The sequence below is a fragment of the Anarhichas minor genome, unplaced genomic scaffold (assembly GCF_050575085.1).
Source record: "Anarhichas minor isolate MPS153535 unplaced genomic scaffold, ASM5057508v1 ptg000042l, whole genome shotgun sequence".
Classification (NCBI taxonomy): Eukaryota; Metazoa; Chordata; class Actinopteri; order Perciformes; family Anarhichadidae; genus Anarhichas; species Anarhichas minor.
Window position 1 is genome coordinate 8,094,357 of NW_027466488.1, and position 62,186 is coordinate 8,156,542.

Consider the following 62,186-nt stretch of genomic DNA (forward strand, 5'->3'; position numbering starts at 1 on the left):
GACATGGTTAGCTTAGCATGGCGACTGGAACAGGGAAAACAGTCCTCCTGGGTTTATCTAGCCAACCAGCTCCTTTAAAGTTCTTTAATTAAAATGTTATATCTTGTTTGTTCAATCAGAACAAAAATGATTAGCGATTATGTCTGTGTTCCATTTAGTTATGCCACCAGGGCTCTGTGGCATAATGGCCTGCCTTAAATGGACGGCTCCATCGGTAAAATAGCTGTGCTTTTCCCACTATTTCCTACAAAAGGTTAGCCACGGAACAATACTTTTGGCTAATGAGCAGGAAATTAGCAATCAGCAACTAGTAATTAGCTATTAACACATGCGGCCACACGTAACAGGTAGACCATAATGGCTCTTAGTGCTACAAGAACTGGGCAACATAAACAATCTGGCAAAAGCATATGTAAATCTGGGGCCCTGTAAAGCTTAGTACAAAGAGTTGCTCTATAGTGACACATTTCTAAGAATTGTGACGGGTAAGATCCTGGTAAAGATAAAAGTGATTCACAAAGCATCTTAGCCCTTAAGAGAGCTCCTAATGTGAGGAACTGGTCGGAGAGGGAAGGTTTTAAGAGCCTAAAGAGTCTCTTAAGCAGAGGAGAAAATGGTGGAAAGACAAAAGAGGTAGAAGAAATAATCTAAATGCTGGATGACAGTGAGTTAATGAATCGCTACAGATCGGATCGGGCAGGGATAATGCTTGTGGTCGATCACATTAGAGACGCACTCACATCCCCCAACAGAAATGAAAGTGATTACAACTCTAAGATATTTGGAAACTGGAAAAATGCAACAGTGTTTGCTAGTTCATAAATCAACATGCCGACCAACGCCGATACTTCAGCAATCACAGAAACTGATGAGAGCTGAGCCACTTTTCCTGTTAATAACAAATGAACTGCTAAAAGTACTACATTTACCAGTATTGTAAAGAAACCTAAGCAAATAACTGTCAGCATGTGAAAATGCTACTGCACAAGTAGGGCTGTGTTTTGTAGGATACCTTTAAAGTATGGCTTTCATGTTCATTACATAAAATAATATTCGAAATTACGCCATTTCTGAATAGAAACTAAAATTCAATGATTCAACCTATCGATTTCACTGTCCATTCTATACCTATTATCAATAAGGGTGCTTTTTTCTTCAAATCCATTAATAACACTTCTTTAAAGCAATGTGTCATACCTGGCAATGGGGGTCAACCACGCCTCCTCGATTAGGTAAATGTTTCTGTCCCCTCCTTGCTCAGAGCTGCTCTGACAATATTCCTAAATCACTCCTAAACAAGGACTCCATGGTAGAAATGTCTCGGCTAAGTTAGGAGCTCTCTGACAGTATTCTCCGAGCATTTGTGAATACGGCCCCTGCCCTCTTTACACTGACTAATTAGTAAATGAGCGGCAGCTGTGCAGCCAATTGACTGATAACAAGGACATCAACAAGGATGATGGGGCTGAGACCACAAAATGCATACACATCCAGATGTGTCTTGGTCTTGCTATGGACCATTGACTCCCAAAATGAGGGGAGAGACCTCCCCCTGTGTATTCTATGTGGGATTTCTAGCTTTCTCTAGCAGTGAAAAGTCAAGATGAGTAGCTTTCAGTGTATTGTGGTTCTGGGAACTACATATAGCCTCAACACGTGCCACTTAACACTTAATTGATTTGCTAGCCACATGAACTCATCTGCCATTTTTGCATTTTTTTCTACATGGGTGGTTTTGATGTCAAATACTTTTTTAATGTATGAAACAGCATGCGTTTATGTTTATGTAGTTGACTCCTGACGGGGTAGCAGCAGGTGGTGTCAAACGATTTGGTGATGAATAAACTTACAGAGTGCAGTCCAAAAGCACGCATTATTTGTTGATATTGTTAGGCCACATCTAGTCACGTACAACAGAGTATAACAGAGTACAATAGAGTACAGGATAAGAAAAGTGCTTTTATTTTACTCATGCATTGGAAAAGAGATTACAAAATATAAAAAACATTGCCATTTGTATCAGCTAAAGTAAAATATAAGCACCATCCATGTTCTAGTCTCAGGGCACCTTTAAAGTAAAAATAATAATGGGATCAGGCCACCTGATGGATGACCTTCCGTTAAAGTGAACAATAATTGTACTTGCTTCATGCATGTATGACCTAAGAATGTATAAAATCAAAACCTATGGGGACGAAAAACGAGCAGAAAGGGAGAAGAGGAAGAAGACTGCTAACTATAGTTTCTTAAACCAGCGATATCTTGTCTTTATATGTCGCCCAGATGGACTGGAAAGACATGTGGCAGAGACGGAAGAGTATAGCTGTTTCCCCGAGAGAGGTGAACGACAGACTTAGCATGAAATACATCATGTGAGACATATGAGCAAACATGTAAGACAAGCCAGCCTGAAAAAGTGTGTTTTTAATTCTGCTTCTGTGCACACACCCAGTGAATATTTTTGTACATTTGCATGAGTATAAATGTGCACATGTAAGTGTATGCTTGTACATCTGTGTCTCTGTGTTTGCATGTGTGTATATGCAATATTAACATGTGTGAATATGACAACTGTTTGAAACCACAGCGCACTTTACAGGCAGAAACCACTGTATTCCCTCGTCAAATCTGCAGAGAGACCAGAATCGGGCCAAACCCAGGATGAGCTGATGGCTTATTAATGCCCGGGGACCTGGTATGTACCCGACACATTCAGATTGTGCATTTAGCTTTTTGCCCCATTACAGGCAATATTAAGCCTGAAGGGTGCAGGGCCCATTTCCAAAGAGCCGGCCTGTAATGAGAGATCAGAGGCGAGGTTTTATCATAGGCAATAAAACATGAGAACTGTGTGTCTGTTAATAAGATCCCAAGAGGATTGGAGAGGGGGGTGAAAGGCATGGGCTCCTAGGATCAAAGACATGTCTGCCTGGAGAGGAGAGGAGAGGAGAGGAGAGGAGAGGAGAGGAGAGGAGAGGAGAGGAGAGGAAAGGAAAGGAGAGGAGAGGAGAGGAGAGGAGAGGAGAGTAGAGGAAAGGAAAGGAAAGGAAAGGAGAGGAGAGGAGAGGAGAGGGAGAGGAATGACAGAAAAAAAATGAACAAAAGGCAGTGGAATGAATGAAGTTGGATACAAAGAGAAAAATCATACAAAAAAAATATTTTTTCTATCATCTTCTCGTTTCTGTTATGGCAGCATAGTGATCTTTCTTAGCCTAATAAGTGTGCTGCCTCTGTTTCCATTATTATCTGTTCATATTGTGCATACTCCATTTATATGTCTCTCTCATACTGAAGAGCCCAAGAACATTACTTTTGCATGCTATCCTAAGGCTGTCTTTACACCTCGTTTTAGAGTGTGGCTTGTATCTGGACTGTTTCTATATATGTCAAATTGGATTACATTCACATCCGACATTAAAATAGAAGTATCATGCATAAACATGATATTTCTCTCCATTGTCACAAAGCAAAATCCTGCATATGTCTATCAAACTGACCATAAACCCTCATTTGTTGCAATATATCAAAATCTATTTTACGATGCAATTCAGCACAACAACCCTGCAGTCACATAAATTACCGACGATCACACATCAAATGCGCTTGAAGTATGAAAAGAAAACAAATACTTGTTTTGCACAATAAGGGCTCTTGTTAGTTATTATCTACATAATATATTCATAACAGATATGCATTAAATGCAGTTGGTTTAGGGAGAGCTCATTTTATCTGATGTACTGTTGAGTAGAATAACCATTAGATTAGATTAATAGCAATGCATTGTATTTTATAAACTCATTATATGTTTTGTATACAAAAACTTTATCTGCAAAGTAACAAGGAACTATGCCTGTTACATAAATGGAATAAAAAGTCCCCTTGTTGAAATGTAGTGGAGTAGAAGTATAACACAGCATCAAATGGAAATACTCAAGTTAAGTACCTCAGAATTGTAGATTTACAGTAAATGTACTTACCGGTCGCCACTTTCCTTTCAAGTAAATGAATAAATGAGACTGATAGAATATATCAAATAATAATGATGCCATGCTGAATATTTTGTTTCATTTCAACATTTAGACTATGATGTATCTTTATCAAACATACTCGTGGCTATATTTTCCCATATCAAATATTACATGGACATATAGATCTCCAAAAAGATGCAGTGCCACTTAAGTAAGTGGAAGCTCTGCATAAAGTCCTTTTTCATCTCCGTACAGGGAGGTCAGAAATGAAATCATGACTGTGGAGCAGCTGCACTTGATGTGACAGGAGCCCTTCCAATTTATTTTGATTGGCCTTGCTTTATGCAAGCTTCGGGTAGATTTCCCATGGGCAACTATGCATTCGCGCTAAGACTTCGAAATTCAAAATATGCAATGCCCACGAGCAGAAACTAAAAAAAAATCCAAAAGTATGGTCAGAGCGGACATGTCTATTAGGTTTTTTTAGGGGCCAACTCTGATATCTTTATTTTAAGGTTGTGATCTAATTTTAATTATCACATTTTTACAACAATAAGGCCTCTGAGTGCAGTTTGAAATTGAAAAGAAATCACTAAAATACTGTGAGGCCATCGAAATCCCTGAAATAATGTTTAACCATGAATACATGCTGTATACATACTGTGCAGGGTGTCATGAAGGAATATCCACGACAAACCAGTCAAACCAGAGTGTCAATTAACAGCTGATAGATTTTAGTGCTTGGCGAGAACTTTATTGAAGATCTTTACGAAATTCTTCAGCAGAAGCTAATTCAGACCGTATTGATCGGTTATTGATTCAGACCGGATTTATAATTGACTTAAACCTTTATCGGTTCACGGCGTGTGGATGTGTGGACCTCAGTGTGATCCTCGTTTGCAGCCACCACTGCTGTGTGTATTGGCTGCTGCACAAACGGTCTCATCGGTATATGAACCCTAAAAACTGTGGTTTCCGTGACAACCCTAATCACCTTTTAACTTGAATACATTTCCATGATTTATCTCTGATCAAATAGGCTATCACACTGTCCATCTAGATTAGATATTAGAGGTAGATATAGTTCTGTGCTGTACCTGTCAGATACAAAGGGAAATGAAAAAGAATCGTTCATCAATCATCAGAGAGGAATGAAGGTCCAGGGTGATGAGAGAAACCTGTTTACCGGAAGATAAGATGAGATTTTGATGAGACCTTTTCATTTAAATGGACCACAGCGGGTTATATAAACACTCTCTGGAATAAACAGAATGAAATAAAGCAATGTTCTACAGACCATGAAACACACAAATGAATCCTTCGTGCCAATGCATGCTACACAATGGTCAGATTCATAATGTCAGGGATTTATTATGTGACTGAAGCACTAACTCAATCATGGGCTTCTTTTCTCACAAGCAATGTTTACCAACAAAACGTGTCCTATAGATACATCGAAGTCATCATAAGGACGACCTGTAAATTGAAACATTGTGATGGGACAAGCATCCATCCTGAATTAGCTCCTTTTTCAAAATGTGTGTTATTTTGCAGAAGTTGAGCGCGCTCGTATCTACTCTGCGAGGGTCAAGATATGACAAATAGTCTCCATAGCCTCTACACTGATATTTCCCAAAAGATAATGTAGATATTTAGTTAATCTTAGATATGTAGACAAGGCCAGTTATGATCTCTTTTTTTCCATGATTGCATTCTACATGCACCTCCAGTCAGTGGGAATTTGAAATTAATTTACAGGACTGACTGTTCTGCCCATGTCGAGCTGGAAGGCTAACTCTATGTTCTTCTCACTCCCCATCTTGTTTGTCCTTAATGAAGCAGGATTGATAGCCCGCCAGCGGAAACACAGCTCACCTCATCAGCGACCAGCCAGGGGAGGGACGCTCTCCAATAAATAGTGCAGTAAACACACAATTAAGGGCTTGCATGTCAGCGCTCCGTTATTACATCCTACCAATTAAGCATCGGGGGTAACCTCCTCATTTGTACCGCTTTGCGCCTGTAATCAGTAATTTAGTAATAATGTGCTGAGTCTCAGCTGCAGACTCAATAACCAGTGAGAGGGTGAAAGTGGGTGGTGGTGATGGTGGAGCGTCTGTCTACTTCATGTGCAGTAAAATTGTAAGGTGAAGAGTTTAGGCCGTTGCTAGGTTGAGCAAGTCTTCTGGCCTTTTCAATAAAGACAAAAAGTTGGAAGTATGTGGAAAAGAAATGTATAAGATGTAAACATGTATTTTGTTCTAATTATCTAAAGCCTCTCCGTAAATTTCAAACAGCCGTGAGAATACAATACATACAAATGATGCTCCACCGCTATATAGGCCAACAAAAGCAAGCAGAGCCAGCGTGCTAATCTGCTTTAATATTAATAATGTTTAGAGCTCTAGGACTTCTTTCATCAAGCCAAACTCAAGAGCCCTTGGGCTGAAAAATAAATGTAAAGGAGGGCCAGAGCGAGTGAGCATGCATTTAGCATCATGTCTCGAACAAAGAAATGTGCATATTCACTAAAAACAAGCCTCCGCGATAACCTGAAGTTCGATGGACTTCGTGGAATCGCTAGAGTTGGCTTGTATGTTTGGCTGCTGAATGTTTATGTTTGACTGCCATCTAGTGTGAAAGATTTGCAAGTGCATGACTGATGCTTAGACTTGCACACAAACATGCAACATTTTTAGAATAGCACAACGACTTTAGAGGCCTTTTTTTTGGCATGAAATGGGTTTTATGAGCACATTGGCATGATGGAACTTTTGAAAGACCTCTTGTCTTTGCATTTTTACAACAGCCTCATGTTACTAAAGTAGCAATAAGGACAAGTAACTCTATCCACCCGGCTCTAATGTACTATCATTAGTACATTATTATTTTGAGATACTTCTGTTTGTGTGACAAACATGAATATGTATAAGGACCCGGTCACAAACGGACCCTGGGATAAACTGCTCTACCCATAAGCGGGCCTCTGTTTTTCCTCAAAGCATGAAGTTACTCCAACTTGGGTCTGATACTGACACATATCTTTACTGTCTTGATCCATTCGTGGCCATCATGTATTCCCAAGGGCATGATGGGAAATATCAGAAAGCTAATGTGCCGTGTCACCGTGCTAGAATCATCCAGGAAGGACTTGAATAACATTCAGTTCAAAGTATGTTAATGATCTGGCCACTGCAATCTCCTGATCCCATCCTATTGAGTACCTTTGGGATAAACTCTATTGCAGTATCCAAAGGAACACGCACCCATACACCTCACGTAATTGCATCGATAAATGCATGATCAGGTTTATTAACACTGGGACCCTAAAGTTTTCCAAGTAAGTAAAGTTTCTTTTTACTAACGCTGACGGCATTTAATAGTCGGAGAAGTACAATTTTTTTTGTGAGAAAGCTTTTATTATTCTCTAGGGATTCGATTTTTTGATATCATGGGCCATGAATGTGACGTATGGAAAATAATTGCCACTCTAGGCCCCTTTGGGCACAGTGTGCTATGCTGTCTTCTATCTTACTCTCACCAAATTGCTGTAATGCTTCCACTGCCTCTGCTGGCTCCATTCATCAAGTACAGTATCGCTGTCAAGGTTTTATTGACTGTAAAAGCATGATTCAGTAGATCTGCCTTTGTAGATATGGGCAAATAAGAAAGGTATTATTGTTTTCCTCGTTGTGTTAAATTATTAAACACATGTTTTTCATCAGAAAGCTTTCTACAAAAACAGCCAACTTTTGATTGACTTCTATGTAATATTGAAATATTTTTTGTATGTAGTTGTTTAGCATTCCTTGAAGAAAAATAAAATGTCAACTGGAAGAGTTCTTCAAATGGACTAAGTATACTTTGTATTCTTTCCCATATTTCCCTTTCACCTGCCTACCTTCATTTGAATAATATCAACATCTGCTCGGGTTATATATAATACTTTCATATTTTAAGTACTTCTTAAACATTTACAAAATCTGACAAAGTGGATGCCTTCATTTCACAAACAAAAACATGCATTTTTATCTGGAATAATTCTATATTTTTGAAAGCAGTGACCACCTGTTTCTCTATGAGTTAGGATCTCCCTTTTTTGCGAAAGACCCTGGGGGCATGTTTACAATATGCCTCCTGAAAATGCAAGTGTTTTGCCACAATAAGAGTTTTGAATAGGCTAATCTTGTCTTAATCCATCCACTTTGTAGCAAAAAGGCTCCCGGGAATATAACCAAACATAGCAACTGACTGTCATCAGGTACATGGATGAATAATCACACAAGCATGGAAAAATATGTGGAAAAATATCAGTTAAGTGCCAGAATGAGAGCCCCAGTTAACAATTAGCTAAGCAGATGAAAACCACTGAGATGTGTCACGGGGCATGATGAGGACTCAAACGCAGACAGTCAGGTGTAGTGAAAAAAAGGTTTTTAATCAACCAAAAACAAAACAGGGAATCCAGGGACAAGACAAAAGACGAGGGGGAAAATCCGGCAGGAAAAGGCAGAACAGGCAGACTGGAAAACCGGGAACAGGACGAGCAAAACGGGCGGGTTGGACGGAAAACAAACACAATGATCTGGCAGTGAGTGAGTGAAAGACAGGGGTTTAAATAGTGAACTAGGCAGAGTCAACAGGTGAGACTAATGAGCTGATGAGGTGAGTGAGGAGCTACAGAAAGAAACAAAGACACAGAACACACAGGGCAAAGCCTGATCGTGACAAGATGTCTATGAATTCATGAATAATAATGAATCAGGGCCCTCTCTGCCAAATAACACATCTTGAATCTTGTTAATTATGAGTCTATGATGGAAGAAAAGCTACCTTGTAATACAATAAAATCATATAGGTATCTTGCTTTTGGGAGTGGGTCAGAGTTAACTAGCCCGATTTGTTATTTTATTTTACCACATAATTAATTCTTACCTACAGAACACACTTTTTATGTTTTATGTCTGTCTTTACTGTTCTCCTCGATGTCCCTTAAATAAGTCTTCTCCCTCCAGGGGGGCTTTGGAGCCGCCCAGGTTACACCCGGCAGAGCGGCACTATGGGGGACCTCGATGGCCTGCAAGCAGTGGCGGGCCGTCAGGGCCAGCAAGGCCTTCTCTGCTGGCCTAAACAGAATCACAAAGTTATAGCTATTTTATAATTTAATAATTGTTCTTCAATACACTACATGTATTATAATTTATAAAAATATTATCTTATTTTCTCATTGCACAGCTACTGTCTTCCTCAGTTGCTCTGCTTCCAGTGCAGCTTGTTTTAAGTAGAGCTTTTATCCAATCAGATTTCACCTCTGTGTCTCTAGGTAAGAACAGAGGCCCGAGGCCTGCAGACTCACACGTGCAGCCAGTGCAGTTTAAGTGAATGGGGACGATATTGTTGATTGTCATAGTGTTCAACCAATCAGATCTTTAGTTTGACATGTTGGGCGTATTCTTTGACGTGCCAGAGCCTGCTAGCTGGCCTACAAGTACGTGATTGGTCAGTGGGCTAGCCTGACATGTTGGGCGGTGACAATCCCAATATCTGCTGCCTCTGTCAGCGGACATTTTCAGCCTCAAACGCATTAATACGTATTCAAGAAATACAACTGGGGAGGCTCGACTGTCTTCACTGGCATCCATGAATCGAGAAGGACTTCTTACTGGAACTAAAACGCACGGATGTCCTGAACAACCGTGAGATTAAACTCTTTGTTAACAAAGAAAGGAGGAAGAACAGCTAAATAGTGAACAGCAGCTCTGGTAAGTTAAATGTGTTTGTTTTTACATGCAGTAGCTTTAATATGCTTGTTTATATATTATTATTTGTACAACTTGTTTTTATGAAGATGGATTTTTGTTTGGTTTAATATGTGATAGTAACCATGTCCAATGTTGCTCTGGGGACATTTTTTGCATTTCTATTTTTTATTCTATTTTTTCTTATTTTTTCTTATTCTATTTCTTCAAGTTCAATATCTGCTCTGTTATTTTATTGTACTGTATATGTTGTGCGTACTATTTTATATTTTATTTTACTGTAAAATGCTGCTGCTACATACTAATTTCCCCCTGGGGATGAATAAAGTTTAAATCTATCTATCTATCTAGTACATTATAGTGTAGGATGATTGTATTGTGAAGGACACACTGCTACTACATATATTAAGTAATATTGCAGGAAGTTTGCTCAATAATAATGTGTGGGTGTCTCTTAAAAGAGCCGTTTTGGATGTGCTTGGGCATTACACGGTGTCTTGCCATGGGACCGTTCCCTCAGCAGAGAAGTAGGATGTGAAGGCCTCCCTCACCCTGATGGCCTCTCTTGCTAAGTTGTTGGCAGCGATTCTTCCCAGATCTGGCAGTGGCTCCACCTCTCCAACCGGTATGCTCACTGCAGTTGTTTGGGTGGTTTTCCGCAGGAAGTTATGCAGAACACATGTAGCCTTCACACACTTCTCTGCAACTTCTGGGTGGACCTCAATGGCTCGCCTGTACATCCTCCACTGAGAAGAAAGGATCCCAAAGGCATTCTCCACAACCAACCGAGCTCGGGAGAGACGGTAATAGAAGATCCGGCGCTCCCTTGGAAGGATGCGGCCGGGGAATGGCCTCATGAGATCTTTTCTCAGTGTAAAGGCCTCGTCAGCAACAAAGACGTGTGGCTGAAGTCCTTGGTGGTCAGCTCCTGGTAGTGGCAGGTCAGCAGGCAGTTGGAGGGTGCCAGATTTAGGAGCTTGACCAAAAGCTGAGTTGGCCAGACTCCCACCATCGCTGGTTCTTCCGTAGCCTCCGACATCAATCAGCCGGAAACAATATTGCGCATCCACAACTGCCAGGAGAACTAATGATAATGTTCCCTTGTAGTTGATGGGGACTTTTTTTGTCTAAAGCTACTAGCGACAAATCTAGCAACTTTTTCTGGTGTTGTTGGAGACTTTGCCAGTGTTTTGACTCTGACGTTAAAGCACGTATGTTCTGCACTGTCGTGAATGAGCAGCGGGTGCTGCCGTGAGCCCCTCCGCCGCCCAAAAGCACACACAGGCGGGTACTCTCACAGAAGCCTCGCGCAGCAGTCCCAGCTGCAGTCGTATTAGTGTATCTATAGGTGTTGAGCTTCATTTTGACACGAAACAAATAATAACCGTAGCTGTGTTTCAGCTGCAGGACAGCAGTGAAGGCTCAGGTATAAAATGCACGGCCCGCCACTGCCTGCAAGTGACCCTTCAGCTCTCAAGACTGCTCTCATAGTCTGTCTTAATCAATTCGAAAATCTCGCCAGTTTCTACCCTAATTTAGATTTCAGCTGATGATGGCTCATCTTTATATATGACTGCAGTCAAAAGCAACGAATTCTGCATTAACAGTTTGACCTGATTCAAAATATTTCTCACAAGGGTTTCAGTTTCTGTGTAGACTTGACAAGTAGAGAGAAATAGTTCACTGCATAATTATATGCTGTCCCAACCCATCCATCCCATAGAAAGCTTTGATGATGAAAATGGATGCCATGCTTCTCAGCGGTTCAGCTGCTAAAAGCGGCACTGAGTTTTGTTTCACATAGAATAACTTTTTTTCTGCTGCATTCAGATTTTATGATTCATATGGTGTGGATTCTCAGATGACACAGGGTTGAGTAGAACTTGTGGTAGAACTCTAACGGGGTCAAAAGAGGCATAGTCTACTCAGACAATAAAGAAGTGATGGTATTCTGTTGTTTGTGAAATCCCATTAGCTTGTATTGCCACCATTGGGATGTGCAACAACATGGCCAGATGTTTGCTGATGTTCCCCTCTGAAATGTCTAACATTCAAAAAGACAGGGAAGTTTTATTCCAGAGCAGGACTACGAGCTGGGAAGTGAGTTATACCCCAAGAATCATACTTCAACCTCGCTGCAGATATATTATATATTATTACTCTCACAGGACACTACATTTCTTATTCAGCGCCCTCTTAAATGTTGATTCAAGTAACACTATCTTATGCTTGTTGTGTTTGTAAATGAATAATTATATGTTGTAGGGTTAACGAGTTGTTCATTGTATACCGATTTGTCTGTAAAACTGTGTTTACTCTTTAATTATGTAAATCAAGTGTTTTGAATTATTTGAACACACAGTCACCATCAGCAGATTTAGTTTCAGAGCCAAGCCAGCTTTTTTAAGCACTTAATCTATTTAGCACAATGGCTTCTTTAGACGTATCGTAATGAGTTAGTACACATTCACTTTTAGCGACGTTGAGCATATAAATACTTAATTCTATTATTATTATTATTATTAAGTAAGAAGAAGTTATACTATACTGTAGATGTCATATATGTTGTGTTATATATGATATTTGTGTCAGGTACTTTAGAGTGCTCTTTCTCTTTCTACGTGTGTTACAGCACTATCTCCACCACTTAAGGTTTTAGCCTGACGTTGACTTATCTCTGATACAGATGGACCTAATTATTATGGTAAGCTATAAGGGACTAAGGTATAGTATCGTGGGTTTGTAGGTTTTTATTCGTTGGTTGATGTATTGTGGCATTAATGGATTTTTTTGAATGCCTTTTTTTGCATGGTTTAGTGTTATTTATGGATTATTAATGTGAAAAGACCTATTCTATTTTACCCAAAGTCTATTAAATGACCCTGATGATTACCTTAAATTACTCACTTAAAAGCAATCAATTTACTTTTAAAATAAATGATTGTAATTAAATGTAATCAATTTCATTTTTTTTCTCAAGTGATGATCAAGCAAAGACCGTAAGGCATTAAATAATTAGGTTGCAGATATCCTGTATTTGTTCCTATTGTCAACAAATCTCATGAGTAGACCAAGCTCAACAATGAGTTGTTCTACTAACAAGTGTTGTCTGTAAAGCCTAATACATCGTATTCATGTGTGTTACAGAGCTCTATTGTTGTCCAAACACTATCAAAAAGACATCACCGAGCCACACTGCTGCACTGTGTGACATGTTTCTTCACAGGACAATGAACACTGGCACTGGTAGTTTATTTTCAGTCAGTTTCACATTCACCTGCAGCTGAAAGTAGTCTCAGACAAATACACTACTGTCAACGACTTGAGTAGGATTTGCTAAAAACGACAGTATCCGGGTGTTACTTGGAATTACAACATTCAAGCCCAGTCGGGTAACTTTGTTGCGTCATTCCTCATTTCATTTGAACTGTCTGCTGTACTCATAATGAAGGCAGAATGTGGCCAAAGATGAGAAAATACTTGGAATTTAAAAAAAGAAACTGCATATTAGTGACTTTTTTTAAATGTATGTATTAAATATGAACAGGGCTTAAGAGTATCTATCCAGTATCTATTGTACGTTTAGTACAATAGACACACACTAACACACACAGTCATGGTAGTCTATTGTTTTTTTTTTTGCTTAGCTTCTTCCTCCAACATTTTTGTTTACTCTCTCCCGCTCTGTGATCCCCCTCACAACATTCCTGCTAAAGGAATCTGGCATGGCTGCTAATTTCTAATTCGGCCTGGAACAGCCGAAAAAGAGCTGTTGTCACCAGGATGTCATCGCTACAGGGAAACCATCTCACATCTCACCATTTAGGGATATTTCTTTTTAGCAGCAGGATAAAGATTTGTTAGGAGGAAATAAAGTTGAGGGAAGATAGATGTGCAAGAATATCAGAGTGTTACACATTGAAGTGCATGTAATTGACATTCTTCAAAGCTTCATTTTCAGGGAGAGTAGGGGATATATCTGCCCCTGGCAGCCACTGATAAGAAATGCTGACCAGTAGTGCTGCAGAGCTATGACATGTTACTCAGACACACAAACATATGCAATCATAGAAAAAACACACATTCAAACCTTTGCCGACTGGAGCAGTTCTGCTGTGAGATTACATCTCCCTCTGATCTGTGAAAAAAGTGCCGTCCCCTCCCACGGGCCAGACGCTAAACAAAAATCACAAAATGCTACACTGTCACACAACAAACAGACAACAAACAGATGACACGAGACAAAATAAACATCTAGTAATTATTCATGCACTCTGTTTTAGATCAGGGATGTTTTTTATCTGATTATTAAGCAAGAATGGATGCTAGATAGGGGTGAGAGCAGAACAATATTTGAGGAAGGAGAGAGAGAGATGCTGAATTATCTTAAAAGATTGCATGCTTTAAGCACTTAATGATACTGAATTGAAAAAATGATATCACGGCAAGGAGAGGTCGAGTAGAAATACAATTTTCCAGTTAGTCTCCTTAAAATTTAGGCTTTTCTATTTCTACAGAGAATAAGTAAGAGTGGACACAATAACACGAACATCTGTAAATGGGAAAAAAAGATGAGGATTTATCTCTACAGTAACATTAGTAGTGGATTGATGTGGATCCTGTTAATTTGTCCACCAAGAAAACCCTTATTACTTTTAACTAACTACAGTTAGTTAATTCAGTCTTCCGATCCAGTTATCCCAATATAATGTATTTTCATTCACTTCATTCAATATCTAAATGATAACTAGCATTATTATTGTTGTTATTATTGTATCAATTTCCTTCCGGTACACTCCCCTGCACATCCCTTCTATGTTTCTTTATTTAAATACACCTGTCACTTTACAGTACTTTACATTACACTTACATTTTACCTGCTTATAGTACTGTTATATGTGTGTTTGTTTGTGCACTTTATTTCATATTTGATTGTAAATTTGAATATGTTTCTATAATTTGCACTGTGTTGATTGTTTAATATATGTAATATTTAATGTTATGCACCACCCACCATGTCAAATTCCTTGTATGTGCAACATACCTTGGCAAATAAATTCTGATTCTGATTTATTATTACAAGAAGAAGAAGAATATTGTTATTATAGATGTGTTGTTTTTTTCTAACTGGGCATCATAACCCTCCATACACCATCACCTCCTATCCTGATCCTGACTGCTGTGCGCTTCGTAGATCGACCGCGGGACGTCGCCGTTGCTCTCGCGCTTCCTCCTTTCTACGAGTTTGCCGTCAGCCGAGCGGTCACGTGACACATCTGTCAGGGGACAGCATGGCGGACATGCATGTGGAGCCTCAAAACAAATTGCACCGATTGTCCAGCTAGCCCCACCGCGAGAAAGCACCGATACCGCGCGTGAAGCCGGGCCCGCGGTGCCCGAACAGACAGCAGAATGGACGAGGAGAACAAACTTCAGTTCCCGTCTCTGCCCGCGACCAAGGAGGACCTTCTGGTGAGTGCACAGCAAGCCGGAGTGTGGACTGTGTCTGTCGGGCTAATCTGAGCTAACCTCCACTCCGGCGTTATTGGCTAACAGCATACACGCTGGAAAGTATATGTGTTTTTTTGGATCTGTGAAACACGATCGGGTCTTTCTTTGGATGCGCATGCGTCGAAATGTCTTCTTGGCTAACTAAACGTTGCCGATCACTGTGCCAACACTGAGTAGCATCTCCAAACATTAGCCACGTATGAAACGTACACAGAGTGAACTGGTGGCCATTCCCCCCCCACTCTGTCTGCGACAGATTCCTCCGCCTCTAACCTTTGCTTTTACCTTCCCCTCTGACAGGACTGGGCTTATCCAATGAGACGAGACATGCAGGTATGTGAAGCGAGTCTACGGTACACTCGGCACCACATCTCTGGTCCCACAGGGTTTCATCTCCCTAGCAGTTATGGAATACACACTGGTTAAATGATCTATAATGTCACCAGCTCTACCAACAATAATGCAAGTTAATTCCAAACAAATGTGTGAGAAAGTGTGTTGGTATAAACAAAACATGAGTTGTCTATTTGAGGGTGTGGCCATATTTCAATAATCAACTTCTGTTGGCAAGCTATCGCTGTGATGACATGATCATGTCTTGTTGTTGTTTTTGGCAAAATTCAAAATATGTTACCGAAGATGCTGTTTGACGCAATGAAGAGTTTTGTTATTTCTAGATATAAGTTCAGATGATTTACTATTTTGTGATATATATATATATATATATATATATATATATATATATATATATATAGATATATATATCTTAAAAATATTGTTACTAACATATTAAGTCCTTGTCGGTTTCAACCATATCACACAGCGATAATTAGAGTGAACTTGTTTACAGGTCGGAGAACCCGTATTTCGAGGCTCACGTCACACACGCTGCCATGTCGTGTTATTAATGGATAAACTGAGAGAACTTTGATCCAGGTCCTCTTTGGTTGACGTTGGCTGCTAAACGTGATATTATAAGACATCCACCTATCGTAGTAGTAAGACATGATGTTTGTGAGGAAGCTTAGTGTTATACGGAGTGAATAAACGTATCGCAGGTTTTGGGAAACGCTTGTTTTGTGACATCTTGCTCTTCTCTTTTATTGTCAGGAGATATTACCGGGACTGTTTTTAGGTCCCTACTCTGCTGCAATGAAAAGCAAGGTACGTTTCAGTTACCGACAAACGCGGAGAACACGTTTCGATGCTCGTATTTTTGTACAGCTCACATTGCATCTTCTTCTTCCTCGCCGTCTAGCTGCCAATCCTTGAGAGACAGGGCATAACGCATGTCGTGTGTGTCCGCCAAGACATCGAAGCCAATTTTATCAAACCTAATTTCGCTCATACATTTAGGTGAGTAAGTTTGTAAATTTGCCGCGATCGCTCTGCTTGATGTGAGCTGTATTCTTGTGTGAAGCGCTGCTAACCAATGAACCGATGTTGTATCTTTGCAGATACCTCGTGTTAGATATTGCTGACAATCCAGTGGAAAATATTATACGATTTTTCCCTTCAGTGAGTTGCATTGTGGGCTTTTTACTTTCCTTCTTTGCAAGTGTTTCATTGACTGAAAGGCACTTTGTGTTTTGCCTGATCTCACTGTCATTGTCCTCCTACCAGACTAAAGAGTTTATTGATGGCTGCTTAGCAACAGGAGGTAAGGATGCATGCAGTTTGTCAAAAGTGTCGAGTCGAGAAAAAAGTCTTTTTTTTTAATCAACAATCTTTTGTCTTGTTCCTCTAGGAAAGGTCCTGGTTCATGGTAATGCAGGGATATCAAGAAGGTGAGGTTTGTTTTGTTGTCATTTCATAATATGATTTATCTAATTTCACATTAATTGTATCTCATTATGCACTGAATTTACATTACATATAACTGCTTCTTTTTTTTTATATTCTTGGATATTTCCTCAATAAAACTGTCTTCTTTATTGATTCTTTCAGTGCTGCCTTAGTGATTGCATACCTTATGGAAACATTTGGGATGAAATACCGGTTAGTGTTTGTTTTCTCACTTTTAACTATGGCTTTCTATTTCATACCATTAGAATACAAGCCTAACTTATTTAGAAATGTATGATTTAATCAAAGGATTTAGATGCACAGTCCACTGTGTGACGACCACGTTACGCCTCGCATACATCACGTCTTGTTTGTGCCTTCTTCAAGCATAACGAAAGAGAACTAGATCAAATAAACTGTCTAATCGTGTGCAGGCTTAATAAAGACACACACTGAAGGCAGCACGGGGAATGAAAGTAGCGCTTGCTAAATACAGGGGAAATGTTTGCTGTGGCAGGTAAACCTTTAAATGACATTTTCCATATTACCACTGACTTAGTGTTTACAATTCTAAAGCCTTCTACAAAGATGTCAGACAACAATAACTGAGTGACATGTAGACATGTCCAGTGACCTGCCACAGTGGCAAAAAAGCAGCATAACTGTTGCAATAACAAACGTTGTAGGAAATAGAAGCACAACTATTTTCACATTTGCATACAACCGGGTGTTATTCATTATTTGTTACTGTTTGCAGTGGAATATGTCCGTGTCTGTGGTTGTAACCTCCTGCTCCATGTACTCTACAGGGATGCATTCAGCCACGTCCAGGAGAGGAGGTTCTGCATCAACCCCAATGTGGGCTTTGTGCATCAGCTGCAGGTCAGTCTTTACCTCCAGACAAAGTGCTTCAGATTCTGATTAATCAACCCGACAGTCAAAGTCAACACCTTATTACTCTAAATAAATGCACGACTAACTCGTCTGTGGTCGTCAACCTTTTTTGGCCACATTCATTATTATTTTGTACATCTGGCTCGCACGCAATATTATGAGTCGTCTCTTTTTTTTTGTGTAAATCATGACAAGCATGTGTTTGTGCACAAGGGAAGGCACGTTATTTATATAAATATCTAATTTTAAAGCGTAAATGCTGCATCATGTTCACACGATCTTTCATTAAAGATAAGAGGCAAAAGATCAGACCGCCAGCTTCTGAAGCATGTTCAGTGATGAACACACCAAAACATTCTGTGTGCTTTTGACTGTCCTCATCACGCGTACTGATGCTCGTTATTACAACAGTAAGAGCACTGAAATGGATGTTTGTTTCCTAGGAGTATGAAGCGATCTACCTCGCCAAACTGACCATTAAAATGATGTCACCGATGCAGTTGGGCAGATCGTTCTCCTTACAGGCTGGGATGCCAGGTGTGTACATGACGCACTGCTCAGCCACACCCGTCTGCTCCGTTTCTTATTGTTCCAGATGAGCATCCCAAACTAGTGTTGACTGGCATCGTGTTATTGAGACATGGAGTAGCAGTTAGTTGTTTAACTGGGTGTGTTGATGTCTGCAGTCATATTCCCTTATTGTTTTTCATAAACGCATCTCTGTAACAGGAAGCCGTAAACGCAGCCTGGAGGAAGACGAGGACTTTGGAGCAATGCAGGTCACAGCAGCACAGAACGGATGAGTTTTGCTGATATTTAGCTGTGTGGTCGCAGTGCACTAAACATCTTCTTTTTTTTTTTTCCACATTTTTAATGGGATTAAAAATGTAAATATTTGAACTTTTTCTAGGGGGAAGGGACTAGGGTGGGAGGGGGGGGGATCACTTGTGTCTGAGACATGGAGTACTGAAGGGGATCGGGCTAATTTGATAACTCCCTTTTTTTCTCGAGCTGTATGCACTGATCGGAGATTTTTTGCAGTTTTATAGTATTTAAAGCATTTTGCATTTGCAGCGGGACAGTATTGCAATTATGCACTTTCGATACTTGAATTTGTGTAGATGACCAGAATGGGGCAGTCGGCAAAAAGGGAAAGTAGCCAAGACGTCGCCCAGTGGAGGACATGAGAAGAGGAAACGCTAATGCCTTTATTTTGGGAGTAATAGAATTATGGACTAATATCAGGCTTAATGTGGGATAGTAAGGAATGGGGAAATAACTCTGCTTAATAAAAACAAGTCTGACTAAGTCCTGTTCACCTGTTGTTTTTAACATCATGACATAATGCTGTGCTTCTGAACTTTGCATTTCTGTCAAATATTTTACAATTTGAAGCAAGTTATACTTCTTATTGTTTCAACAAACCTTTCTGGGGACCTTGCTGTGACTTAAATAACAGCCACTGGCATGCATTCCTAGTTCACCCTCCTACACAGTGTGTGATGAGCTTTGGGAGCAGAATGCGTCGACCCGAAAGGCTGAAATCTATAAGAATTCCTTTTGGAAACAAATTTGCATTTACGACACTGACATAAATATGTAAATGAAGTTACATTAGAATTAATGTTGGAAAAGATTTGGTCAGGTTTTCCAACCTCCTTTGTATGGCAGAGGCTTACTAACCTTCTAGTGATGCATCTACCTGCTTAATGGTTTGAAAATGATACAACTATGATTAATAGACATGTCCATCCCAGAGCTCTTTTTGTACAATAAAACACTTTGTATGCATCAGCATCGCAGTACAAATGTAATTGATTTGTTTTAAGACTATAAACACAAGCAAAGAAACACGGTAGATTGTAGAATATTTTATGTGTCTTACATATTTGGAATAAATTACATTAAATATGTTCCCCTGTTCTCCAGAATAACAATCTTAAATAAGAGTTAATTTACAGTCATTTTTATCCGTTTCCCATCACAATATGTTTTACTCGTTATCACAGCTGTGATGAAATACCGACCCAATACAAAACTTTAAGTACCTAATTGTTCACCTCTGCCTCACAAAATATAAACTGTTTGTTCGCTACAAATATTATACATTATAACAGTCTTGATAGTAATTCTAGTAAAACCTTCATTGAGCATTACTGTCAAAGAAAGAAAAGCCTGCTGAGACGGAGAGCACTTGGTACCATACAGGATATGTGTTATTAACGTAGTAATAACTAATCACATTTAAAGAAACTAAACTTCTCTTTGGTGACTTGCCCTTGATGCACAGATCTGTGAGACCAAGTTTGAAACGACTTCCGTACAGCATACTGATTTGTTGTGAACTTGAGAAGCTGTAGATAATAATTAGTTATGTAGCTGCTTCAGAAATATTATTTAAATTTGGTTTTCCCAAGCAATTGTATTTACTGACAGTTGCAGGTTAGTCTTTAGTAAACAGCTATTTATGTCGTAATGTACCACATTAAGACATTACATTTACAGGAACTGACATTTCTTTCTTCGGATCGGTGGGGGAAGATGATGACAGAGCTCCACGTTGGTGAGGTAGCCATTGGACTGAGCTAAAGGCTTCAACATACATTTATGCATGTTGAAAGTCAGGGTGAGCATTAAGGACCGGCTCACAGGTGTGGTTCACGGCCCCCCCCCCCCCAGAATGAAGGTTTAAAGCCGCCGTTGTCCTCAGTTGGAAAATCGACACTGCATGTAAGTCTCGTGTGAGGAGGTGTATCCAAACTTTTGGTAGAAAGCCACATTGTCAGGTGCACATTCCAGTGTGATTTTGTAGCAATTCAGTTTTTTGCTGAGAAGAGTGAGAGCTGAAACCAACCTTAAGGGACAGAAGAGAAGAGAAGAGGAAAATGAATCCAAAATAAGTCTCTCGTATGAATCATTTTCACGGTGTTTGATCTGTGGGACAAATACAAGGATTTAAGTATCAGACCAATACAACATGTCTTTGCTCACTCAGGTCTACTCACAGTTTGCCCAGCTGCTTCCCTCTGCACACGTCACTAACTACCACCTCCTCCACCCGGCCTCTCTACAAACAAAACAGAATCAAATAGAGACGATCTTCATTTCAGTCATTTGCAAGATCTGTAAAAAAATGCATGTTCACTATTAAATTTGCATAGTTTTTAAGGAAATACAAATTGAACTTGATTTGGTTTATGGTAGTGAACTGTGTTAATAATTACTAATTATTAAGTTGACGTGTGATAAATATAGCGTAACACAATGATGTTGAATACAGTCCGTTAATGATGAATATGATGTTTCAGACAGCAGTAAGAACACGCTGGTACCACGGGCATCAGCTAATGGGGATCCTTTTAATTAAAATAAATAAACATCCATTGTTAAATATAAGAGAATAGCGTGTCGGGATGTTATTTACCTTCGCACAGGAGTGGATGAATTTGTGTTCTGTGATCAATGTGGCCGTGGCAACAATCTGTCCCAGGTTTGTGTCCTCCACCACAACTACGTAGTAGTCTCCGGTCTTCTTCATGTGCTCAAACTTCTCTGGAAGACAACAGACAAAATGTTTGTTTTTTTTATCTTTATTGAAGTTTCATTACATAGGTTTGTATTTAAAGTTTGTTTTCTAGGATGAGGGTTCTTTTTCTTCTCAAATGTGATTTATACAAAGACAACTGTTGGAAACACTTGTGTCGTTAATGTTCTAAACTAAATAACTTCATAGTAACTTTTGTCTTTTAAAAAAGTGGCATTATGCCGAGCATGACTTACTCGTGAACTGCTCAGGTGTGACATCGCCCGTCTGAGTGAGTTGGGATAAAACCTTGAAGAATCCTGGAACACAAAAACAAAACAGTTGGTGAAAATGTCGACGTTATCCTCACTCCATCTCCATCTCTTGGAAATTCTTCATTTATCTCTCTGATAAGTTTAACATTTTCATCAACTGACCAAGCTCTACATTGGACACCAAAAAGACACAATTTTTCATGTTCTTATCTTCATATTCTCTTGGAAATACAAGTACTGGAACACGTTGTCCCTCCAGTCTCTGTCTCACCCCTGTTGAAGTCTGCCGTACAAAGCGGCCTGAGCACCAGGCCGTCCCCTGGACTGGAGGGGGAGATGGGGGGGGAGAAGGAGAGAGTGTTGCTACTCCAGTCTAGCTCCTGAAGCAGGGAGGGCTCAAACAGTGGAGTCTCGTTTAGCAGCATTTCACAATCTGCTTAGAAAACACACGCACACACACACACATATAAACCGGTAAGTCCACACCCATAAATGCATGTATGCAAAGCATAGAAAACACGACACACTAAATAGACTTTTTATAATCCATCCAGGATCCTGCATCAGCACAGTGAGTTGACATGGCTGTGCAGTCAGCCTGGATTGTATGTTTGTTCCAAGTGACACAGAACTTTGACCTGACAAATACAGTTTCACTTGGTAAAAGGTTATCATTACTTTACTGCCATGATTCAGTGGTTGATAATCCAGTTGGCAAACATGAATTAAGATGCACTACCTTGTACGAACTTCAAAAAGTGTCCTGTACATCCTCTTAATGAGTTGGTGTGTGAGTCTGTATGTGTGTGTGTGTGTGTGCGTGGTAGTTTTAAACCAGAGCCACACGCTCATAATTCCGGTTTCCATGAAAGCAACACACAATTACTCTTTAGTGGCGTCATCGTTCCCTTAATCACCAAGCCACGTAAATAACAATACGCCTGTGTCAATGGTCTTGTTAAGTGTTAAGTCGGAAGGGTGTTGCCTTGGCACCAACTTGTTTTACATTTCACCAAACTGCTCATGTTGACCAAGTTCATCAAATAGTGTCACACAGTCTGGTGTTCTGGCTAGCTAACGTTAGCATCAAATCATTTGTCTAATTACTGTCTTTTCTATAGTGCGCGTTAATTGGGTAGCTAGCTATACAACGTCATCTATACAGCGTCTGAATAACTACCGAGTTTATGACAAGCTCACAGCTGACGTTAAGCGTCGGAACTGTAACTTCACGTTTCACGTTAACGTTAGCGTTACCTGCCATGCTAAGAGGTTAGCACGTTTAACTACTTACCAGTAAAAATAAAACACACACACCAGAAGCGATAGTCCAGTTGAGTTGCTAGACTCGGGTAACGCACAGCGGTAACTGAGCAGTTCTACAAGTCGTGGAGGAGGAGGTTGGGCTACATCATTGGGCTGACCGGCGTGGGCGTTCTCGGCTGCCGTTTCTTCCGCATGCCGGCATGCGCCCGTATGACGTGGCCCCAGAGTGGTGGAGGTATGGGGGCGCAGCCTAATGACGTCCGATGGATCAGCAAAATAAACATCACTAAACTGATTTGAACAGAAATCATTTCATATACATCGAGAGTGATGTAGGACTTTCACAGTGAGAGGTGCAGCTAAGTGCTTCTATTTATGACTTAGTCCGTCTCACACACTTATTGGACTAATAAAGTCAAAACTACACATTAGGATGGACTCACTTTTTAAACACTAATCAGAAGCAGACCTGCATCAGTCTTTGTCAGGAAAATAGAGGCAAAGAGAGTTTACATTGACAAAGCTTCAAGAAATGTGGGTTAGTTTGAAGAATAAATATGACTTCATTATATCTTGTTAAAAAGCTGTAGAAGCTCCGTTTATTGAGTCTTTTGTATTAACATAATTTACAAAAACTAGATTTACAGAAATTATCCATAACTGAACCATTCTTGATTTAGGCACAAAAATACAGGAAAGCTCAGTCCAAAAAAATGATTTCAGCTTTGATTAAATAAAGTAATGGTTATGAAGGAAACCCATGAAGAGGAAAATATACAATGGATATTAAAAGCTGTTGACTGAACAGAATGAAATGTGAAAATAAAAACTGTCCAATTCTTTTTACATTTTGACGAACGTTGAAATCTGAAATTAAAATCCTATATTGCATCTTCTTACAACACCAAAACAGAGTTTGAGCAATAAAATAAACACTAAATGAAGATCACAATACTTCAGCCTTTAGTGGAAGTTCGTGGGCTGCTCTTTGGGATAAAGTGGAAGGAAACATAAGCATGTAGATTCATGCATATCTCACCTCAAACAAGAAATCAAAACGCGTATAATACAGTCTCCATCTTTGTGTCCACTGATATGTCTCAACCAGCTACAGACTTGGTGAAATTTGAAAATACCAAAAGTGTTTCAAGGGCCCAGTCCATGTTGTACAATCCTGCACATTACTGCATTAACATCTTCGAGCAGCGGATGATTATGTTCCTTGCTACTAAGAATTTTGAATGAGCACTCCTCAATGTGAGTAGACAAAGTCTGCACTAATAAAACACCCTGAACATTTATTCAGAACTATTTTCAATCATTCAGGTCATTGAATATCCAGAAATATTGAGTTAAATGGCAACTGGATTTGTTGTCAAGTCTTGAGAATGTTTTTCTACAGACAGAGCCTCTTGAGTCTAGCTGTCACAGACTTAACAATGCACATAGCATAACAAGTCTAAATTATGGACGCAGATGACCACGGACCCCATCGACATGTATTTAGTAGAAAATAACATTTTCTGACTCTGAGAGAACTGCGTATTATCAGACGGCAATTTCAGAAAGACTGAGAGGACGACAGCCATTGATTGTACTTGTACAAAATGTAATACATCCCCTTTGTCGCCTATGCATCTCAAGGGGATATTATTAGAAAAACTAAGCTTCACACGCCCACTCCCCCATGTTAAATAACAAAACCAATGGGTGGTATATTACACACTACATACAGAACAACCCATGTGGGTCAAAAACACTTTGTTTGCAGCATTATGTTGATAGGAACATTCGTATTTGACAGAAAGGCTGAACAGTGTCAGTGACAGTCTCTTACTCCAAGGTAAGAAATAAAAGCATGTTATTTTTGCCTACACGTAATTCACAGTTGAAACTCATGAATTAAGAACACACAATTACATCAGATGAGTGTCTGAGGTTTCAGAAGACTATTTGCTAAACAAGTGAAAATAAAGTCTAATAAAAGAAAAACAAAACTAAAAGACCCAAACAGCTTTTATCTAGTAAAGACACCTTCTCACCCCGCTCATAAAAGACTTCTGAATGCAAAGCATGCTCATTGCCAGTCCCAATCACGGTAGAAACCGACTGCCTACTGAAGCTGGTGGTTGCAATGTGTGGCACATGAATAAAGGGCAATGCAACCTTGCATTTCTTGACTTGCACCCTATCAATTTATACGATATTCCAAATACTCTGGAATCAGTGATGCAGAGGCCGTTCACAACAGTCCCGCCGTATTTAGGCAGGCCAAACCAGTCCAAAGGCTATGTTTGCAATGCTTTTTAATTCTTGTTTTGAAGAGGTGATGAACCACTGACTGTGAACCAATGGGGGAGGGTAGAAATAGCTTTGTCTGTGCCTCTTGGGGGTGATGATGCGGTAATCTTCTGCTGAAGCCAATCCGTGTTTCAAGGTGCGGGGTCTTGTTGAGTTAGCATGCGTCTCTCTGCGGCTGCCGCCATGGTTCTACGCCTCAGCACAGTCAAGTTGAATTCTGGAACAATGTCCTCCTCCAGTCCAGGCAGATCCTCATCCGGGTCCTCTGGACTAGTGTTCACATATCTCCTACAGGGACAAAATGAACAACAGAAGAAGTCTACCATTAGTGAACAAATGTTCTATTTGTTAGTTATGTGCAACTGGGCCTTTAATCTATTCTGGTAGCCAAGTAAAGAAAGTCTTTTTAAGCCCTTTTATTGTATTTGTTCACAGACCGAGACGAACCCATCTCACAAGGAAGGGTCGATATTTACAAAGCACGATTTATACAGCCGAGCTATGATGTGATCACACTCCTGACTTCAAGAAAAAAATGTTTACAAAAACAAGGAAGTGTCTTTTATTTTGAATTGAAAACGTAGCTTAGCACTACTTTCTGTGAGGTAGAAAAGCAGCAGTGTCCAAACCTGCGTGCCTGCTGCAGCATCTCTTCTTTCCTCTGCTTTAACATCTTCTGCCTCTCCTCGGCCGACTTGGAGAAGCGACTTCCTCGGACCTCCATGTTGTCCGCCTCGCTGAGGCCCTGCTCAGCTGCTCCACTGGACCCGTCCTGCTCATCTGGCGAAGAGCTCGCCTGTGTGGGGGCGCGCTCTATGGCCTGAGGAAGGAACACAGATTGTTGCATTCTGTCCTTTCAAGGTAAACCATCGGAACGGGATCAACATGAAACAGAAAGCACTGACAATTGGAGGAATCAGGAAAGCATCGTGATATCAACACTGTTAGCCTTTTCGGAGGCACCGATGACATTTTGAAAAATGACACTGCTTTTAACATTTAATTAAGCCAAAGTTGATTGACCTGTGTCGGGAAAGGCACCTGGATGCGTCCCTCCAGGATGTTGTCGGTGGTGACCTCTACAGAGCGGGTCAACTGCAGATCCTGCATCACCAGGTATGAGGGCACCTGAGGGAACATCTCCTGGATCTGATGGGCCTGAGCACCACAAGGTACATCAAAGGCAAAGAGAGCAATAGAGGAACGATTTAGAGAAAGATTAGCTGGAGATGTAACACAAAAAGGTCTTAAACACACAATATCGGTAATTTAAAAAGTATAAAAACCGTTCAGAACACATGAACTCACCATGGCCATGAGCTGGGAGTTGTTGGCCTGAGCAATGCCCAAGATATTGGTGGTGTGCATGACTTCCACTGAGAAACTGGGCAGCCAGCTGGCAATGCGAGATCCTGTGAGAGAACGTATGGATTTTATAATTCATTATCACACACACACAGCATCTGATGTAAGGTACCTCCAGATTCATGCTCAGGTCTGTGTCTGACAGACTCACCATCAAAGTGGAAGAAGTGATTGTGTTGGTTGATGTGTGGTACAGCATCTGGAGCAGCCCCCACCGGGCCAGTGTTGTCTTCCATGCCCCCGCCCTGCTGCTGGCCTCTCTCCTGGCCCCCGTCCCCATTAATGTTCAGGGATGTCCGACATGTTGGACACGAGGTGTCCTGCTCAAGCCATGAGCGCAAACATGAGCTGGAAACACACACACACACACACAACTCACAGATGTTATTATGGCATTTATCTGCATAGAACTTGACATTAATCATTTTAGGCCTCAGGTCAACATCAGGATCAGTGCAGAACATCTAAGAACAGTTCTGCAGTCAGGTCTGCTATGAAAATTAATATATATATATATATATATATATATATATATATATATATATATATATATATATATATATATATATATATATATATATATATATATATATATATATATACTGCATTCAAGGCTGGTTTATCTGGTCGCCTGCTATTTCTGCAGTCTCACGTTTAACCATCTATATTTTGAAAGTGTTTCCAGGCTATGTATTGAGCCACGGGTCAGTGGTACCAGTAAAATAACGGACTACATAATAAAGTCCATGCAGGCATTGCTGATTTTAAAACACTTTACTTGTGGAAGAGATGGCCACAGGGCAGTTTGCGTGCCGTCAACATGGTGTCCCAGCAGATGGCACAGTCATCATCATTAGCTATCAGCTCCTCTGCAGTAGCAACCGCAAACCTGCAAACAATAAAGGGCACGTACAAATAACGATGAAACAAGTAATGATCAATAATTGAAATAAACAAACAAAGAACTGCAAAACCATGGAGGTAACAAGGGGAAAATAAATAAATCAAAATGTATCTCCACCTGGCCTCCATGTTGTTGATGACACGAAGGTAGTTCTTGTGTCGGCGGACACGGCGCTGAACCTCATGGAAGAGATACCGCAGCTGCATGAAGATAACCAAGCTCGCCATGGACAGCCAGATATTTCCAAAAAGCTAATGCGGGACATATGGACAAAAAGATTAAAAATCCAATGCGAGGGTCCAAGGACAGAGGATGTTGTATTACAGATTGTAATGCCCTCTGAGGAACATTTGTGATATTAGACTATACAGATCACAGTTTCCTCTGTGTCGTACCAGCATATGGATATGGTGCATGAGGTCCAGGAAGAGCATGGTCAGCTCCATGACGAAGTCTGTGTAGTAGACATACGTTCCCTTACTCTCCCAGGTCCCTGGGTGGTTCAGATCCCAAAGATGAATGGCATATCTGAGGGGACACGCAAAACTCCATCAGGCCATGAAACAGAGGTGGTATTTAGACGGTGCGGTGGACGACGTGGCACTCAACTTGGATGGGGATTGGAAATTCAGATGGTGTAAAAGTATCGTGGTACAATTAAACAGGTAGAATTGCAATCAGAAGCAACATCAGAAGTAGCTATGAGCGCCTTGGCTGATTAGTGTAGTTTATACTGCTTGTATAATCCAAACCACTCTCTTTGGGACAAAGAAGCCTTTCACAGTAGAACGGTGTAGCTAACATTAGCCCCTGATTCTTAATCTGCTATGTCATCCGTAGTGCTGCAATGTGCACACATTTGTAAGAAGGCTTAGAAAGAGACGTACCGCATGATGACATGGCCAGTGCGCACAGTCACCAGCAGACACTGAGGAGGAAAAGGGTAACTGGTTAACACCATGTAATACTCGTAGACCTCTTTCATATAGATATGGATAACGGTCCACTTTTCCTGCTTTAATGTCCAATTATCTGCCATAAAATAACTTAGCAATGTTTACAACATGGCACATGAAGCACACCCAGCTCCATTTACACATAAGCATGCGAAATAGAGAAAACAAAAAGAAATACATGAAATACATGGGCCTAACCAAAAGCTTGAACGATATCAAGAGTCCACTATCATCATGCCTTTGTCCACACATTGGGACCCATTGTACACCGTTGTGGCTCCAGGTTCTTACCTCTGCTGCCATAAAGGAGAAGGTGTGCATGCCATGGGAAGCTCCCAGCAGACCACCACAGCCCACAGCCAGCCCACAGCAATCCAACAGCAAGGAGACCAGCAGACAAAGCACTCGTACATGGCTGTTCATGGGAGTGGAGGGTGAGAAGGACAGCTGGAGGGAAGAACATGTGAATAATAAGTTCATCTCCCAAAGTTCTTTCCATTTCGTTATGTCCTAAAGTTTACGGGGAGGTTGTGCTGGTTTAATAAAGTCGAAAAGTCGTAACTATTTGGGAATTCATAGCAGTTTTCAATTGGCAAAGGATTCCGACAAAGTGTTTTGTTTTAATGCTCATAATCTCATAGTACAGAAAGAATACAAAATCTGCATGTGTTAATGAACTATTCCTAAAACAAAAGAATTGATTCAGCCACCAAAGAACATACGGCTTTTTGTTAGCCTGCTCACGTATAGATACACATGTTTCAGCTTCAGGCTCAGACTCATTTCTATTGTATTATTAACTGAGAGGAAATATTTTCTTTCAACCTTTCCCTTACTAATGTTACACAACCCATTTAAATCAATAGAATACTCACACAACCCTGGCAACATCTATATACTGGCAAACAAGGCTTAAGACTGTAAACTGACACGTTGTGTAGTACCTCATTACAAACAGTCAAAATAAACGCATCTTGTTCCCCCAAAAGCTAGTACCCACATAAACAGGAATGAAGGCCGCTGGGCTAAGACGACGGACAGACTGTAACCTAAAAAGAACACGCATGAATGCTTATCTATAGCCAAAGCTGAGAGACCGAAACAAAGACTTGCAGTCAGCAAACAAACGGGTACATTTCTAGAGCATGGCAGGCAGAAGTTACCCTCTGGTACACTATGCCAGTCAGCATTACATCACAGACAACATACCAACTTAATGCCCGTTATAAATGGCATTGCTTTTAAGCGCTAAGGGGGTTGATTCAATTTGATATTTTGTTTTCCCCAACATGCAGACCACAATCTGATACAGGGATGTGTCAATCAGCAGCCCAACATGCCAGCCCAAGGAACTATTAATAGATCCAGAGCGGAGAAGAGTACGGTTACTCCCCACGACTTATAAGAGCGCACTATAAAGTTTGAAAGTGCTACAGATGTCGTCAATCGCCGGGCCTCTGCCTAAACTAAACCGTCTGAACAAATAAGAGTTCTGTAGCTACCCATGGCAAATCTACTGAAGAGATGGTTGTTTTCAAAGCAGAACCACTTTTAAAGATCCTTAAGCCGACTATAAAACTATGGAAGTGTGGAAAATCATTTAGTGGCTCATCCACAAATATCATGCGTTGACTTGTTTCTGATATGTCTTGATAACACTTCAACTTTGTAGACTGACTGGATGTTTGGACAACTAGCACAATATCATTAGTTGTTGTAGCTATTCTCAGTTGAATTGGAAAACATGCGATGAGAGAATATTTGGAACGATAAGAGACTCATAATGTCAATAATTCAATACATTGCACAAGGTAGTCATAAACCATGGATAGGGGTACTAGAGTGAGTTATTAAAAAAAGAAAACCAATGGTGTGTAGGTCATAATACTTACATATTCAAATCTGTCTTTGCACAGCTGCACCATGAGGTGGAGGAACACCAAGGCAGAGAACCACAGACACCACATGACCACCTCCTCCACCGTCTGCACGTTCAATACCCCAAAGATGAAAATGAACTTGTAGAAGATGAAGTTCCAGAATTTATCTTTCAGGTGCTGAGGAATAAACACGGGGCAAATCAGATGCATTCTTTTTCCTGATAGGTCTACACTTAAGTAGAGCAGCTTAATACCCCGGGCTTGAAAGTACTTGTATTCATTGTTCAAGACACCGACTCACCTGCTTCTCACTAACTCTGAGCGGGCCAAACACTACATACTGAATCATTTTAGCAATTAACATCAACAAGCAGCAGAATGTGTTGACCAATACCTAGAGGAGAACAGGGAATAAAGAGACAATTAGTTCTCATAAGAACATAATCTTATCAAGCAATGCAAATTAATAACTGGATGACACTTACCCACACAAAGAGACTGTCAGTGGCAATAGACCACAGGATAGTGGTTGTCAATTCTGTGTTAATAATATCATTGTTTAGATGTTCAAGATCCCCTTCAGTTGGAACTGGTGTTTCATCAGTTTCCAAGACCCCATACCCGGGATCAGTCACAGTGTTGTAGGCACTAAAGAGGCTGCCAGCAAGCAAAGCCACACTAAGTGCAGTGTAGGTCTGCAGGCTAGGCCAAGGAAACCTCTCCAAAAAAAGCAGAGGCATTGCAGGGATTACGGTCCACTTCCCAACTTGTGAAAATAGTGTTTATCCCGATCCACTAAAACGACCTGTGAGGGCAGAAGTGAGTTAACGTTAGCCTATGGTACAGCAAACATACAGATGTGTTAGCCTATGGTACAGCAAACATACAGATGTGTTAGCCTATGGTACAGCAAACATACAGATGTGTTAGCCTATGGTACAGCAAACATACAGATGTGTTAGCCTATGGTACAGGAAACATACAGAAGTGTTAGCCTATGGTACAGGAAACATACAGAAGTGTTAACCTAGGATCGTGGCTAAATTGTGTTAACCTAATGTGTTGTAAGTGATTTAGTAATGATTTTGAAATACGCGTGCAAGGTTTTCTTGTTAGATTTCAAGAACTTCGAATAATGATTTTAGCTCAGTGTATTAAGTATTATTTGATTAAAGAATGTGTCCACATATTGACATCAAGTCAAATGTCTCACTTGAACGCTACATGTGGCATTTAACGCTATGTAATCGGACATGGTTGTGGGGGAAACGTACTTCAAACCGAAGAGGTTGGGAACCACTGTGCTAGCTAACCTACTCTCAGTTCTCAAGCAAGGCTAACACGTTAGCTCAGGACAGTTAGTAAAGGTGCAAATTACCCATGAATTGAACTGTCGTTGATGAAATGTAAGAGGTTCAATCAGCCAAACAACGTGAAACCCGTGGGCAAGGGATCAAACTGGCTAACGTCAACGTTACCTAACGTCAATAGCAATAGAAGTAACGCTAAATAATACGAGTTAACGCCCCTAACGTTAGCTATTTACATGGCTAACGTTACCTCACACTAGCTTATTCGTTAGCTAACACTAACAACGTATCTAGCCACAGTTGAGCACCAAAAAACAAGCTTCTATTAAATCGTCACTTACAGTTTGTCACAAATGTAGATTTACACAATATCCAGCGCCCCTCGTCGAAGCCAGTGCTGTACTTTTAGTGCAGCTGCACTGAGAACATCGTAGTTGTCAACATCGTCATTTTTATTTCATCGAGAAGGCAGTTGAGCTGGCTGAGAAGCGTTCTTCTTCGCCTTCTTCTTCTTCTTCTTCTTCTCGGTGCGTTATGGCGGTTGGTTAACAACGTGATGGTGCATTACCGCCACGAACTGGTGTGGGGTGTGGATTGGGATTCAAACTATTCACTAATTCTAATAATGAATAAAAGAAAACATATAAGATATATCATCTTCCTGAAAACAAATTAGTATTATGCATGTATTTTTATATATTTTCTTATCATTTAATTTTAATTTTTGTTGAGACATTGTTGTTTTCTCTCTTCAGGGTCTCCTACGGCTTCTGATCATAACTACTTTTCTTTAAATTCTGCATCCACCTTCCTGTTGTCTCTTCTCTTCTCTTCTTCTACCGCCTGTCTATCAGCTTATGCTTAACTGTGGTCTTCATTGCCGGTTTACTAAAGGGCATTGCAATGTTTTGCACATTTGTCAGCTATTTCATTTCCTTGTATGAGCTGTTATCATATTTATGTTGAAATCTGGAACTATCTTTTCATGAAATACCAGTTTTGTCAACTGAGTTCTTTGACGACATCAACATAGATATTGTATATATAGGTCTTTATTGCTAGTGTATGTATCTTTTTGCCAAGCAATGGGAGATAAAGTCAGGAAGTATATCCATGGTAGTTTTACTGGGAGTAGAACAGTTGGACTATAATGTTTATTTCAGTTATTTATTTGCTTTCTGCTCAATGGTCCATCCAAGAGTTTTCATCCCCCTTCTCTCCTTTTCCCAACAGGTTTTCAGTCTTGTGTTGGATGATCTTCATTATGTCCTTTCAAATCAACCCAGTACTTTGAAGATAGCTGTATTGTCTACTACCAGGGGCATTTCTCCCGTTTCTAATGCTGGTGTTGTTCTAATGGCACCTGACCGGAAGGCAGCTGACTGAGAGGAGCCTTCTTCTTCTATGAGGTTTCACTGTTTTAACGGTTTTACTGCCATCTTCTGGAGTTAATTAACTTCCATAACATGTTCTGCTCTGTCCACTTCCACCACCCTCCACTGTGCTCTTTAATATTGTTCCTGTTAGTCCTAATCCTTCAGTGTCTTCCATCGTGTCCTTTCTCTCTGACATTAACTAACAAACATGTTTTACAGTTTGTGGTACCTTAAAGTGACAGTGATCACAAAACTGGTTGGATGATTACCTAAAATGTGAAGGGTGTCCCATTCTTTATCTATTCACTGTTCTTTTCTATTTACTCTCCTGCATTCACCAAGTAATACAAAAATGTAGCCCGGCAATAAATGTCATTTAATAAAGGTTCTTATATTCTGTTTTTGTTGAGAGACCGTGAAAGAGCAGGTGATAATTAAACTCTTTTTGTATTCTTGAAAGATTAAAATCTCTGAGAGCAGTGTAGAAGCAATCAATGTTAATCTATCCATTCAAATGTACATTGAAATGATGTCAGAAATGCCCAGTTTTAAACATGTGCAGCTGCAAGAGGAATTCATAAATAACATGAGCTATAATTCATTTAGTTACACCATAAGCTGATCACATTTCATAAATAAAATGTGTTTAACTTAAAATATCATCGATTTCTGTAGCTTCAGTATGATGAGTAAGAGATCACAGGGAAACACTGCACTGATCTTCAAATCAGAACCACATGACTTGAAGGAACCTATTAACAAATCAGGCCTATACTTCAGAAATGTCCTTAACAATATATACATGATGTGTGTAAAAGTTAAAGACAATGGAGGATAGGCTGTTGTGTGTATTAGATCAAATATTCTATACAGATTTCTGGGCTCAGAAATAATTCTGACTATATCTGCGAAAATGCAAGTAATGGTAATAATTAACTATTCAAACGGTTGCCATTTATACAATATGGAGTTGACAGAGAGTCCAAAGTTGATGTGTGGGAGTGATGTTACGAATGCAACCTATGTAGCCAATTAAAAGTCTTCCGGACTTGTTTTAATATGAGTAATAAAATGGTCACAGAACAGAAACAGAAAGTTCTTTGGAATAATAGTAGATCAGCTGTCTACAGTAAACTGATTACTTTGGGTGCCTATCCCTCTGGTCCTCTGGTGAGAAACCTGCTTCCTGTTCAATTTATCCATAAAGGGAAGTTAAGACTGGCTTGTACAGCACTTTGTTTTTCTTTTCATCCAGACGCCACCGTCAGCACATACACTTTCAACATGAACGACTCAACAGAGCTGTCTCCTTCAGAGGAAATGGCCCCTGAGGAGTTTGACGGCGGGACAGCAGTGGCTTGTGTGATCCTGGGCCTGTCCTTCCTGGTGGGAGCTCCGGGGAACCTGCTGGTGATCTGGACTATCCTGAGACACGTCAAGCAGCGTTCCCACACTGTGGTGCTCATCCTGCACCTGGCTGTTGCAGACCTGCTGGTCCTCATCACCCTGCCTCTATGGATCTACTCCCTGGTACACACCTGGGTGCTTGGAGAAGCCCTTTGCAAGGCTTTGGTGTACATTGTCAGTGTGTGCATGTTCAGCAGCATTTTCTTCATCACCCTTATGAGCGCGGAGCGCTATTTAGCAATCTGTCATCCATTTGTGATGATGCGCTGGAAGACTAAGAGTGCTATGAACAGATGTCTGGTACTTTTGTGGCTCCTTGCTTTGCTTCTGGGAGGGCCTTCTGTGGTGACCCAGCCTTTGGATGAAAGTAATGGAACTGAGCAGTGTTTTATTCATGAAGTCACCTCTGTGACTCAAGCAATCATCTTGTTATGTCTGGAGACCTTGTGGGGCTTTGTAATTCCCTTTATCATTCTCAGTATATGTTACTCTCTAGTAGCTGCCCAGCTCAGGAAAATGAATTTCAACTCAAAGCCTAAATCCATGGTTCTTGTTCACGCTGTGGTGATAGCTTTCACACTGTGCTGGTTGCCGTACCATATCATCAACATTATTGATCTGGTTTGCATTCTAGGATCAGGCACCGAACGTGAATGTGTGCCGGAGAGTGTTGTCTTCAGCTCTGGTGCTCTTGTTTTCATCAGCAGTTCAGTGAATCCTGTATTATACGCCCTCTTCGCAAGGAACTTGCAAGGGAGTTTAGAGCAGTCTCGACTGGTCAGGCTGTTCAAGGAAATGGCCACGCACACCAACAAACTCAGGGATCCGGTAGTACAACAGCAGACTGGACAGAGGGCAGCAAATACACAGATAGAGCTGATGTCTGATTGTGAAAAAAAAACCTGTGATGACGGGGAAATGTGACATTTGTCTTCTGTGGTTAATTAAGGGACTGTACTTTATTATGAAGACCTATATATACGATCTAAGGCTTTGAAAGCCTGTATATGTACAATAGTGCTGACAGTGGTAATGTGTTGTGATTCATGTCACCGTACCCTCCTGTCTTTGTTTTCACATTGACCCTTGGATGCCACTGCAAGCCAACACATGATCGCAATCTTTATTATGTTTCTCAATTTTGGTGATAATTTATTGCTGTACAGTTTAAAAGTTTGAAAACTTAAAAAGTTGATACACTCCTGCATTGTGTCATGTGTTTTGTGTGTTACAATTAAAGAGGCATCTGTTCTCTGACATGAAAAATGCAATGTAATACATCTAGATGGATGAGCCTGGAAACTGCTACAATAATTACATTTTTTGTTGATTATTAAAATGTAATTAGTTTATCATTCTCTCTTTTTGATTTAACTTAGAACAACTTGATTCCCTGCCTCTTTGGGGAAAATATGCCCTAGCAATGGCAGTTAAGGTAAATAAAGACTCTATATGCTAAACTAAAGTGTATTCTATATGTCCTTCAAAACAATACTGTGATATTTCATACTGAATGTGGAGCAATTACTCCCCATAACTAATATCCACAGTTGCAAACCAATCATGCTCCCATTTAAAATCAAATACTCTTTCACACAAAACAGGACAAGCTATGAAAAACATAATTTCAGTAAATCTGTCCGGCCTGATCATGGAAGTTACCTCAAATAGATTCTCCTTAAATTGCCTCTGTTAATGTTATTGTATACATGGAGTTGCTCCCACATTTACTCTCTAAAGGAGCATCATTTTCTAAGATTATTTCAGTTTGTCTTTGCAGGTTCTTTAACTTATTTGATGCTCTTATACCTACTTTTAATCCATGACATGAGGTGACAAATGGACTTATGACGCATACATGAATCATCTCTCTATGTCTCAAATAGCCCTGTGAGGAAACCCTTTCCTGTCTATTTTCAAAGGGAAGTGAACACTGGCTTGTTCAGCACTTTGTTTTTCTTTTCATCCAGACGCCACCATCAGCACATACACTTGCAGCATGAACTACTCAACTGAGCTGTCTCCTTCAGAGGAAATGGCCCCTGAGGAGTTTGACGGCGGGACAGCAGTGGCTTGTGTGATCCTGGGCCTGTCCTTCCTGGTGGGAGCTCCGGGGAACCTGCTGGTGATCTGGACTATCCTGAGACACGTCAAGCAGCGTTCCCACACTGTGGTGCTCATCCTGCACCTGGCTGTTGCAGACCTGCTGGTCCTCATCACCCTGCCTATATGGATCTACTCCCTGGCCCACTCCTGGGTGTTTGGAGAAGCCTCCTGCAAAGCCATGGTGTTCATGATCAACGCCTGCATGTACAGCAGTGTTTTCCTCATTACCCTCATGAGCGTGGAGCGCTTTGTGGCCGTGCGCTATCCCTTTCTCTCAGCTGGCTGGAAGAGGAAAAAAGCTTTGAATAAAGTTCTGCTGGCTCTGTGGACTGCAGCATTCTTGTTCAGCATACCTGTCATCCCAACTCAGATTGTAGGGACGGATTCTGGCGAGGAGCACTGTCTGTACCGCTTTTACACTTCTACGACCCAGGAGCTGGTGTGTGTGCTTCTCGAGACACTGGTGGGCTACATATTACCCTTCTTCATCCTCGTGGTCTGCTATGGTTGCCTGTGCAGCCGGATTACTCAGATGACTTTCAAGTCTAAGCGCAAGTCCACAGTCCTTATTGCCAGTGTGGTGGTTGTGTTTGCCATTTGCTGGACGCCTCATCACATAGGAAACGTCCTCTCACTCATCATCCTGGCCACTGTAGACTCACTCCCCGACGCAGCAGACAACCTGGAGAACGTCAGGAGCACCATGACCTTCATCGCTGGAGCCATGGTCTTCATCAGCAGCACTGTTAACCCCATCCTCTACATGTTCGCTGCTCGCTCCTTCAGGAGCTCCTTGAGCGACACCGGCATCCAGAAGCTCTTCCGCCACATCTCCAGCACCTCCCCAGGTGAGGGCAATAAAGAGTTGTCCTTCGTGTCCAAGAGGCAGAGCAATCAGACCAGCAGTTCTCAGTGTGTGTCGGAGTCAAAAGACCAAATGGACATATTAATAAAAATGTGTGAAAATAATCCATCCTGATATTGAAATTCTATGTAATGTCTGTCATGTGTATACTGTTAGTATTTTTATAGAAGAATTTTGTATGAAACTAAAACACAGAAAAACAGGAAGTCAGAGTTTACTTGGCCAACTCTGTAAATTACCTATTTTACTTGTTCTGTTTTAAAAAGTTATGTTGTTTCTTTTTTAAATTGTGGCCATATATTTATAAATATGACATATATTATGTACTTAGATAAATGCCATATAGTACAATACATCAATGAAAAGTTTTTATGTTATTTTATAATTTTGTTGATGCCGATAGAATGGAAATGTCATTGATTAGGTATAATTGATTTTGTAAAATATTTCTTTAAATGCCTGTAAATGTGGGAACAGACACAGTAGGTTAATCCATCTGGTAATCCAGTGTTTGTGTCCGCCACTTCTTACTTCTACACTTTTGCTACAGAGAAATATTTCACTTACAGCTTATGTCTCAATTCGAGATACGACTTTAGGAAGTTTTCTCGTTCTGTGTTGGGAAACATCTGTGATACGGTCTGATTGTGAACTAATAAAACTGTTGCTCAATTTACTCAATGTGTTTTCTTAATCATAGAATCCACAGCTTACAACAAAAATATTTTCTCTCCTGACGAAATGCCAAAGAATTGTCCTGGTATCCCACTAAAAACAACAGTCGTGCTTTCAACTTCCTCTAGATGAAAAGATTGCAAAATGAATAACTGCATGTTCCGTTTGTCAAGCAGCAAAAAGCGGAATCATGTCTAAACTTTGTCACAAGCTTATAAAGAACGAACAAACTTTTAAAAAACAAGAACACTCTTATCAAACATTTTTAGTTTGTCTGCTGCCTTTTGCTCTCGCCAACTGGCACAACCAGTAGATGACAGTGGCACTGTGTTTTTAATAATTGGGTTTTGACATAATTTCAGTGTGGTGTCATAATTACAGTCACATTTGAATTTCCTTATCTTATTGCATGTGTTAATTATATCGAGGGAATAGTCAAGATGAAACTGTGTTTACAGTGCTGCCTTGCTTCATACACCGTACAAAGATGTCTAACCTGCGTTTATGATCAGCTGCTGCGCTACAGCAGTTACAGTGGAAGGAACACCTTTTCTATATATTTTACAAAATTGGTCAAATGGATGATAGTAAATATAAGAATTCACTTTGCGCTTGATGTCTAAAATTGATTTTACTTTGATGGGACTCAAAACTGTTTCAAGTTTTCTGAGACGTAGATTTTGGCATAAAGGGGACAACAAATGTCAAGTTTTGAAGAAAAAGAATTAAGATGCCATACTAAAGATTTTCCCATGGGATGTCATTTGTATGTGCCAGATTGTATAAGATGGCTCAGTTGGATATAGATGTATACTGAGGGTTGAGTAACCCCACTGTGACAGTGCTCATTACCTCTTTGGTCAAAGGTTCTTTGAATATTAGTGAGTCAAGATTATTTCAACTGTGACAGTGGAAAACTACTGAGGGCAATGGGTGTGACAAAAAATACGCTCAGGATGGAATCACACAAGAAAACATAGCTGACTCTGAGACAAGCTAGACCTTTTCTCACAGAATGGGGAAGCGGCACATATATGACACATCAGCAGTATGTCGTATGTGCCTAATGTTGCCTTTCATTAGCAGTAGATATACGCAATTTGTGAGCGAGAGATAAACACTTCTGCTTTAAACATTTTCTCAAAGACAAACACAGGTGTTTGTAAGTAAAAGTCTTCAAAAAAAAGTTTGATGTACTTGCAGTTATGCCAATTAGTTTGTGTTCAAGGTTTTTAAACACTTAACAAAAAAGACATTTTATAAATGTCTGCAACATTGTATTATCAGATTGAGCATCACTATAAAAACAAACGGATAAAATATGTTCAGAATATGGCAACGGCAGCTGATTTGAGTTTGATAGAATATTTTTGTGGTTAAGTCAAAAAGGGCACAAGTGAGCTTAGAGCAGACCAAACCCCACTTTCACGCCTCTCGGTTTTCTTTATATTACATATATAAAGAAAACTTTATATAACATTTCAGTGGTGCACTTTAGGCACTGCAAGTATCTCACTGGGAGCTTTCATTTGATATTTAATGCTCACATTAGTCAACATCATTTATTGTTTGGTTTTATACACAGATCTAAATTCAAGTGTCAAACTTGCAACAAAAGAAACAAATATCTCCTCTGCCACCAGAAGTTGACTTAGCCTTGTTTGGGCCAGTATTGCACTCTGGGTACTGTAGGCACAGCAAAGGGGGGGGGGGGGGGGACAAACTAAGACAGCTGTCAGTAGGCCTGTCACAGGAAAAACTCATGCAGCTTTTACACAGTACTCTGGTCATAAGCAGGAATTAATGCAGCTATAGACTGGAAACCAAAACGGAAAAGATCTAGTAGCTGCGGTCGGTCATTAGAAAAAGATATGACTTTGTCCTTAATATTTGATAACATCATCTCCAAAAACATTGTACGGAAATGGGATCAATAAAAATAGAATCGATTTGTCATACTCTGTTAAAGACACTTGGTCACTTAACTCTTTGGAACAAATAAATCTGTAGTGCTTGGAAAATATCTAAATGGGACGACATGCTGCATGTCACACAAATGCTTTTTACAGAAAAAAATAGTTACAAATGAGATGGTACACTGGCACATCTGTGGTGTTGCTGTAGTATTAATCAACAGTCTCTGCAGGTTAGTTCAAATGAATCCACGACAGTTGAGAAGTACCGCAAGTCTTTATATGGCTTCTTTCTCTCTCTTCTAATGGCACCACTACACTTTTGGAGACCATCAACTCAATAAACATTGTGCACGCACATATACACTTTGCATAGAGCGAACACAAAGGATCATAAACTCTGAAAAGTCAAAATCTTGTAGTGGTTAAGAGTGAAAATGATGAAATAAACAGAAAAGATTGTGTGCAGAAGTAGTTTGTACAGCCTCAAGCATTTCAGGATGAACATCTGTACAGTCGTATCGGGGGACACATCGATAAGGCATTTAAATATACATGCATATTTGTCCAGGCTCTACACCGTCTAACCAGCTATTACAGTAGACACAAACGAACAGAAATGCTGTGCGTGACATCCACAAAGTCATTAACCCAACATTAAGCTTTACCGACTTCAGCTGCTTCACCAGTGGATGTCCGAACTCAAACAGTAGCTTCAGGAATGACACAGCCAGCAGCGTCAGTTTTGTGTTAATAATTGCAGATCATGGGAAAGGAAGCGCTTCAACAGCCGTTTTTAAATGGCACTGGGATCAACTGGAAAAGCTGTTGGAGGCACTTTCGAGGAGAATGCACCTCAATGTGAGCTTAAATTAAGGGAGGAGGAGGCGAGAGATGAAGGGCTAGTGGTCAGTTACATAGGACCAAGTGGACCTGCTGGCCGTAGAAGGGGTGGTTGGAGCGCTCGGCTACGGCCCGCCTGGCGATGTCCTCACTATGGAAGGTGATCAAGGCCTCGCCGCTGCACTGGCCGCTGAAGTTGTACAAGATGAGGACGGCGTCTGGCTGGAGCTGCAGAAAAATAAATAAAAACGACACAAACACGTGAGACGATAAGTGTCACCTGTGCAGCTGCACCGTGAAAACACCAGGGGGAGCTCACAAAGCAGAGGATGAACAATGGCCTTTGAAAAGATCGCCTCATCAAACCGGTTCAGTTAGGTAGAGAGAAAGAAAAGATTAACGGGGTAGCGCTTAAAGAGCGAAAGCAGAGTACATGCTGTTCCCAGAGGACCTGAAACCCACGAGGCAGGTTGTGACGCCACACACAGTAATCATCCGTCAGTATGCATGCATCCACGGCTTGCATCAAAATAAAGCTTGATGTAAAAAAGAAAAGGTTTCCTTAAAACATGCAGATAAGAAACAACTCACTGATCACATTAGCAACGACGGCAGTAAAAATCCATTAAGTCAAAAAGTTAAGAGGATGTCGGAGCAGGAGAGAGGGAGACCATGCATTCAGGACTCATGAGGCGGTTTAGTGTCGGACGGGTGATCCTAAATCAATTCTTCTGTTAGCAGAGGCAGAACATGAACGTATGTAATCTTTCTCTGTTCAATTAAGTGAGTAGTGCTTGGTATATAAACCGTGTCGTTTGGTGAAATATAACTACAGCTAGCTTTTAACTAAACGCTTTGAGACAAACAGAGTGGTAAAACCACGTTATCTGTTAATTGTTTGTGAAGGTCTCAAGTCTCCCTAAGGAAGAGGAACACAAATAGTCTTCCCGTGACTGCAGGACATTGGTGTCTGCAGGCTCTTTATGCAACACATGAAACCAGAGTGATGTACTGGTTTCATTCCTGCTCTCGGGCTCAGGTTGTGTGAGTTGGTGAAATCCCATACGGTAATGTTCACTTTGAATGAAAACCCTGCAATCAGATTACCTGAAGATGTCTGACAATCAGACATCTTCCTGATATCGTCTTACAACCTTTCACACAACTATTTGAACATAAGATTTAGGTTTTCTATGATCTTTTCCTAAGATAACAATCATTTTTCATCTTTTTTTCAACTTAGAGCAAACTTCCTGCATAGAACATCATCTTCTGCAAATCATGCAATATGCAAAGTATCTGCAGGAGGCGAGGCTGCCACAAGTTCAAGTTGTAAAACTGAGCTGATAATCCACAACAGCAATACATTTCCCTAATATTTCATAGACTCAGCACTCCTAACAGGCATACAGGAGAGACTTCAGTCATGAGGCAGATTTGTTTGGGAAGCAGCAGGCCGACATGCCGGGTCAGGAGCGTAGAACCATGTTGGCTAGATCGGGCATTCCTGTTTAGATTGGTAGAATGTGTATAATGTGCTTACGTGTATTGATTTGTTCTCATGGAAAGAACTTACATTGGAGAGCTTATGTTGCACAAAGTATCAATAGTGGGCATAATATGTGATGTGTCAGTGCTTATTGGGCAGTTTGATGCTAGTCCATTGCTGCATGTTGTGCATAAGCCTAAACATATAGATGTGATTGAAGTGTAGGAAATGCCCCCTCTTTCCACGCTGGTTCTCTGGTCGGGTGGCTCCTCTTACCTTGGGGTGAGTCCCTAAAGACAGAGCCATTCTTTGGGCTGAATCAGACTCCTGGCCTGTTCGCTCATCTGAACCATGCTGCTGTACTCGTCAGGGGCGTACTACAGATAGCATAGTAATGAACGCACAGTCAGGGTGGGAGGCCTCCACATTGTTTCACAAATGAACAGCACACACACACACACACACACACACACACACACACACACACACACACACACACACACACACACACACACACACACACACACACACACACACACACACACACACACACACACACACACACACACACACACACACACACACACACACACAAAAAAAAAATCCTGGCTGGACAGGATACATTTGAAACAAACAGTGTGATTAAGCATAAGATTGTCTGGTAAACTACACCAGCACTTGTGTGGGAAGAGTTTTCTCACCCAGGGCCAGTGTGAGAGACGCTACTGCAGCCAGAAAAACACACACTCACTCCATTAAGGATACAGTTACGATAGTTCAGCCAACAGTCAGGTCTGGAGTCAGCTTTGCACACACACACACACTGGATGCCAGGACATTTTTTTTTTTTTTTTTTTTCAACGGTTAATAAACTCTGGCGTTACCGATTACACTGGACATTTCATATGGAAAGATAAGCTCAATGTCTGTGGAGTGCTTACTTTGATATTTAATGTGCGATGGCTGTGCGTCTGGCCTCTCCAGTTAAGCTGCGGGACCGCATGTGTCCACCTGGTGCCGCCTTCCAGCTGCGACCCCTCGATTTCATGCCGTCCTCCAAATGGCTTCATAACAAAAGTTCACAGATTGCCTCATTAATGTTATCAGGTTTCCTTTAAACAGTTGGTTTAAATATGAGTTTCCAAATAGGCACCTTTGCTGTCACGTGATCAGTGATATCTGACTCCTGCTACTCAGTGCTGCTGTTCATCGTCCGACTAACAATCAATAACAGGCGTATTTTACAAAGTAGGGTTGTTTTTTTATTTGATTAACATGAAGCTGACATTGGACCCGATATGAACTAAATGGGTTTTATTTCCATTTTAAAAAAAGCAAAACGACGGTCGGTACGGTGGCCAAGTAATGTAATCGGTGTATGCCTGTCCACCGTGTAACACCGAATACCGCGGCAAGCCTAGCATAATAACACATACACGCATGCAGTGTTCAGCATGTCAAGTTCTACAGAATGCAGGTTCTCATTTTGTGTGAATTTGATGCTGGCTACCCCCCCCCCCCACAGTAAGGCTCTCAGACACACACACAAAAACACACCAAAGTATAAGGGTTTAACCACTACTAAATGACATAAGCCGTAAAGACCAACAGCAGCCCAAATATCTGTGCCACAACACCAGTTCCACCCCTCCACCTCAACACCCCCCCCCCCCCCCCCCCTCCCCGACGTACCAAACCATCTGAAGCCACACCTGTCAGGGTTCATACCTGCTTCAGATGACTCCACCTACTTTGGAGTGCCAGCAAAAATATGGGCAGCACAGAAAAGGGAGGAGAGCACAAGTGCACACATGTCTCTTAATTAAATGTTGCAATAAAAAGCACCAATGGTAACGGGTAAATCTCTCTAGCTGCAGGGTCGAGAGCTCAGCAGTCCAACAGCTCTAGACTCTAAAATCTGGGGTTGCAGGCTGAGGGAAGAGTTCACAATCAACAAGATAAAGCTAAACACACTGTCTATTGGCATACTGGTCAGCATTTACATTTACCATCACTATCAAGTGGCTGCTGGATGGCACAACTTACTGCAACACCACAGTGGGCCTTCGCAGTTTAAATCCAAGTGTACGAGCATTTTACAAACGGAGCTAATATCACTCATACAGTTGAATAAAAACACCACGATAGGTTTTCCCTCACATCCCTAGAAAACACCTTTATTTCAGTGCAACATGTGCTGACCTGGTAGCCCTGGAAGAAGCTGAGAATGTCCTTGACTCCAGTGTTGTAGGGCAGGCCCTGCATCCTCACCAGTGCACCGTGCTGAGGCAGCACAGAAGAGGCGGTGGCTGCAGCAGGATGGGGTTGGGCTGCGACTGCTGCTGCCACTGATCCCGGTGGGGCTGCAAAGTAGCCAACTGTGGAAGGAGAAACTGGGGGGCTGGAGAGCGAGAGGGAGAGAGAGAGAGAATGTCAGGAGAAGGAGGGGAAATGTTAGACAGAACAAAAGAGGAGAGAAGTTAGAGAAGAGCAGAAGATACAAATGACCGAGTAGTCAGCTGTAGCTGATGATGTACTAACCTGGGGTAGTAAGCGGTGTAGTTCATGTTCATATTCATATACATGTGCGGCTGAGGGGGGTAGTAGGCCAGAGTGTGAGCTGGGCTGTGTGTGACCGTGTGATGTGGTCTGGGAGCAGCCAGCAGGGGGGACTGGTAGAGGGCAGCCTCGGAAAGCATGGCAGGCGGGGTGGGGAAGGCAGCATAGGCTGTGGGGGGAGATAGACCTGCAGAAACAGACAAAGAGCGTGTGGTCATTTACATGTTGTGTTCAGCGCATGCACAGTCCTGCCAGTCGTAAAGTGTAGCACAAGGAAGTAAATGGACAGCTACAACATGCTGCATGGGGATTTCAACAGTACAACTAAACTTGACAGCACCATGAGCCAACCGTGTCCTTCAGGCTGTCACACCTACAATGTAAACACACTCAAATGCCAGCAGAGATGTGTTTACATACAAACAGCCACTATCAAGCTGTGGTCTACCTCAGTGCCAACACAGGGACACTAAACACTGCTGGCCTTGTGGGGGCTCAAGTGTTTCCAGGTTAGTCCGGTTGAAGCTATATGCAAAAAGAGAGCACCGTCACTCTAATTGTAGTGGGTGAAAGGCAAAGCTACATTTCTCTGGAAACTATTAAGCAGAGATACAAATCAGTAAAGATTAGTTTATCAATGACCATTAAAAAGAAACAAAGAAAAGTAAAAATTGAAGGTACTCTCACGTGACTGACAATCCTAATCTAATCACCAAAGACAGATATGAACCATAAACAGAGTAAAGTACAGAGTTGCATTCAGTCCGGCCTCAACTGGCATCATTGTTTCAAAGGAAGGCAGAGACGTAACCGGAGTATAACTACAGACTTCTAGGATATGAAAGAGACAAAATAAGCTTGCTTGAAGCTAAATTGACTGGATGTCAGCGGAAGGATGCAGGTATGAAATATGTCCCAATAAATATACATGATATTAAACAGAAAATCCAAACATTGTCACAAATACTACCAAAAAGGCTTAATTGGTGGCTTGACAAACCATCTGGTGGAGTTCACTTACAGGGAAGCTTGCAGGGCGGAGGGGAGAGGCCGCTGCGGTTCAGGGTTCCTCCCATCAGCACAATGCTCATCTCCTCTGTGGAGCACTGGAACACTTCGACATACCGGTCCTTCATGGTCTTTTTATGGCACTTCTGGGCCACCATAAACGACTTGTCAGGGGACCTCATTTGGATGAAAGCGTCACCGGAGGGCCGACCCTGCAGAGACGACGGACAGAATGAATTAAAGACAATGAGAACAAGGATACAGCAATAGTTCAAATTCAAAGGAGGTGGCATTTTAACTGCCAAACAATAATGTCTTCGGCTAAAAGCTGGTTATGGATAGGGCAAGGATATCAAGTTAGATTCTATAGAATCTGTCACAGCTTGAGATCTTAAATACAGCTACATTTTTCCTGACTATAATGCTGCATTCGTGTGGTGGTTAGACAGCGTCAGTGTTATTTTGTCTGAAGAAAAATAAATCTGTTGGGAAAGCAATCATTGTAAAACAGTAAAGTAGGCTTCTTATCCAAGTTTCCTCTTTGTCTTTTAGCCGTTGCTATACTTGTACGACAATACTTCTCTTTTACTGTAGTGATTTCTGATAAAGAGCCGTGAAGGGGGATGACATTTATAATGGTTTTAAGAGACGGAGCTTTACAGCCTACGAGTCCCCAGCAGTCTGACCTGTTGGTTGAGGACCATGTGGACTCCATGGGGTTTGATGTCAACGGTGTGCTCTCCCATGAACTCCAGGATATCTTCAATGCCGGCAGTGTAGGGTAGGCCGCGGAGGCGGACACAGTCGCGGGTGCTGCTGGCCGCTGGAAGGTAGGGGGGCGTGGCGAGGACGGGGACAGGCATGATGGGTGAAGGGGGAAGTGTGGAGATCAGAGGCGCGGACATGTAACGGTTCAGGACCTGGCAGACAAAGAAGAGGACGTCGATGAATCAAACGTCATCACTGCTCGTTTTCTGCAAACGAAGAAAGTGTCAAAAGAAAGCTCGACTCCAATCGTTGAACTGTTCTGCATGTGTAAATTAGACAGAAAAAATAAATAAATAAATAAAAAGGATGAATCAGAGTTGATCAACGTGTTAAACATTCACAGCCAACAGGAACCAGCTGAAGGTAAACACGGTCACAGCAGTTTCTCACAGTGATTAATACTAAATATATACACGTATGCATTGCGCAATAACAATGTTATTTTCAGTTGTGCAAACTCAACCGTCTTCTGACTTAGTGGATGTCGCGACTGTTTCGTCAGAACAATGTTTTGCCACTTTTCTTCGTTGTCATGACATCAGTTCCTTACCAACCTCTCTGTTTTGGTCCGCTCATGTCGACTGGTGTCACAAATAGAAAGTGAACCTATTTATTATTTATCGATGACAAAAAGCCTTTCCCAAGAAGGAGTTTCTTTAATTGCAAGAAAATAAAATGCATAGATTTGTCAACATATTTATCATAATTATGTTTCAGAAAGTACTCAAAGGAAACATGTTTATGTCTGAAATAGAAAGCCAAAGCCACAAGATCCCCTTTTAAATTTTTCAGTCTTAATGTTATTTTGAAACAGAAATTTCAGGAACTACACAACAAACCTAAATGTACAAATCATCTTGCACACGAAACCTGGAAACTAAATCTTTCCTTTGTCCACCTCCTGTTACATAAACGACACCAATGCTATTTCTTAAATCACATCTATTTTGAAACCGTCAGCACATTTTTTTTATTTTTTTTTTCCACATCATGTCAAAAACGTACAGCTCAAAGACGTGTCCCACCCTAACAACAGAATTTACCTGTTGCACTTCAGCTGCAGTACTCCGAAACAGCTCGATATACCGCTTCCCCAGGATCTGCTTGTGCCTCTTCAGAGCGTTCTGCGCGTACTCTTCACAAGAAAAGAGCACGAAGGCGTCGCCAGTGGGCCGTCCGTCAGGGTACTTGACGAAGAGCAGACCCTCGGCATCATCTGTAACTGGGCTCTCGGGTCCGAGGAAGGACAGCACTTCCTGGGCGGTGGCGGTGAATGGCAACCCCCGCATACGGATGATCACCTGGTTCTCTTTGGACAAGAACTGGGCCACCTCGTTCGACGTACCTAGAGTCAAGAGGACAGCAGTGGTTAAACACCTGGCCATCTTAGGACCATCCCAGGGATCACAGTTCAGTGAAGCTTTCAAGATGACAACACATCACTCAGGAGAAGTGGCTAAAATCCTCTATCGGGATGCATCTTATTCTATACTGCGATATCGATATACACCATGGTTTTTCACAAAAATCTGTTAAGAACATTTTTATTGGAACAAGAAAATCTACAGCCATGCTGGCAGCTCGATGAGGCTGTAAATAGGCACAGTGGTGCATTCAGCAAAATGCTAACATCAGCATTCTAACATCAATTTCAATGGTCAATCCATCCAATAGTTGTGGAGATATCTCAGTTTGATCCAAAGAAGTGTCGTCCCAGAGCATAGAATATCCATGTATCCTGATATCTCTCAGCGCCTCTACCCTAGCTTCTCCTTCCACAGTTGCAAGCACTACCATCCAGTTTTAGGCAGCAAAGAAGTAGAACAACATCTAAAGTGCAGCGTTCTTACAGGCTAAATGGAGAGTCATACTGGCTTTGCCCAGCCAGCTGAACCAAGTCATCGCTGTATTCACTGACCCCCATCACACAATCACCTGCGTCTGTTCTCCAATCTTGTGAGACTTGCAAAAAATAAAGATATATGTTCACGCAGCCAACCCTTCAATTTGCAACTATCCCCATCTGGAGTAGTGCTGTTACACCAACTGACCCCAGGTCACAGACATGTATACAGACGGTATGTGTGCAGACAGTGCCATGACCAGTCAAGTGTTATTTCACCTGAATGGCTTTCTGTGACCGCTTTGTAACTATTGTAAAATACACAGAAGACGTAACAAATTAAACTACATGTCCAGACAACTTAAAGCATTTCGATGATCAAAATATACGATCGACTTGTCATCCAGTGATCAAGGAAATAAACGTTTTTGGATATAAAGTTCAGTGGCTCATGGTTTGTTTATTACTGCTCAACTGTTTTACTGACTAGCCGCAATTTTTGTTGTTACTTTTTAAGAGTGTATTGTGTTGTTCCTTCTACTACCAGCCAGCAGGAGACTGAAGCCCATATTTATTGTAAAAGGTCAAATTAAAACAGCTACGATACCCAATTTAATTTTCCATAACAGCAATGATGTTGACCGATACACTAAATGTTTTGCATTATATTTTCATTTACACGTTTACTGTGATCTGCATTCATTTCTTTTGATCCACGCAGCAGTCTTGTCTGCTTGAACTATTTGCTTAAAGTCCAACATGCTGTCAATCTGTACTGATCTTTACTCATCTGAATAAAGTCCACAGTCGGACTGGCGGCCGCTGCAAGTTATCTGCTCCGTGTGACTGTGTTTCTTTGTCTGCTATCTCTGTTCTGTGTGACTGGTGGCTGCTGCTCTGTGGTCCAGAGACCCCGGGCCCTGCTTTTGTCTCTTCACACCCCTTTTGTATCAACACTGAGCCGGCCCTTTTACCGACCTGCAGCCGTCTCTCCCTCGGGGGGGGAGTGCATTTCGAGGCTGAACTGAACAGGTGAGCTGCTGTTAGCCGAGAGTGAACTTTCTGTCCCACAGGCCTCTGAAAAGTTGGGCAGGGGATGAGGAGGTTAGGAAGCGATGAGGGGCGGTGGGGGGAGCGCCTCACAAAGAGTCTTTCATTAGTCCAAGATAAGCTGCTGGAGAGTCACTGGGATGAGTCAAAGACACAGGTAACAGGAGAGAGAGAGAGAGCGAGAGAGAGGGAGAGAGCCAGAGCGCAAATGAGATCCCCTGTTTTACGGTCACTGAAGAGCTGCTCTTTTACAGATGTAGGTCTTGTTTTTCCTCAAAGAAGCGGGAAGGCCATGAAATAAAAGTCTACCCCACACTAACAGGAAGCCTTTCACCATGAGTCCTCATACAAACAGTGAGAAGAGGAGAAAAAAAAAAAAAGAGATCTGAAATCTGACCTCCAGCAATCTTGAGGAATTCCTCTCCTGTGGCCTTGTAGACCTGAAAAGAAAAGAGGAAAAACTGGGTTTAGCCATGAAGAGCATTATTTAGTTTAGAAGACATTTTACAGACTCGCATCAACTACCTAAGGACTTAAAGACGGGTCTAGTGTTCAGCTGAGCATATTTTAAAAACACAGTATGAGCACGAGTTAAATGCGGAGTCTAACCTCGATGTAGCGGCTGCCCATGTGGTGCTTGTGGCGCTCCAGGGCCAGGTCTCTGTGTTCTGAGTTGATGAAGCGAACTAAGGCCTCGCCGTTCCTCCTGCCCTGAGCGTTGAGACACAGGGCCACGCCACCCCTGACACACCGGTGCACAGATACACTCATGAGTAAGAACACAGTTAATGGTGAAACTTTAACAGAGCAGAGCTCCCTTTTTTAGGGACTTTCTATCTGGCACACAGGTATAAGATTTTTTTAAATTTAATTTTATACTTAATTAAAACTATTTTTATTATACATTTTATGTAGCATCATATTTTAGCTGATAAAAGCTTAAAGCAGCTCTAATCGTAGAGTGTCCATAGTTTTCTAATAATGAGGTTTTGATGTTCAAACGACTATTCTAGCCAAAAATGCTAAGAGCCTTTAAGCCAATGACTTTAGCATTTTATACTAATCTTGGAGGGTCCCATTTGACATTTAAAAAGAGTACTTTAAATGATCTACAAACACTACAATATGTAGCTAAATCTGCACCCTGACTAACATGTTGGAAGCTTTGAATAAAAATGATAGAAATAGTGGGGCTATTGGAACATACTTGGCAATACTGAGGCCTTTAAAGAAGCGAGCAATGTCTTGGTCTGAGGACTGCCATGGGAGCCCTCGCGCTCTGATCACCGTCTCACTGTCCACCGGCTCCGTCTTGCTGCTGAAGAAGGATAAAGAGAGAACATTAACGACGTTCTGACCATTTTTAGAAAGGATGAATATTCAGAAGAGATTGTTAAAACGATGACTTATAGCTTTAAGAAAAAGCTCTATCGCTTAGTTTTCATTTGAACAGATTGTCCACTGACTGCAGACACAGAGGCCACTCACAGTAAGTGCTCAACACAGAAACACACTCCTATGATTAAATGTCGGGGGGGGGGTTGTCAAGGTGACGGGCTTTTGACTGGCTGAGAGCAGCAGGATTTGGTGTTCTGCTACCAGATAGCCAGGTAAGCACTCGATGGCACAGTTGGACCGCTTTAAAGACAGACTTGTGATTTCCTTGTTGCTGTAATCAATGCTAAGGGCCCCGGGTTCTGAGAGCCGAATGTGGCTGGAGGAGGGTTAACGGTCTGTGAGCAGCAGACAGGTGTGGTGGGGACAAAGAGTGAGATACATGTGCATCTAACGAAAAATTCATACATACCATGTGCCGGAATCAAACTTGTACTTCACGGTTTCAACACATGAGAACTCGTGGTCTGAAAAATAAAAAATAAAGAGTGTATGAGTGGTCTCTTTACTGTAGTGAACAGGTTCACCCTTCCGAGCAGTGCGTGTTTTAGGCTATGTGCATTCCTGTTACTTGTTACACCCAAAGACATACTTGGCTGTTATTAAAGGGGCAGCGCTAGAGGCAACATTCAAGATGGTCTGATTAAAGGTTGATTTATGTGCACTGCAACATATCCATACTGCAGTAAATCATCTACAGTAGTATTGAATTGTGAAGTATAAGCATTTCTGGGTGGTTAACTAGCAATAATACGATCAAAATATTCTTCTATGATCAACAATCTACCACATGCTCAAGTTAAAAAGTGTTCTCTGTGTAAACATTTAGAGTTTATTCCAGTTTCCATACAACTTTAAAAAAGGCAAGACGGTTGTGGTACAAGACAAAGACTTCAAAGTGCTGATTCTATAAAACAAAACCATCAGCGGCAAACAGTGCACGCTACTTCTGTGGTGGCCATATGCATTTCTCCGCACATTTCAGGATTTTAAGTTCCCCTCGGATCATTTCAGTTACAACGTGTGGCGGTTTGCTTACTGTGAGGCTCAGCCAGGATGTGGAGTATCAGCTGCGCCATGCTGCTCACCTCCATCCCCCCCATCGACTGCTCTGACACAGCAGGGAGACCAACATCTACACACATCGTTAAGGACATTGACCTGTTTAAGCGGCCTGTTATTTCCACTTTGCTAACGTGTCGTGCTGCAAGGATTCTGTGCCAACTTCCTTACACCAGAAAATCTAAATTTGCAAAGAAATACCTATAAACTCTGTAAATACATTAACACCATCACTGCATTTGCACTGACAAAGAGCATTTACAACATAGAGTGTTAATTAAATGTGACGAATAGTGAAGGATACATTCCAACATGGAGGCGGGTGTGAGCTTCTGCACAGGGCTGGCATTGGGGCAGCATTTGTGAAACTCTTTCTTCACATCCACAAATGAAAAGAAACATTGAGGAAGGACAAGATTCTGAAAAAGAAGAAACAAAGGACAAAGTATTCAGTATGACGTATTAGACACATCACAAACAGCCAGGGGACAAAGAGATGAAAGAGAGAGAATGTACACGGCGACACTATCTTGTGTCAGAGTTATAACCAGGAACACGAAAAGGAGGAAAGGATTCATTACTTCTTAATGCGAGTCAATGCCCACATTCATGAGGGAAAGAAATCCGACCCGTGAAGCTTATCGCATTTAACTCCAGCACATTTCTAGAAATGAACTAGTATACGTTTAAGGTTTCCACATGGGACACGAGGATTTAACTTGAGCCATGAGCAGAGAAAGCCCTAACTGACATGCTAGTGCTCTGCAGTTAGCAATAAATAAGGAAATCATCTGGTGGAAACATGCATATTTAAGACTTTCTTTCCCGTTTAACAAAGCAGCAGTAGCAGTGTGAGTCCTTACCTTTTTGGAAGCCTCGGGGTGGAGGGCCTGTCGGATGACCAGAGGACTGTCGACACAAAGTGTGAAAGAGCTTCTGCCGAGGCATTTCACTTCTGATGACACCGACTGCTGGAACTGCACAATGAAACAGAGAGGAAGGAGAAAGGAAAATTAAACATGGATTTTATCAGAGGAATATTTAATAATTGTACCCATCACAGGAAGGCAGGACAGTCAATATTAAATGTGAACATAACGTATCCAAAAGTATCTTTATTTTGGATTATTTCACTCCAATTCTTAAACATCTAGTGACCTAATAAATGGGTCAACTATGGTCCAACTCGCTGTTGGTCAAACTGCACCAACTATAATATAGACTTTAATCCAAAGGCAGACAAGTGAAGGTGGTGTTGTGTCTGACATTTGGCTGTGTGTTTGTTCGTCATTAGGAACGAGGCTTGTCGAACAGGTTTTAGTGTTTGCCTAGCGAGGGAGGGAGCAGACGAAGGAGAGGAATGATCACACCACTGATCACAGTTTTCTCTCAGCACAACCAACAGACACAGGCAGATGAGAGGGGAAAACAACCCGTACAAGCTCAACCTGCCCGCCTCCATTTTACATCAACTCTGATGGTTCCTAAATACCAGCAACTCCCCCATATGTACATGTTTATTTAGAACTACATTCAATGAGCCCCAGTCCTGGTGTTGTGTCAACCTGTTGTTAGCAGCATTCAACTGTCAACAGAGGCCATCACCTCAATATCAACTGGTGAGGTCAGAGGACTCATTTTTGAGAATGTTTTACATCATTTTCTGATTGTAAATTACTAATCTTCAAGGAAAGTCAAGTAAACAGAAAAACGGTGTTATAGCTTATTTGGAGAAGATGTGGGGACCATAAATGGAGCATCTCATCCCCATCAGATTGTTTTGCATAAGTTCTGAAAGCGTATCGACTTCAATGTTGCTCGTATTCATTTGCTGTTCAATGTTCCCATGCAAGACGGAGACTCTTTCGCCTCCAGAAAGTTAGTAGTTTTTCCTTTGTTCTCCCCTGAATCCTCAAAGTCACCCATCTCACAGCAAAATTAGACTGTCTGGGTGTGAGGCCAGCAAAAAACCCCAATGGCCACTGGCTATGTATGATGATCTCCAGACAGTGAGAAAGTATTAGAGGTGCGTGTTGAAGCATGCAGGGCTAACCAGCTGCTGACAAGGGAACAAGGGCTACTGGGTTCATGGGCCCCCTGAAAATGGCCAGCTGGGATTCTCACATCGACGACTCTTTCAGGATTCTGTACAGCCACCTCAATAAAAGACCACTGGTCGCTTAACTAATGAAGAAAAAAAAAAAATTATACATAAAAGTTACACTGATGAAGAGTTAAGTCGAAATTCGTTGGACAGCCATGATTTAATAAACACATTTTAAACGTTTCAAGTATGAGCTGGACGGTGTGTTTATTTGTACTTGACTGCTTTCCCCAAACTTGAAGAGCACCTGATTTTTAACCAAACGCCCTCTGTAGCAGGAACTACACGTCCTACAATAACACACATTTCAGACTGGAAACACCAAGTTATAAGACGGTGTGGATGCTGTTGAATAAGTGAATGCTGGCGTGGTGGCCTGGACCTGAAACAGGAGTTATGAATTGACATGGCCGCCGTGGATACACAACGGTGTATATTTGGATGCCAGATTCGCTGTGTTGGCCGTTACTCTAATCCCAGAGATAATAGACTTCTTTATTCAGGGCGGTAACTATAAACTGTGCATGAGAACAATAGGTCAACAGGTACATTTTGGTGAAAGGATGCACCACATTCTCAGCTGTGTATGCAACCACAACATTATGCTTCACTAAAAAGGTGGAACCCAGAAACGATTTCTGAAACAAACGCAGACAGAGGACAGATCTATTTCAGGCGCTTTGATTATCACACAGTAGAATTAACTCTCCGGAAGGTCTTGGCAACATCAGATCTACCCGCCCCTTCATGCTTTGATCTACGTCTAGTCCAATTAGCATGTTATCCTGCTGATGTCACCGAACTGCCCCGAGTACAGACCACAGTATCGACATAGCACCTCAGCAGCACACCTTGTATTAAAGCCACCGATGGAGTTTTAAGAGTCAAAGAAAGAGTCAAACAAGAGGGGGAAAAGGACACAATTGAGGAATTTAAAGTCCTTGCATTTTAATTCCCTCATTCATTGAATGGGCCTAGTCTTCTTTTTTTTTTCTCAGTGAGTTGCATGGTTCTGAATGCTCACAACACCAATAAAACAAAAGCAGTTATCTTCTTTCATCCAACGCAACAGTAAAGTTCAAAACTATGACACTCCGCTGTTGCGTAGATGAATCAAGCAGCACATTTGAAGCACAGCCATACTGCACAATTCCATATTTACAGTGATAACAGGACTTAATGTTTGCTCATAGCTATGCAGCTCTACCGTGGCCAATTACTAAAGCCGGATTACTGAGAGAAAAGCAAATGTTTTTAGATGACGTAGCGGCACGCCCCACTCCTCGTCTCCACTGTGTCAAAACCGCGGTTTAAATTGAGCAAACAAGCCGAACAGAAGACAAATCTCACAGTGACAACAGATCGGTAAAGACAACAGGCCAATGAGCCAAACTCATGACCAGACCACAGAGGAAAATGTCAGCTACATTTCATTTTCAATGAGCACGATCTACTCTCTGTATAGCAGTAGGTAGAGTCCTTTACGTTAAAGGGTTAAGTGTTCCACTTCTCCTCAAGGATTTTCTGTTATCGATTCTTTGCAACAATGATTTGGTTCCTAGGATACAATCGTCTTACTGGCATGCTTGACTCTGCTGTCAGAAACTGGCTGCCAAATTTTAACACATCCAACTTTCTCTATGATAATGTAATCTTACTATAAAAAAGTGATTTATTTGAGTTCAATCCAAAATCAGCATGTGTTTTCCGTTTCATTATTTTAGGACCCACACATACACTCTTAAAACCAACTTTCAGTCTCACTACAGCCTCTGAAAGGCTTCTCCACAGATGAGGGGGAGGAAGTGGCCTTTGAACACGGTCCTATCAGTCTGCTCTGCAGTCCGACTGTTTGCATGCAGAGGTGAGGTGGCTCAAGCTAATTCCGATAAGAGCAGCAGGGAGTGTCAGGGCAGTCCCTGTGGAAACTGTTTCTCACACACACACACACACACACACACACACACACACACACACACACACACACACACACACACACACACACACACACACACACACACACACACACACACACACACACACACACACACACACACACACACACACACACTTTAGAGCTGTACGTTGCTTACATTCAGAATCATTTCTAAATGGGCAAAAACCAACACGGATCAAAGACAAACGAGTAAATAACAAATCCCCCTTTTTAAATCGCTGGCCATGTGTATTTCTAACAAGTTGACATTGTGAGCATGTGCACCACAATTCAAAGGGCTTTACAATCTGCACAACATACGACATCCTCTGTCCCAGGACCCTTTCATCAGAACGGGGAAACCCCCCCCCCCAAAAAACAAAAAACTTTTACAGGAAGAAAAAAGTAAGAAACCTTTGGAGAGCAACAGACTAGGGATCCGTCTCCCAGGATGGACTAAAGTGCAATAGATGTGTGCAGAGTGAACACTGCAGATGATATAAAAGATTCATATAATGAGAGTAGTAAGCAGAAAGATGATGAAAAACATTACGACTACTAGGTCCACAAGACCAAGCATAGGGAAAAATAATCAGCTTTTTCTGCTCCAAACTATCGATACGATATCAGCCTTTAAAAATCCACTATCAGTCGATAGACACACCAACCAAATCAGTAACTTAACTCAATGCTGAAGCCAGTAGTCAGTATTTCTGACTGTGGTCTAAAGCAGTTAAAAAACAGTGCAACAACAACAACAACACATGCAGCTCCCAACAGGCTGTGACATGCCGTCAGTGTCCATGACTAAAGCCACGCCTGTACAGTCAGCTGCAGCCTGACGACAGCCAAAACATCCATCAGCTCACTACCAGGAAGTGAATTAAACTGCAGGCATGACACACTCACACACACCAGAATGTGTCCCAGCTATGGTCATAAACACAGACGCACAAGTTCTAGCATGTCATCTATAGCTATCATCCAACACATTCATCTGTTCTGACAGAGCCCTGACACATGTGATTTAGCAGTTATATATATATATATATATTTTTTTTTTTTTTTTTTTTTTTTGGGTCTATTCACATGTATAATAATAGTTTCAGATAGATTAGATATTTTTTCCAGAACTGCTGAGCTTGCTGATCCCAATAGGGGGCTTGAAAGATAAAACAAATTGTGAATTTTCTAAAAAACTAAAATTGAATATCAATGGGTTGTTCTTGGATTTGGTCGCCTGCCATGTCTGAATGTGGCTCAACATGGAAATTGGCAAATCGTTGCTCTTGCTCAGCGATTCATAAATATAGTGTGTCAGATTTTATAGTGGATCAGTTTGTGTGTAAGGAAAAAGCATTATATGTCAGAAGCCCAATTGACAAAAGCATGTGTACCAGAACTCATGAAAACAAATAGTGCTTTCACAATCGCAATGTCACAGAGTTTAGCTGCCAATTTGTATTGAAGCAATGTGTAAAAAAAAAAACCCTGCTAATCTCTTTAACCTTCCCTCTCGTTATGAATCTTTCACCAAAGAAAACCTACGGATGTCCTTGACGACACAGGTCGATACGACAAGCCCACCAAGAAGAAGCAACTACTTGTTTTTATCTTTGGAAAAGTTAGAATGGGACACACTACTATAAAACTATCTTGATAAAATGTCTATTTACTTTACTTCTCTGTATCAACAAGGACAAAACTAATCCAGAACGACCAACAGAGAAAGTAACTGATGACACAATGGTATGACCAGAACGGACTGATTGCTTGGGTTAATATTTGAAGCTTCAGCACACAAACTAACCTACAGTGGAGCTGAAGTGTTAACAGCATGAGGCACAAAGGGCTTCAGCTTTTGGATCAAACTCCACTGAAATGTAAACTGTGTTGAGCTATGCATCGAGTGTCATAAACCCAGCAGCAGCGCTGCAAAATAGCCCCAGAAAGAACATGAAGAAAACAATTGATTACTCCAACCTGCGTGGTATTTTAGACCACAGCAGCGCTACCGTTAACCCAAACACGCTAGTCCGGCATGGTAATGACATAATAGAGGGATGGGGAAAGGTGCAACCAGTGCAAACAAACACTCTTGAGGCGGCGGTTGAAAAACATGTTTGGCAACACTTCTGTTGAAACACACCTCCAAACAGGGAGGAACCAGCAAGCGGATTGTCGTGTCGGTCATAAAGAAGCGAGCTGAGGATGAAGCTTAAGATCCGAAAGCCTCTCCCGTCTGTCCCTCAGCCTAAAACAGAGGTGCGGTCCCAGGTAAACATTCCGCCTTCCAGATGTCTGCAGCGAGCATCAGGCCAAGACAAGACAAGACCTGCGACTCCTCCTTATCTGCAGATGCCCCAGGCTCTGCCCGTCCCCGTCCCCCCCCTTAGCTTCTACAAACTGTCAGCAGAGTTTAACTGTCAGGGCCAAACCAATGTCATGTCTCAACCAGGTGGAAGGCCATTATTTCTAAAGGGCATCAGGGGAAATGTGACACACCTCACATTAACTTACAGCTCAAAACCCAGAGTTAGGCTTGTCACGTCTCATCTCGCTCTGGGCATAAACCGTCAGGAGGAAAGTTGCCCGAGTTTAATTAACTTCTGAATTTCATTTCTCACCATGTTACTGAGGGATGAGAGATTTTAGGAGCTGTTGTGGTTATTTTCATTCCTTATAAATTCAGTACACCAGTTAAGAGATTTCAAACGTGGTGTACGGCCTTACAAGGCCTGTCGTACAAGGGAAAGGGTTTTTTGGGCCGGCAGTAGCTCAGTCTTTGGGGACTCGAGGGTGGCCGGTTCAACGCCAGGAATGAAGTGAGGACTGGTAGCTGGAGAGATGGCAGTTCACCTCCTGAGTAGGGCTGGACGACACGGACACGATATCATATCTCGATGGCGATAAATATCATTATACGGCATTTTTTTCTGGTAATCCAATAAATGAATGGTCTACAATGAAATACCCACATGGTTTTGTGAACTATTGACAATTAAAAATAGTTTTTTTTAATCTAATAAAGAACTTTAGTGCAAAATAATCTGTTCGTTAGTATGAGTTTGTTATTATAAATTTAGACGACAAACTGTGCATCACGATATACGATATGATTCAAGATGATAAATTATCAAATGGAATTATTGTCCAGTCCTACACCTACCGAGGGGCCCTTAAGCAAGGCGCCCGGCTATGGCCGCCCCATCACTCACTCATCTCGCCACAACAATAAAGCAGGTCTATAGGCCCTGTGTGCCTGTTTATGTGCAACAAAGGATTGCATTTCTCTAAAAAAGGTATTGATAAAAGTAAAACCTTCTTCTTAAATATTCCTCATGGAGAATTGCACCTCCCATTCACGTTACCGGTGAGACTCACCTGTTGCAGAACTTTGTCCAGCGGCTCAGCTTTGAGGATGTCGTCCACAGTCAGCCCCGTCTCCTCTTTACACGGATCCGTCAGCTCCAACGTGTCTGGCTTCACGAGACATCTGTGAAGCTTCCCGACCTGTGGACGGATTTAACGGTTCATGGCGCAGAATACAGCGTGAAACATGCTTCTTTTAAAAATATATATATGGCAAATTACAGACTAATACACCCACATTCAAGAAATTAACTGTTTGTATCAAGAAGCTGACATGCCAAACCAAAACGGTGTTTTTTTTCTCCATGCAGGTGAAGATACAGACCTCACCTGCTGGTTAAATTTTGGTCGCACACCTGTAAAAAGGTGAGCTAACGAGGTGGCTGGACGGAGAATTGTACGTAGCGTTAGCTAAGCATTGGAGAAAAGGGATTCAGGGAGCACACCATGTTGATTTAAATGTCAAACAAACTGTTCCACTACAAGTAGACACTATGCCACAAACACTCTGGGTACACAACGAACGAACGGGTCAGAAAGGTCCGTACCTTTTTCTCATGTAGATCCACAATTTGCCACACCAAGAGAATTATTTCCCTCTCATCCGAACCCAGTTTACCCCCATTTGCACCAGCTGTTGCCCCAAAGAACACCACCAGAGTATCACTGTGCGAAGCCATCAGGGACCACAAGGGTAAAAACTACAATTAAAGCAAAGATTAAAATAAAAACAACACGAGGGTTCACCTTGTTCCAAGTGATAAGAAGAGCGAACAAAAGGGCTGGAAACTCAATTGAGGTAAACGGAGAGAGAGAGAGAAAAAAAAAAAAAAAAAGAGGTGGGAGATTATTTTCAGAGGAGCCACGAAAGAGTTTGCGGTCAGAGACTCTACCTGTTGAAGTACTTGAGTGTGTTCTATCCAGAGATACTGGTTTAACTGGTAAAGAAGGGTGCAAATCCGTGTTTCTTTCACACGAACTCCATAACAAGCCCTGGAGTTTTTTTTTTTCCCTCCTCTCCTTTCTATTTTTTTCCCTGAGTTACCTGTGTGGCTCGTCCTCCGCGCGAGGAGAGCTCAACGGGCCTCTTCTATTGGCTGGTTTGGAAAGGTGAGGGTGGGAGGCTGTGGCGGGTGCTGTGGTCTCATTGGTCAGATCTGTTGAATCAGGAAGTAGTCTGGCAAAACTGAGTGGTAATGCAGTACCTCCATGAGGCAGCCTATTTATGACTCACAGTGATAGTGGAAGGCAAATGAGCAGCACTCTTAAATGCACAACACCCGCAAAGATACACCTGAAAACATAGAGCGACTTTTTAATGTTTTGAGAGTGTTTATGTTTTAAATGGTTTGATTAGCCTAGTTTTTCACTTCTTCTATTGCTGACAGTGTTCAAATAATAGGCTCCAAAAATGTGAGCTCGAGTAAATATTTTTCTAAAAAGTGTTTAGATATCGTGGAACTAGACGTATTTGAATTTTGGATATACAAATTGTATATATATATATATATATTATATACACAATATAATATAATAGTTGGGGCACATCAGGGGTTAGATAGGCCTACAGGGTGTGTGAGCCGGTTGCAATGTTTTACTGCAACTAAGCTGGTTTAACATTAAAATAGCATTTTGCACACTGATTCTATATAGATTATTGTTATTCAATGCGATGTTTGCAACAGTCTAAAGTACTCATTGTTAGAGAGGAGTTTGAAACAATCTATTTCTTTACGTTTTCACTGATGTTATGTAGATATAAAACTGTACACCTGCACCACACCAGGCCAATATTCACCAGATGTTGGAAGTTGTGATTTCTGTAGTGCCATCATTGAGAAGATTAATGCCCTCATTAACATCTACTTGGAGAGTTGGTGTTAAGCAAAGGTAGATGGAAACTCAGGAAAGACAAAAGGAAAGTAAGGTAGACAAAAGAGAAACAAACACAGCATTATTACTGTGATTTTTCTCACTCTCACTCTTTTGCTTGGCTATATTTTCATTCATGAGCGGCTTTGATATTGACACAAAATCTGGCGCTAGCAACACCATACAATTTGGAGTTGTGATTAACTTCACAGGTTCTTACTGGCCTGGTCTTTGGCCTGGTTCCCAGAATGCAATGTTTTGTTACCCCTGACACTCCCATCTCTGCTCGCTATGGGCCAGTAGACTGCAGTGAATGCAAGGTTTCTTGTCTCATCGCCTCCTTTCACTCATTTAAATCTCCTAAATCTTAAGAGTAATTCTCAATGTCTCCGTCCTCAAGTGAAATCATTCTTTCCAGCTCAACCAGTCTGATTAGTTGAGAGATAAACCGGGAGACATTTCAGCTGAAATCCTATATTCCCCCACAACAACAGCCAAGAACATTTATCTTCATGGCATCAAAGTAGGCATGCTTATGCACGTCTGTGGCACCAAAATGACATGTTAAGTCTTTGTTTTAACAGGTGCAACTGCTAAAAAAGCTTGTACAATTAGAGAAGGCAATCTGTAGAAGCCACAACCGTAGCCAGAAAACAACTTAGCTTCGCTGTCAGCTGTAGTATCATGTGGCGTGAGGTGTTTGCAACTCTTCTAAGCCAGTGATTAAAACACTTTCATGCCAATCAGCACTTTAGGGATAATCAAGATTCATAGCTCAGTTATTCCTTTTGTCCGGCCCCGTCCTGTGGTGTACTTTTAGCTGGTGGAAGTGTGGGTGACATTAAA

At 41.4% G+C, this 62,186-nt stretch overlaps 7 protein-coding genes across 11 annotated transcripts; 3 read left to right on the forward strand and 4 right to left on the reverse strand.

Annotated features, from left to right (window-relative positions):
- Positions 1-9,363: 9,363 nt before the first annotated feature.
- On the reverse strand, positions 9,364-11,850 carry LOC142969762 (uncharacterized). Its single transcript, XM_076109763.1, has 2 exons — positions 11,839-11,850; positions 9,364-10,854 (listed from the first exon to the last, which is right to left on the reverse strand). Exons 1-2 carry the CDS (start codon positions 11,848-11,850, stop codon positions 10,213-10,215), a joined length of 654 nt encoding a protein of 217 aa, XP_075965878.1. The 3' UTR covers positions 9,364-10,212.
- Positions 11,851-14,988: 3,138 nt separating this feature from the next.
- styx (serine/threonine/tyrosine interacting protein) lies at positions 14,989-19,225 on the forward strand. Its single transcript, XM_076110064.1, has 11 exons — positions 14,989-15,199; positions 15,539-15,571; positions 16,349-16,402; positions 16,497-16,594; positions 16,696-16,756; positions 16,862-16,898; positions 16,986-17,025; positions 17,186-17,236; positions 17,833-17,905; positions 18,361-18,454; positions 18,647-19,225. Exons 1-11 carry the CDS (start codon positions 15,140-15,142, stop codon positions 18,718-18,720), a joined length of 675 nt encoding a protein of 224 aa, XP_075966179.1. The 5' UTR covers positions 14,989-15,139; the 3' UTR covers positions 18,721-19,225.
- Positions 19,226-19,773: 548 nt separating this feature from the next.
- On the reverse strand, positions 19,774-23,193 carry gnpnat1 (glucosamine-phosphate N-acetyltransferase 1). Of its 4 annotated transcripts, none has more exons than XM_076110067.1 (6): positions 23,010-23,180; positions 21,987-22,151; positions 21,698-21,760; positions 21,342-21,469; positions 20,923-20,984; positions 19,774-20,771 (listed from the first exon to the last, which is right to left on the reverse strand). In XM_076110067.1, the coding sequence occupies exons 2-6, from the start codon at positions 22,138-22,140 to the stop codon at positions 20,624-20,626; spliced, it is 555 nt and encodes a 184-aa protein (XP_075966182.1). In that variant the 5' UTR covers positions 22,141-22,151; positions 23,010-23,180; the 3' UTR covers positions 19,774-20,623. The 4 variants fall into 4 exon arrangements, with proteins under 4 accessions (XP_075966182.1, XP_075966181.1, XP_075966180.1 ...); XM_076110066.1 differs by having other exon boundaries at positions 21,987-22,148; positions 23,033-23,177; XM_076110065.1 differs by having other exon boundaries at positions 21,987-22,148; positions 23,010-23,177.
- A 354-nt stretch (positions 23,194-23,547) lies between these two features.
- LOC142969897 (E3 ubiquitin-protein ligase AMFR-like) lies at positions 23,548-32,220 on the reverse strand. The gene is made up of 14 exons (XM_076109991.1): positions 32,039-32,220; positions 30,873-31,192; positions 30,689-30,781; positions 30,400-30,564; positions 28,799-28,954; positions 28,439-28,479; positions 27,947-28,079; positions 27,669-27,802; positions 27,426-27,536; positions 26,799-26,995; positions 26,591-26,694; positions 26,306-26,440; positions 25,912-26,102; positions 23,548-25,570 (listed from the first exon to the last, which is right to left on the reverse strand). Exons 2-14 carry the CDS (start codon positions 31,125-31,127, stop codon positions 25,414-25,416), a joined length of 1,872 nt encoding a protein of 623 aa, XP_075966106.1. The 5' UTR covers positions 31,128-31,192; positions 32,039-32,220; the 3' UTR covers positions 23,548-25,413.
- A 1,998-nt stretch (positions 32,221-34,218) lies between these two features.
- On the forward strand, positions 34,219-35,884 carry LOC142970111 (leukotriene B4 receptor 1-like). Its single transcript, XM_076110276.1, has one exon. It carries the CDS (start codon positions 34,358-34,360, stop codon positions 35,402-35,404), a length of 1,047 nt encoding a protein of 348 aa, XP_075966391.1. The 5' UTR covers positions 34,219-34,357; the 3' UTR covers positions 35,405-35,884.
- Positions 35,885-36,457: 573 nt separating this feature from the next.
- Positions 36,458-38,127, forward strand: LOC142969949 (leukotriene B4 receptor 1-like). The gene has a single exon (XM_076110078.1). It carries the CDS (start codon positions 36,480-36,482, stop codon positions 37,563-37,565), a length of 1,086 nt encoding a protein of 361 aa, XP_075966193.1. The 5' UTR covers positions 36,458-36,479; the 3' UTR covers positions 37,566-38,127.
- A 2,821-nt stretch (positions 38,128-40,948) lies between these two features.
- On the reverse strand, positions 40,949-60,288 carry esrp2 (epithelial splicing regulatory protein 2). Of its 2 annotated transcripts, none has more exons than XM_076110091.1 (15): positions 60,017-60,288; positions 59,481-59,609; positions 52,920-53,033; positions 52,361-52,475; positions 52,034-52,129; positions 51,407-51,461; positions 50,807-50,917; positions 50,209-50,341; positions 49,997-50,039; positions 47,750-48,051; positions 46,625-46,858; positions 45,952-46,150; positions 44,913-45,117; positions 44,574-44,772; positions 40,949-41,110 (listed from the first exon to the last, which is right to left on the reverse strand). In XM_076110091.1, the coding sequence occupies exons 1-15, from the start codon at positions 60,146-60,148 to the stop codon at positions 40,949-40,951; spliced, it is 2,229 nt and encodes a 742-aa protein (XP_075966206.1). In that variant the 5' UTR covers positions 60,149-60,288. The 2 variants fall into 2 exon arrangements, with proteins under 2 accessions (XP_075966206.1, XP_075966207.1); XM_076110092.1 differs by lacking the exon at positions 40,949-41,110 and adding an exon at positions 42,662-42,748.
- Positions 60,289-62,186: the final 1,898 nt, after the last annotated feature.

What these genes read in the sequence shown, in the direction of transcription:
- styx (XM_076110064.1), top strand. Translation starts at nt 15,140, where the DNA reads ATGGACGAGGAGAACAAACTTCAGTTCCCGTCTCTGCCCGCGACCAAG. An exon ending in AATTTCGCTCATACATTTAG is followed by an intron (nt 16,595 to 16,695) that starts GTGAGTAAGTTT and finishes GTATCTTTGCAG; the next exon opens with ATACCTCGTGTTAGATATTG. An exon ending in AATGCAGGGATATCAAGAAG is followed by an intron (nt 17,026 to 17,185) that starts GTGAGGTTTGTT and finishes TGATTCTTTCAG; the next exon opens with TGCTGCCTTAGTGATTGCAT.
- gnpnat1 (XM_076110067.1), bottom strand. Translation starts at nt 22,140, where the DNA reads ATGCTGCTAAACGAGACTCCACTGTTTGAGCCCTCCCTGCTTCAGGAG. An exon ending in TACGGCAGACTTCAACAGGG is followed by an intron (nt 21,761 to 21,986) that starts GTGAGACAGAGA and finishes TTTGTGTTCCAG; the next exon opens with GATTCTTCAAGGTTTTATCC. An exon ending in GGGAAGCAGCTGGGCAAACT is followed by an intron (nt 20,772 to 20,922) that starts GTGAGTAGACCT and finishes CTGTCCCTTAAG; the next exon opens with GTTGGTTTCAGCTCTCACTC.
- LOC142969897 (XM_076109991.1), bottom strand. Translation starts at nt 31,127, where the DNA reads ATGCCTCTGCTTTTTTTGGAGAGGTTTCCTTGGCCTAGCCTGCAGACC. An exon ending in TCTCCTTTATGGCAGCAGAG is followed by an intron (nt 28,480 to 28,798) that starts GTAAGAACCTGG and finishes TTTCCTCCTCAG; the next exon opens with TGTCTGCTGGTGACTGTGCG. An exon ending in ACTCCCAGCTCATGGCCATG is followed by an intron (nt 26,441 to 26,590) that starts GTGAGTTCATGT and finishes TGTGGTGCTCAG; the next exon opens with GCCCATCAGATCCAGGAGAT.
- LOC142970111 (XM_076110276.1), top strand. Translation starts at nt 34,358, where the DNA reads ATGAACGACTCAACAGAGCTGTCTCCTTCAGAGGAAATGGCCCCTGAG.
- LOC142969949 (XM_076110078.1), top strand. Translation starts at nt 36,480, where the DNA reads ATGAACTACTCAACTGAGCTGTCTCCTTCAGAGGAAATGGCCCCTGAG.
- esrp2 (XM_076110091.1), bottom strand. Translation starts at nt 60,148, where the DNA reads ATGGCTTCGCACAGTGATACTCTGGTGGTGTTCTTTGGGGCAACAGCT. An exon ending in ACCCGCCTCCATGTTGGAAT is followed by an intron (nt 52,130 to 52,360) that starts GTATCCTTCACT and finishes CGATGTGTGTAG; the next exon opens with ATGTTGGTCTCCCTGCTGTG. An exon ending in ACATGGTCCTCAACCAACAG is followed by an intron (nt 46,151 to 46,624) that starts GTCAGACTGCTG and finishes TCGTCTCTGCAG; the next exon opens with GGTCGGCCCTCCGGTGACGC.